Source organism: Hypanus sabinus, unplaced genomic scaffold (assembly GCF_030144855.1).
Source record: "Hypanus sabinus isolate sHypSab1 unplaced genomic scaffold, sHypSab1.hap1 scaffold_766, whole genome shotgun sequence".
Taxonomy (NCBI): Eukaryota; Metazoa; Chordata; class Chondrichthyes; order Myliobatiformes; family Dasyatidae; genus Hypanus; species Hypanus sabinus.
This window is the reverse complement of record NW_026781617.1, coordinates 151,335-223,423: the sequence shown is the minus strand read 5'-3', so window position 1 is coordinate 223,423 and position 72,089 is coordinate 151,335. Positions and strand designations below refer to the sequence as shown.

Below are 72,089 nucleotides of genomic sequence, written 5' to 3'. Positions count from 1 at the left end.
CGTCGGCACGGACCCCCGAGAGCCCGCGTCGGCACGGACCCCCGAGAGCCCGCGTCGGCACGGACGCCCAAGACCCCGCGTCGGCACGGACCCCCAAGACCCCGCCTTCCTCCTGCCATGCCTGAACTCTGGGTTCCTCCTGTCTTGCCTGAACTATCTCTGAGCCCCAGGATCACCTTTGAATGCCACGTCCCTCAGCCACGGTCACCTCACCTTGTTCTATCCTTTAGTTGTCCCCGTTCTGCCCCGAGTACTTCGGTGCCTGCGTCCGGCATTTGTGTCCATTCCATGTTCCCTTATGACATCCGGGCAGAGTACCATCTGTAACTTCTCAGCGCTGCTCTGCGTCCTGTCACTGTCCTGTTGTAAACTCTGTCTAGCTTATATACTATACATAATTCCACCAACTTCAACATCATTGCAAATACAATAACGCACCATTCCACTTCCTTATTCACATCATTTTTAAAGCACTAAAATCCGGGGGTCTAAGAATAGATCTCTGCAGGACACCACTGGCACCAGCATCCAAGGGAAAAACACACCTGCCACATATATTCTCTGATTTCTTGGGCGTCAGTCCTGAATCCATAAGCCAACTTTTCCAGGACACCAAGTTCTCTAACGTTCTGAAAGGTCTTACCATGGTTAACCGATGGATGACCGTCACATCCTCAGAGAATTGAACCTGGGTCGTGAGAGATGATCCGCCCCTCATAAAGCCACACTGATTCTCGCAAATCAGATACTGCTTCTGGAAAATCTCGTAAATCCTGTTTCTAAGAATGTTCTCCAATGATTAGCCAGTCACTGAATTAGGACACACCGCTTCCGTCAGTCACCCAGGGATTCTCTCGATCACACAAGAGAACTTAACTATACAGATTTTTTTTCAAACGTACGGTACATCCTTGTACATCCTTAACCCTGGAACCTTGTCGCTCATCGACCCTTTAAAGCTTTTCTCACAGATGTCCCTCTGACTGGTGAATACTGAACTGAAGTCTTCATTGAGGACCTGCCCTTCTACCCCCGACCTCAGGGGCTTGTTTCATTTTATTTCTCCGACCGGTGCTATACTCATTTCCGGTAATCTTCTCCTTCGCATACATCTCGAATGGGTTGGAGTTTTTCTTAAAATCACTGCAGACCTTCTGTAGTCGTTTCTAGTTATTATAATTCCATTCTTCAGTTTGTCCCCGGCTGTTTTGTAAATCTACAGTCATGCCTGATCCCTGCTTTCTAATCCTGAGGTCAGCTTCCTGAAGCTTCTTTCTTCCTCTTGACCAGATGTTTCACATTTCTTGTCAACCATGGTACCTTCACCCTACCGTCCTTCCCCTGTCTGAATGGGGAAAACCTCTCCAGAACCCCATGTAAGTGCAGCCTAAAATATATTCACATTTCCGTTGTGTATTTTACAGGACATATCCGTTCCTGATTTATGCTTTGATGTTCCAGCCTAATATCTTCATAATTCCACTTACACAGTTAATTACTTCGGGAAATGACACAGAGCCATAGGACGAGAGTGGGTAGAGTGATTAACTTGAACACTGACAAGGGGCAGTGGGCTGAGAGTGAGGCAATGGGATAGTTATGGGGAATAACACGAGGTTGTGGGGACACAGCGGGCCATTCCGATTACTTGATGACTGACGCGGGCTTGTGTCATTAGTATATATAACCCTTTTACGAAAGGAGGGGGCTGGACCCCTTATGATTTGCCTAACGACACAACCGATCCACAGACAGTGCAATAGCCACTGTTCTACACACCGTCCTTACACATCTGGAGAATTGTGCTTATGTAGGAATGCTGTTCTTGGACTCCAACATCATAATCCCCTCCAGGCTCGGCAGGAAGATCAGAGATCTCGTCCTTGAACCTGATTCTCAGTTCGCTAGCAGGTTGTAAGGGTGGGCTCCCTCACCTCCACGCCTCCGACTTTCATCACAGGAGCCCCTCAAGGTCATGTACTGAGAACCGTCCCTTACTCCCATTATACCCATGATGTATCGCTACTCACAGCTCCAATCTGTTAACTAAATTTGCTGACGACACTACATTTATTGACCAAATATCAAAAAATAACGAAGTGGCCTACAGGGTAGAAGTTATCTCTCTGACACAGTGTCGTCAAGTAAACAACCTCTCCGTCAATGTAGCAAAAACGAAGATGGCTGTGGATTTCAGGAGGAATGGAGACGGGCGAACCCCTATTGAAATCAATGAATCTGCGGTTGAGAGGGTAAACAGCTTTAGGTTCCTGCCATTTACATCACCGAGGACCTCACGTGGCCTGTACAGAACAGCGCCTCTTTCAACTCAGACGGTTGAGGAAGTTTGGTATGTCCCAGAAATCCTGAATTTTCTGCAGGGGCACAATTGACAGCATCCTGACTGGCGGCATCACTGCCTGGTATGGGGACAGTACTTCCCTCAATCGCAGGACTCTACGGTGAGTTGTGTGGACAGGACAGCAGATCTGTAGATGTGAACTTACCATGATTCCGGACATTTGCAGGGACAGGTGTGTCAAAAGGACTAGAACGTTTATTGGAGACCCTGGTCAGCACCACCACAATCTATTCCAGCTGCTACCATCCGGGAAGCGGTACCGCAGCATAAAACCCAGGACCAACAGGCTCCGAGACAGCTTCTTCCACCAGGCCATCACAGTGATTAACTCACGCTGATTTGTTTGTACTCTATACTACATTGACTATTCTATTTACTATAAATTATTATAAATTACTATGATTGCACATTTAGATAGAGACGTGACATGAAGATTTTTACTCATGTATGTGAAGGATATAAGAAATTAAGTTAATTTCAATTCATTTCAGACTGAAGCACGATGAAATATTAGTTTTATTATATTTTCTAAAGAGTTATTTTTTTATTACTGCATAAGTAGTTAAATTGATGTATAGAACTACAGTAAATTAAAAACATCTAAGAGCTCCCACTAGTGGCGTAACCCGGTATTTCCGCGCTCTCGCAACACCCTTCCTTTGACCTCAGGACCGTGGAATCCCCGAGCCTAGGAGCACGAACAAACCCACCAGTGCCGGAACTACGGAGCTTCCAGCTACCGGGTCGCCGCTCCCCCATGGATCAGACCCACAGAGACGAGGAAAGTCCCCAACTTTCGCCCATCATTCCACAGCCCCTTCGGTCTGAAGAGCCTATCGACTCGAAACGCCTCGCAAGCGAGCAGCAGCACCTCACTCTCCGGGGAGAGAAACCCCACCAGCTACGATTGGGCCGGACTGGGAATGGGAGAGTGTCCCGCCCCCTCCTGTATTTAGCAGACTCTGGAGTGCTGGTGCGCTGTTCTACTGTGCAGTGACAACTGCACAAATATGACCTTTATGGAAGAGTCGTCAGAAGAAAACTTTTCCTGCGTCCTCGTCACAAAATTCAGCATCAGAAGTTTGCAAAGGAACATCTAAACAAGCCTGAAACATTTTGGAAACAAGTCCTGTGGACTGATGACGTTAAAGTAGATTTTCTTGCTCTCAATGAGCAAAGGTATGTTTGGGTGCAGAATTTCATGAGCACAGGGGTGGACCGATCACGCTTTAGGCTTGTGTTGTAGGCAAGTGGCACAGGAAACATTTCCCTATGCCTGAAGGGAAGAACGAATTCAATTAAATACCAGCAAATTCTGGAAGCAAACATCACCCCGTCTGTAACAAAACTGAAGATGAAAAGAGGATGGCTTCTGCAACAGGATAATGGTTAGAAAGACTTTGGCGGAGGAAGGTTGGTTGGAGAGAGACTGGGAGTGGGTGATAGAGTTATAGAGTGAGTGAGGGGGCAGAGGAAAGAGACCAGGAGAAAAGAGAGACTAGTGGACGAGAGTCTTGCAGAGATGGGGAGAGACACGGGGAGCGAAAGAGAGAAGCGCCGGAAGAAAGAGAGAGACTGGGAGAAAGACGGGAGAGAGGGAGAGATTGAGAAGGAGCGAGTGACAAGTACGGGGCCTGAGACAAGAGGGGGATACGTGTAGAAGGAGAGTGACGAGAAGAGAAACCGGACGCGTGGCACCCTTGATGGAAGAATGATGGGCGATGACAGACTGATAGGGTTGGAGACGTCACAGTTCTGTCTGAGGTGTGCGGACGCTGTGTTGTCCCATATCCTGCCCAGTCCCACAGTGAAACTCAGAGAAGTATCACATTGTTGAGCGTATTATAAATAAACACAATGTATCCAACGTTTACACTATAGGCGGAACTAATTGCGGAAAACTAGTTAACACCGTCAACAACGTCGGCAGTAGTCATGTTGACTAAAACAGTGGTCAACACCGTCGGCAGGACCTTTCAAATCATCTCGTCTTCTCTGACCACAATCGTAAACTAGTCTAATCTTATCTGTTCGCACCGTCCATTTAATTCTATTCTGAGCTTCTCTGAAAAACAAACAACACCTCCCTCTAAACAGTAGCAGCAAGCTGAAAAAGAGTTTCTTTTCTCCGACCTCATCCCCGGAAACTTGAAAGCGCATTAATCCTTTGCTTGGCTGAAGTAGTGAAATTAACCACAAGATCATCCACATGGCCAGGATAGATTAGTGGCCTAAGTTTTTGTGTTAAGGTCGCAGTTTCCACTGGAGAGGTAGTTTCCAGTCCCGTCCATGACAATTCGGCATTCTTCCTCCCTTTCGTTCTTTGTTTTCTTCGTTTTACACCCAGTTTTGTTGAAGGAAAGTTTCTGTCATTGAGAAAATATCCATATCCTGTTGCCCTTCACCATCTTCTCCTTTTCCCCTCGGCTGTCAGCAAGATATGAATCGTCCTTTACGCACACTGTCTCATTCCATCTCCATACCAGTTTTTACCCAAACAGCAACATGGAGATGTTATCGGCGATGGCGTGGAATGTGGGAATGTGGATGGTAGATTTTACAGTTCGAATTGGAATCCTCTTGTGAGTACACCGAAAAGAGGTAAATGCAGATAGTAAAGTCGGATGGTGACGTGACATGAGTTCGAAGGTCACGTGACGGAAAAACGCTTGTCACTGAAAGGATAATGAGCAGAATGTTAGACGAACTTGCGAAACACTCACAACATGCTGGAGGAACTCAGCGGGCCAGACAGCATCGACGTGTGAAAATTTATCCTGAATAAAGTTCTTATTATGTGCCGTTTATCAAACGTCTCCGCTGTTCATGGAACAAAAAACTTCTGTATACGCGCCTGAATAATTCTAATTATTAACCGTCCACCTGCCGCCGGGACAGGAAATTTCAGAGAAGCATCACCTTATGTGAAAAAACTATGCTTGGAGTTTGCGTTTTGAACTAGTGTCCTTTGATTGGGTGCTTTCCATTGGCAAACGCATTCTGACGTGCAATACATCAGGGTCAATTATATTCTTATTTAGACTGAATCAAGTAACGAATACTCTTGTAATCTCAAAGGAATACTGTCATCAGACTCTCCTCTCAACAACGGAAAGGACAATGGGTTTTCCACTGATTAAATTTAAATGGCTTCGGAGTTCAGTTGTGACGCAATCTGCAAATACGGGCTCGTTGATCTAGTGGTATGATTCTCGCTTCGGGTGGAAAAGCACATGCGAGAGGTCCCGGGTTGAAATCCCGGACGAGCCCCGCTATTGGAAATTATCAGGGATTTGCTTCACGACTTTTGCATTGACGCTCTGGTTAATTGGAAATATCAAACAGAAACACTGAAGAAGGAATTGGAAATAGTTTTCAAAGCAGGTAAGTTTGAAGTGTCACATTTTGGAATGTCAAACCAGCTGAGTATTTATTCGAGGAATGATAGAGCAACGGGGAGTGCAAATTAGCAGGGAGAGAGAGTCGTAGAAGGGCATAGTTTGCTGAAACTCGTCTCATGTGCAGAGAGACTGTGGGAAAGGTGTTCGGCACGCTGGCCTCAGGAGGTCAGTGTAGGAGCTGGGAGACTGTGTTGCTGTTATACTCTGTTGTGGAAATACGTGTAAAATGGAAACAGCGCAGCAGTCTTTGGAAAACGATGGGTCTGCATGTTCATGAGCGCTGTAGACTTTAATGTCAAAGAACGAGAAACTGGCAAGTGAACTTACATAGTTTAACCACTTCCCTTTTTCCGACCAGGACACAAGTGCCTCTAACTTGTATACAATATCGGTTTATATATCTCAGTAGGATAGAATATACATTGCATACAATATCGGCTTATACATTTCATAGGGTTTCGAATCGGTGCGGGCAGAAATTAGGTGACAAGCGAAACGGCTTACTCCGGTCACATTGTTGTGCCAAACGCTCGGGATTTCGACAGCTGGAATCTTCCCACTGAACTCATTTCCTGCTGATCCGGATTGAGAGTCTCAGTTCCGATCTTCACCAACATCTGTCTTACGGATGTGACTTACTTCAGAATCAGAATCAGATTCGGGTTTAATATTTGGGACATCTATCGAGAAAACTGTTAAATTAGCGGCAGCAGTACAATCAATACGTGATAAATATAGAAATAAAAATCAACCAAATATTGAATTAGAGTAAACATATGTATATTAAATTGTTCAATTAAAAATAGAGCAAAAGAGATAAAAGAGTGATGCAGTGTTCATTGGTTCAATGTCCATATAGACATTGGATGGCAGAGGGGAAGAATTTGTTCCTGAATCGCTGATTGTGTGGCTTTAGGCTTCTGTATCTCCTTCCCGACGGTAACAGTGAGAAAAGGAATGTCCTGGGTGATGAATTCCTTAATGACGGTCACCGCCTCTCTGAGGCACCGCTACATGAAGATGTCCTGGATACAACGGAGGCCTGTCCCCAGGGCGGAGCTGACTAATTTCATACCTCACTGCCAGTCTCGCCGCTGGCTTTTCGGGGCAGCAATGAAGATCCTCCATCGCTGTCAGTCGGCGACGTTCAGGGATTCATTCGTTTGCGTTCCCTGTGCAGGCAATCCCGTTTCTAATGACACCAACAGGCGTCTCAGCATCAGATGGATATGCTGGTTGGGTGGAGTCGAAGTAACAGCCTTGTAATCAATTTTAGTAATACCAAGGAATTAATTGTACTCCAGGGAGAATGCATCAGGTGAACAAACGCAAATCCTCACTGGAGGTTCAGGAGGGTGAATATCTTCAGGTTCCTGGGCGTCGACATCTCAGCGGATCCATCCTGGTCCCAACATGCTGACGTGGGCACGGTACAGACGTCATAATTGTACATTAATGAGATTTAGAATGCTGTTGAAGAATCAGATGAATTTCTACGGATGTACGTGAACAGCATTGTCACAGACGGCTCTGTTTATTGAACTGAAGTGTCTTTCTGAAGGTCTATGAAAACACAGACTGCTTTTTTATTGAACTGAAGTGTCTTTCTGAAGGTCAATAAAAACACAGACTGCTCTGTTTATTGAACTGAAGTGTCTTTCTGAAGGTCTATGAAAACACAGACTGCTCCGTTTATTGAACTGAAGTGTTTTTCTGAAGGTCTATGAAAACACAGACTGCTCCGTTTATTGAACTGAAGTGTCTTTCTGAAGGTCTATGAAAACACAGACTGCTCTGTTTATTGAACTGAAGAGTCTTTCTGAAGGTCGATGAAAACACAGACTGCTCCGTTTATTGAACTGATGTGTCTTTCTGAAGGTCTATGAAAACACAGACTGCTTTGTTTATTGAACTGAAGTGTCTTTCTTAAGGTCTATGAAAACACAGACTGTTCTTTTTATTGCGGTCAGTATGCCGAGTGGAGACTTTGTGCAGATCCCATCGGAACTGAATCACGTCCTTCTCCGTCTGCAGATCTGCCTCGGTTTGATTCCCTGCTGCGAACAGACTCACATTCACAAATCTTTCATACGCACCTTCTCAGTTGTTTGGCAGCGGCTATCTGCTTATGTGTAGCAGTTGCGGGAAAATAGTTTACTTTTCTTCCACACCCTCCTGTAACAGCCAGAAAAGAAAAAAGATCTTGAGATAGGATATGGTAACATATACGGACTTTGATGATAGACTCACTTTGAACCGGTGATTTCTAACGTATCCTGAGATTGGAATCATATAGGGATTCGTGTTTTAATTGCAGATCGTTTAATAACTTGTCTATATTTGATTTTTCGCAAACGCACAACTGTGATTGTACACTTCGGTTCTTGATGGAAAAGTCACAATTTAATATGCAGAATAAGGATTGGGTATTCAGAATTAAATGTAAAAATGTGCTCGGATATTCAGTCACAGTCCGTGGTCGATGTTTATGGGGTATTATTATTGACGAGTTTAAATATGAACGTCACTGCTGTGCCCGAGTTGGGACAGGAAATGTAACGGCAGTGTTAGTTTAGTGAGGGAAGTGCTGAATGAGCAATGAGATGATCTGTGCTGATATGCATGACCTGATAGAAACATTTCTGACACGATTGCCGATATTGAGGGAGAAGTCTTGTCCGTGTGTTCAGTGACCGGTCTGAATACACAGTGACTATACCAGAGAGTCAGTGATGCGTCACCAGCAGTCGTGATCGCCCTGTTCACTCCACATTGAAGTGATAGGTCAGATCACTCGTTTTTCTCCTCTGATTCAGGGAATAAAGCGATAAACTATTCAATCTATCCTTATAGCTCTGTCCTCAACACCCCGCAACAGTCTCGTAAAATCTCTATGAACTCATTCAATCTTATTGAGATCGTCCCTTCAGAATGGTGACCAGATCTGCCTACAATACTCCTAATTCGGCTTCATAAACGTCATAAAACTTCAACATAACATCTCATCACCGATACCCAATACCTTAACTTATGAAGGTCAATGTACCAAATACCCTCTTTACGGCCCTGTCGAACTTTGATGCCGCTTTCGAGAGATTATGGATCCATTCCCAGATCCCCCTGTTCCACCGCACTCATCGCTGCCCCAACATTCAACGTGTGAATCCTCCTAACGCAACAGCTGGCAGTTCCCTGAATGAAATTACATCGACCACTTCTCAGCCCATTTTACCGGCTGGTCCAATGACTCTGAATTACTTTGATAGATTTGGGGGAGTCAGGTAAGTTTGGAACACACGCCAATGGCATTAGGTCTGCGCTAAGTCTGAAGGGACGAGCAGTTCCAGAGTTTACAGTCTCTCAATCCCTATCGGTAAAACACCAAAGTATGTGCGCTGTATTTCCCCCGCGTTTCTTTCACATTGGAATCCGGCGACGTGTCTGTCCCCGCCTTTCCCCTCGACCAAACTGAGGCTTTATAAAAAAAACTACAGCAATTGCACCCCACATTGCGGACTGACATTCGCATTTCCACCAAGCTAACACCGACTTTTCAAGCTCCCGTTGACACTGAGATTGCAAGATGTTTCCGGAATCCTTGGTCTCGGTCACCGATACCCGGGACACGATCTCCAGTCTCGAACTGCGAACTGGGGGAACTGGACCGCTGAATAGGAGAGGTTTCGGGAACACAGAATCGCACGCTGGAGCGGGGCAGTGCATCCGCACCAGGTGGACGGTGGGACTTGCAAGACAGAACTGTGGGACACCATGGCGGCGTTATCTACACTGACAAACGTAGGTCGTTCCACTCGGGAAGAGAGGGGAATATACACTGGTGAATGCAGAAAAAAATAGCGATTCAAAGGGTCGTCAGTTGAGCTGGAGTGAGGAATCATGCGCGATAGTAAAGCAAGTGACAAATGAGACGAACCCGTGTTTACACGGGTCCCCTTTGGTGCAGAGTTTGCCTGCAATGAGTGGTGAATTAGTAGAGCCAGGCAGGGAAACATCATTACTTCATGATATCCTACCAGCAATGAGAGCCAGGGGATGTTTTATCGTGTCCTTCAGTTGCTCCCTGAACTTGGTCTGGGTGACGGCGTAAAGAGCCGTGTTTGTGCAGCAGCTCAGAAGCTGCAGCATCGAGCCCAGTTCTCGCAGAGAATCCGGAGGAAGATTAGCCGCAGAGACACCAGACAGTCGGTTCCACAAAGAATACACGGTGAACGGTCACCACAGCAGGACGAAATTGCCAGAGATGATCATCAGTAAAACGAGGGATTTCCTGCGGCTCTCCATCTCCGGGTCCCCGGCACCCTGTCCCTTGTCAGCACACCGGAGTCTCCTGCGCCCTCTGCTGGTGACTAAAACATGCCGGACGGTTAATATGTTTGTCAGGAGAACCAGCAGGAATGGGATTACAGGGGTGAGAAGGTAATGAAATAAGTCTATTGGCATTGCGACAGATAAAGACAAGTAATACACGGTTTGAATACAAATAAAAGGAGCAATTATCCATGTATAATGCCTTGAGAGCCGAAAATACCAGTAAATGTTCTTTAAACAGCTGATCAGAGTCACTGTTCCCAGAACCACACCCGCAGTTTTCCCGGTGCAATATTTTGTTTTCAGCTCCTGGCAACAAATGGCCACAAACCGGTCAAAGGTGAAAGTGACGGTGAACCAGACCGAACAATCGGTGACGGCGTAAAGCAGGGCGGCGTGGATTTTACACAGTGGTGCATCTATAGGCCAGAGGATAAGTTCCATTGGCGCGTAAGTATACGGAATCTTGCTCAATATCAGGTCCAGGACAAGGACCATAAGATCCGCCGCTGCCATGGCAACCAGGTAGAGAGTGACAACTCTGGAGAGACCGCACTTTCCGCTGGACAGGATTAAAATCGTCACCAGGTTCACTGCGAGGAGGAGACAAATAATATTCAAGTGACGCACATCAGGAAGCGATTTCTGTTAAGAATCTGTCCGATTTGTGGCTAGTGTGTAGATTTGTGGCTGGCGCTCAGTCGACGGGGCAGTTGGCTGCGAGAATATTACGGATTTAGATTATATTTCCAAATATTTGGATTTGGAACATTAATTTGCTTTGTAAACACAAGGTCTGAAAGCAACTTGATTCGGCAGCTGATGTTCTCGAGGGAGAAGAAGCGACAGGAAAGAAGCAACGTTTCAGATGCAAAATATCAAAGGTCATGAAATTATGTGTGCAACGTTTGGACAGATTTTACCGGTTACATCATCGTCCTGCGCAGTGCCGGGAGTCACAGGGAACAGCATCGCTACAGAATTTGAATCTATCAAAATGTCTTATCCGCAGTGTGCGACAGCAGCAATGATTTCAAATGGGCGATAAACATTAGAAAACAGTTTAATAGTGTTGCATATTTGAGCTTTGGAGAGAGACTTACCGGGAAGAGCAATGATCGCGAGGACGGGGAAGTAGATCAATTGAATGATTTTTAATGCATACGTAATTCGAAGGTCTAGGGCAGGGGTCAGCAACCTTTACCACTGAAAGAGCCACTTGGACCCGTTTCCCACAGAAAAGAAAACACTGGGAGCCGCAAAACCCGTTTGACATTTAAAATGAAATAACACTGCATACAAAGTTTTTTTTGCCTTTATGCTATGTATAAACAAACTATAATGTGTTGCATTTATGAAATTGATGAACTCCTGCAGAGAAAACGAAATTACATTTCTGCATGCAACAAAAACATTTTGAACTCCGAAAAAAAGACGTTGGGTTGAAGGTTACTTTTAAGTAAAATACTCAAAGTCTATTTGAGTCCTTCTTGTATTTATGAAAAACGCCAAACTTAAATTTGCCGCCAGCAGCAAACCAAAAATAACGTCAGCCAGCTGTCAACCTGAAAAATAAAAGGACTATTTCACTGAACAATGAAAACATATGAATATACGTAAAATAACAGGCAATTAAAATATTTATCATACTTGGTCAGGTTGACTCACACCTGACAATGCAGTCGTATTCAGTAGGGATGGTTCGATGCTTAGGGGAGTGACCGGGAAGTATAATGTGTTTTTTTTTTCCTCTCTGAACTCACAGAAGCGTTTCCCAAACGATGTTTGCATTGCGATGATTGCAGAATGTAAATACTCCGAATTTATCATGTTGTGACCTTGTTTGAACTCTCTCAAATTGGGGAAGTGAGACAATGTGCCTTTCTGTAAATCTCTGGCAAGCACTGTCAACTTGCGCTCGAATGCCAAAACATCCTCCAACATGTGCAGGGCTGTACGTCCTTTCCCCTGAAGAGCTGTGTTCAGCGTGTTCAGGTGCGCTGTCATGTCTACCATGACGTGTAGCTTTTCCAGCCACTCTGGCTGTTCCAGCTCAGGAAAGTTGAGCCCTTTGCTGCCCAGGAAAGTTTTCACTTCTTCCAGACACGCGACAAAGCGTTTCAGCACCTCCCCTCTGGACAGCCAGCGATTAAAAACACGTTGTAGCGGTGTGCTACACGCAGTCAGTAAACTGCAGTCAAAGATAGCTTTATTCGAACTAAACAGCCTTGATTTTAAGCCTCCCTCAACCCGCCCCCCATGGGCGCGGATGCTGCAAAAGACACGTACTCACAAACCCCCGTAGGCTATCTCCCTTAGCCTGAACGCTGGCTAATTGTGAGCCGGTTCCAATGTCGCCACAACTTCTTATTTAGATTGTACAAGATCACCATAATCATCAAATTTAGAATTACATTTCAAAAACTAACAAACTAACATAAAATACATTTTAATTAAATACTGACCAATTATTTCCCAAAGCAACAGGGAGCCGCAGCACAGACGTAAAAGAGATCACATGTGGCTCCGGAGCCGCGGGTTGCCGACCCCCTAGACTCTAGGGTCATCCATTTATAATTAGCAATTATAAACTGAGCAGCCCAGAAGACATTCTTCGGAATTTCTGTCACTCTCCACTCTGCTGTTCCCGGACTCTGATCCATTCCGGAACCAGCAAACCTTCCTTCTGCAGCGTGCTCTCTCTGTCCCGCTGTGTGGATCGGCGAATCACTGTGAGTGCCGGAGCGGCTGTTCAGTGAGAGCTCAGTGATTCAGATGCTTATTAATAGGAGAGGGAAACTCCCCGTGGAAATGACGATATCGGCATTTAATGAAATGACACATGCAGTTAACCCTTTTTGCATAGTACCTGAGTAGCAGGTGTGGGGAGGTGTTGTCAAATAATACCGATGTATGAAGTTTTATATGTTCACAATTTATTTATAAAATATTCAGTAGATTTCGCAAAAAAACTGAGAGTAAAATTCGAAGATAAGGTTAGAACAAAACGTGCAGATTCTATCATTAAGCTCATTTAAAGAAAAGCGCTATATGTTTCAAAAGCTGACTTTTGAATATTGTGATTGAAAAGCAGGCTGGCATGAGTACATAGAACATAGAACTCCGTACACAGTATTTGGCTTAAAGAGAGAGAAACTGAGAGCGAGAGAGGGACAGAAGCGGAAGAGCCGGGGGAGGAGAGAAAGAGAGAGAGACTGAGAGAGAGAGAGGCAGAGAGAGACAGTAAGAGCTGACAGAGGGAGGGAGAGAAGGAGAGAGGTGAAAGTGAGAGAGAGAGAGCGAGAGATAAAAAGAGAGAGGGAGAGAGAGAGAGAGCGAGCGAGCGAAGAGCATTATTATTCCTTGCCGTCGGTCTTTCTGCTCCTTTTCAAGTGTTTCATGGCCAATTTTCATATCATCATAATACAGTAGAATGTCCATGAAACATATGGGGGAGAGTTTCTGAATTGCAAAACCTTTTGCATTGGGACAGTTCCACTCTTTTGACCTCAAGAGTCCGTGTCCAGTGGCACAAACTGACCTTTTTCTTGGTTCCAGTGAAGAACCATGAATTCATCTGTGTCTTGACATGTCCTTCGCTCAACGCGGAGCGTTGCAGTACCGGACGCAAACAGATATTCTCATGATCAAAATCACGTTTATCACCGACATGTGCCGTGATATTTGTTAACTTAGCAGCAGCAGGTCAAAGCAAACCATAACATAGCAAAAGTAGATAAATAAGTAAACTAATTACATTGGGTGCAGAGTGAATTTTAAAAACCTTGCAAAACAGAAATAATATATGATAAAAATGTGAGATAGTAAGCACCTGCTCAATGTCCATTTAGGAATCGGATGACAGAAGGGAAGAAGCTGTTCCTGAATCGCTGGGTGTGTGCTTCAGTCTCCTGTACCTCCTCCCTGATGGTAGCAATGGGAAAAGGGTATGCCCTGGGTTACAGGGATCCTAAATAATGGACGCTGACACTTTCCAAGATGATGTCCTGGGAAGTTTAGAGGCTATTACCCAAGATGGAGCTGCCTAAACTTCCGACACTCTGTAGCTTCTTTCGGTCCTGTGCAGTAGCACCGCATTCCACCCCACCCCCCAACAACCCTCCATACCAAATCTCTTCAAAATAAAAATGATGTATAGTCTCTGTCTTGCCGTCTTAATTGCTGCATCGATATGTTGGCACCAGGTTAGGTCCTCAGATAAACAGACACCCAGGAACTTGAAACTACTCCTCTCTCCACTTCTGATCCCTCTGTGAGGATCGGTATCTGATCCTATGTGTCGCCGTTCCTGAAGTCCACAATCAGCTCTTTCGTCTTACTGACGTTGAGTGCCAGGTTGTTGCTGAGGCGTCACTCCACTAGTTGGTATATCCGTTCCCGTGCGCCCTCTCGTCTCCATCTCATATTCTACCAACAATGGTTGCATCGTCAGTAAAGTTATAGATGGTATTTGAATCACGTCTAACCACACAGTCATGGGTGTACAGAGAGTAGAGCAGTGGGCTGAGCACACAGCCCAGAGGTGCACCAAAGTTGATCTTCAGCGTGGAGGAGACATTTTCACCATTCCACGCAGATTTTCGTCTTCCAGTTAGGAAGTCGAGGATCCAATTGCAGACGGAGGCACAGAGGGCCAGGTTCTGTAATTTCTTAATCAGGTTTGCGGAATGATGGTGTGAATGCTGAGCTATTGTCACCAAACAGCATCCTGCACAAGTGTTTGCATTGTCTAGGTGGTCTAAAGCCGTATGAAGAGCCATTAGGATTGCATCTGACGTTGACTTGTTGTGGCGATAGGCAAATTGCAGTGGGTCCAGGTCCTTGCTGAGGCAGGAGATAACCCTGGTCATGAACAACCTCTCAAAGCTTTTCATCACTCTCGATGTGAGTGCTACCGGGCGTTAGTCATTAAGGCAGCTCATATTATTCTTCTTAGGCACTGGTATATTTGTTGTTGTTGGTTTATTGAAGCAGTGGGAATTTCCGCCCGTAGCAGTGAGAGGTTGAAAATGTCCTTGACTACGCCCACCAGTTGGTTGACACAGACTTTCACAATCTTACCAGGAATTCCATCGAACCTTTCCCCTTGCGAGGATTCACTCTCTTTGAAGACAGCCTAACGTCGGCCTCTGAGACGAAGATCACAGCGCCACCGGGTGCAACAAGGATCTTCACAGCTGTAGTTATATTCTCCCTTTCAATGCGCTCAGAGAAGGCGTTGGGTATATTTGGCAGTGAAATGCCGCTGCCATTCATACTTCCGGGTTTCGCTTTGTAGGAAGTCATGTCTTGTAAACCCTGACGGAGTTGTCGTACATCCGATGTCGCCTCCAACCTCCTTCGAAATTGTCGCTTCGCCCTCCGCAAATCATACCTGGTTTTCTGGTACAGGCCCAGGTCGCCAGAATTAAATGCCACAGATCTAGACTTCAGCAGACGACGTACTCTCTGGTTCATCCACGGCCTTTGGTTTGGGATTGTACAGTAATTCTGTAGGAACATACTCATCCACACAGGTTTTAATGGAGTCCGTAAGAACTACACCATACTCATCCAGCTTGGAAGATGAATCGCTGGATACAGTCCAGCCCAGCGATTCAAAGCCGTCCTCTGGGCGTTCCTGCGCTTCCCTGGACCAAACGTTCTTGGTCCTCACTACTGGCGCTGCGGTCTTCAGTCTCGGCCTATACTCAGGGAGCAGAAGTACAGCCAGGTGATCAGACTTCCCGAAGTCAGGGAGTGGGACCACACGGTAGTTGGTGGTGTAAGAGTGGTCCAGTGTGTGGTTTCCTCTGGTACCACAAGCGATCTGTTGATAATAATTGCTTGGTGATTTTTTTCAGACTGACCTGTTTAACATCCCCCAAAACGACGGTGAAGGCTTCAGGGGGCGCTGTTTTGTGCATGTTGATCCCATTGCTTTTTCCTTATGCCACCGAAAGTAGGGTTCACACCTATGAAGTTTGTGACTGAAATGTCTGTTCTCTGTCTTCTCTCTAACAACCTGGAAACTGGTGGATTGATGGTCATTCGTCACGAACGAATTCCCCACTGACACAGGAGCGACGTAAAACGTCTCGTCCCCTCACAAGTGATCGAATGTAACGCTCTGACTCTCAGTATCGTCTTCATTTCACTTCTCAAAGCGGTCCCGGAGGCACAAAACACATTTGACCCGATCTACATTGGTGGCACTTCGGCAGTCTCGGGCAATATTTGGGAGGAATTCTTCAAGTATTACTACTACTTCTATTATTATTGCTATTATAGCGATTATTATTCGTATACATATCTCCGAATTCCACACGTATTCTCACCTCTACTTCCTGCTCACGACCGGGTGTCCTGGTGTGCTGTCCCAGGTATTATGGATTGCCCTACCCGCAATAATGGATCGCTTGTCATGTTATTGTCGGCCTCTGGCTCTAAAACAGGTCACGGATTGTATTTATAGTAATGTATGGCACCTTTTATGATTTTGCCTTTTAAAGCAACATTTTGGTGAATGATGTTTACCTCGTTATTGTGTCCGTGTAAGTAACCAGATGAGAAGCTCCCGCACGGGAGGCTGGTCACGAAGTTTCAGTCGCTCGGCATGAGCTAGGGTAAAGACAGCCACTACAATTTTAGTTTCAATGTTACCAAATGGCCGCTGAGTTGATCTTTGCCAGACGGAACTCCCAGTATTTACAGTTGAGTCTGATATTTCCTGTTTTGGTGATGTTTGGAGAGGCAATTCCCCTGTTCCCAGGAACAGCCACAGGATCTGCAGGGAGTGGTGCACATTTTTCTCTCTCTGGTCCCTGCCCCTCACTGAGAGTTAGTGGCCTTGGGAGCAGATGTAACTGACTGATAGTGGGGCAGGAAGGATGTTGTGTTCATCAGATCGGAGAGCAACTTGGACAGTCTTATTCTGATACAGGGTCTCTTTCCACAAATCTAATCTGATGAAACAAGAGTCCAGCTATTATTTCAATTTTATATTAAAAGCGTTTTATTCCTGTTGGCCTACAGGAAATGTGATAGCCAATTGTGCTGGGCAAGACCTCAATTAACAATAAGATAATGATAAATTGAGTTCAGTTTAGCTGCTGGAGACAATATAAAACGTATCCCCGGTGTCTGTTGACTCACGCCCTGGTTTTACAGCCCGATCATTGGTCCAGTCAGATTATCATGAGGCTCCTGTTCTTCCATGGGTTGATGGCGTGTTAGTTTTTGAACTCTGATTGGCCGAAACACTGCATCATATTACCGGAGCAAGGGGTCCTGGGAGAGTTGCTGTTCAGGCTGTAATCTTTGGAAACTACTACCGTGTTCTCATTCTCAAGTATTTTGCCGCACGAACGGTGTTTGTTACATAGAAATAGCAGAGGATTTGTTTAATGCAGGATAAGGTAAGGTAAAGACAAACATTACAATTTTAGTTTCAACGTTATAAAATAGCCATTGTTTTAATGTTCTATTAAGACACTTTACAAGAGGCTGTCAGGGTAGCAGTCTGTCAACTGTTTTAATTCAAGTTGAATAATGCAACAGGACAATGATCCGAAAGACAAGAGTAAATCGATAGGAGAGTGATTTCAAAAGAAAATTTCGTTTTTGGAATGTCCGCGTCAAAATCCTATCGTTAATCCCATAGGGATGTTGTTGTATAGCTGAAGCAACAGTTCAGGCAAGGAATCCCACCAACATCCCAGAGTTGAAGCAGTTTTGTAACGCGAAATGGCCTAAAATTCCTCCAAGTCGATGTGCTTTAAGATCAACATTTACCAGAAGCACTTGGTTGAAGTTATTGCTGTACAGGGTGTGGGGGTGGGGTGTGGTCGCACCAATTATTGAAAACCAAGGTTCACAGACTTATTTTGAACAAGTACATGTAAAATTGAATCATGTTAATCTTGTCATAACGAGACTCAGAGCGTTTAAAATTGAACCCGTTTCTTACTTTTTCGGTCATTTTTGGAGGGCCTCATTCTGCATGTCAGAATAACAGCGCATGTGACCAGCAGGGAGTGGTAAACATTTATATCGTTCTCTGTTCACCGTTGCTCAGTGAGAGTTAGTGGACCATGACCACATGTACCGGACTGATTAAGTGGTGGGGAGGATTTGTGAGCATTGACTGTGTGTACTGAATAATTCCTGTGTTGGAATGCAGGGAAAACTAATGATGATCCCTTGTCCCATCTGGTTCCATCTGCTCATTCCCCATGCAACTTGTTTAAACACTGTCCAGCCTGTATCCCAACAGCTCAATAATATGTATCAACCACCTTGTTCAACCCCTGTCCATTCTGTATTTCAGCACCTCAATGATATATCTCAAAATTCTTGTCAATTTCTGACCAGTCTGTAATCAGTAATTACAATCTTATTTGCAACATTGCAAATTCGAAATGTTAATCTTGACAGCATTTAAATTTGAGTCAGGTACTTTATTTTTTTGTCATTTTTGGAGAGCCACTTTCTCTGTTGCCAGGGTAACAGCCTATGTGAATTGCAGGGAGTGGTGCACATTTTTATCACTCTCTGGTCACGGTCACTCAGTGAGAGACAGATGTAACAGACTGATACTGGGGTGGGGAGGATGTTATGAGCATTGACCCTATCGACGGATCTATCCCTGTGTTGGAATGAAGAGAAAACTAATGAATATGGGCATTACATTTCTACAACTTTGTTCAGGCCGTCAGAAACGTCTTGTAATCAGTCAATAGCTGTGCATAATTTAAAGTAAAAAGAGAGATTATTGGACACATTCAGCAGATCGGGCAGTATTTTAGACAGTCCCAGTTCAGATACTGGGTCTTCCACAGTTTCTCTTTCCACAAAGCTAATCTGGTGAAAAGTGTTTCCTGCCCTACTATTTCAATTTTATACTAAAAATATTTTATTCCTGTTAGCCTACAGGAAATGTGATGGCCAATTGTGCTGGACAAGACCTCAGTTAACAAATAAGAAAATAATAAATTGAGTTCAGTTCAGCTGCAGGACACAATGTGAAACGTATCCCTAGTGTCTTGTGACTCTCACCCAGGTTATCCAGCCCAATCATTGGTCCATTCAGATGACCATCAGGTTCCCGTCGGCCATAGGTTGATGGAGTGTTAGTTTCTGAACTCTGATTGGCGGAAGCACTGCAACATTATACCGGTAACAAGGAGTGCTAGAGTTGAGGTTTGGGCTGTAATTCTTAGTACTTATACAGATGGGACACGATGTTCCTCCTTCCAAATGAATCAGAAGTCTCGGGCATCTGGACATTGGTTGTGGGTATATCCCTGAATACACCACTTGCTGTGAGATGTGTGGACGATGTGCGAGGTTTCTGGCGTCGGTAAGGGACAGGTTCAGCTGTGTGACCCTGTGAGGTTGGGTCATGGGATATCATAGTTTTAGATTCAAGTAAAATGGACCGGAGGGTCAATTTGCCCAGGTTAATGAGGTGTTGAGCGAGTATTTCTGATCTGGGTGATCATTGTTCAAACCGTGTTTGTAAATTCCCCCTCACTGTCACACGCCTGCCAGACAGTGGAAATCTAACAGAAACTCAAGATGCTGGAGATCTGCAGTAAAAACTGAAAAAGTTTGAAGTAATTGTGACGAAACGTGTAAACCTGAATCGTCAAATTTGTTCCTCTCCCCACAGCTGTTCCTGACCCGCTGAGTGTTCCTGGTAATTCCAGTTTCCTTTTATTACATTCACCCTGGACTGGTTTATATTTCCTGAATTGGACCTGGTTTAAACTGGCAATGTAAATAGCTCGTGCTGTGATAATCGTACAGTAAACAAACCATAGCTTCTCGCACTAAATTGTTCTGGTATCAATTTGTCTGTTGTTCCTGGGAATCTGTTCAGTGTAGATGTTGCTAACAAGGTTCACATGAATAATCTCAGGAATGATCGGCTTTATGTATGAGGAGCATTTGATGTTTCTGGATCCTTGCTCAATGGAGTTCAGAGGGGCGGTGGTGGTGGTGGGGGGATGTATGTTAAAGTAAACCTACCGAATGCTGAAAAGCTTGGTTACAGTGGCTATGGAGAGGATGTTTCCATTGGACAGAGAGTCTGTGATCTGACAGCACCGTCTCAGAATAAAGACGCCTACCTTTAAAATTGTGATGACAGACAGACTTACATTCAGACTGACAGACTTTATTGATCCTGAGGGAAACTGGATTTCGTTACAGCCGCACTAACCAAGAACAGAGTAGAAATATAGCAAAATAAAACCAGAAATAATTAAATAATAAGAAGTAAATTATGCCAGTGGAAATAAATCCAGGACCAGCCTATTGGCTCAGGGAGTCTGACACTCCGTGGGAGGCGTTGTAATGTTTGATGGCCACAAGTAGGAATGACTTCCTATGACGCTCAGTGTTACATCTCGGTGGAATGAGTCTCTGGCTGAATGTACTCCTGTGCCTAACTGGTACATTATGGAGTGGATGGGAGTAATTGTCCAAGATGGCATGCAACTTGGACAGCATCCTCTTTTCAGACACCACCGTCAGAGAGTCCTGTTCCACCCCCCACAACATCACTGGCCTTACGAATGTGTTTGTTGATTCTGTTGGTGTCTGCTACCCTCAACCTTCTGCCCCAGCAAACAACAGCAAACACGATAGCACTGGCCACCACAGACTCGTAGAACAACCTCAGCAGCGTCCGGCAGATTTTAAAGGACCTCAGTCTCCTCAGGAAATAGAGACGGCTCTGACCGTTCTTGTAGACAGCCTCAGTGTTCTTTCACCAGTCCAGTTTATTATCAATTCGTATCCCCGGGTACTTGTAATCTTCCACCATCTCCACACTGACCCTTTGGATGGTAACAGGGTTGATTGGTGCCTTGACGCTCCTCAGGTCCACCACCAGCTCCTTAGTTTTTTTTTCACATTAAGCTGCAGATGATTCTGCTCGCACCATGTGTCAAAGTTTCCCACCGTAGCCTTGTACTCAGCCTCATCTCTCTTGCTGATGCATCCAACTATGGCAGAGTGATCAGAAAACTTCTGAAGATTGCAAGACTCTGTGCAGTAGTTGAAGTCTGAGGTGTAGATGGTGAAGGGAAAGGGGGGCAGGACAGTCACCTGTGGAGCCCCAGTGCTGCTGACCACTCTGTCTGACACGCAGTGTTGCAAATGCACGTACTATGGTCTGCCAGTCAGGTAATCAATAATCCATGACACCAGGGAAGCAACCACCTGCATCACTGTCAGCTTCTCACCCAGTAGAGCAGGGCGGACGGTGTTGAACGCACTGGAGAAGTAAATAAACATGACCCTCACAATGCTTTCCGGCTTGTCCAGGTGGGCATAGACACGATTCAGCAGGTAGACGATGCATCCTCAACTCCTAGTCGGGGCTGGTAGGCGAACTGGAGGGGGTCTAGGTGTGGCCTAACCACAGGCCGGAGCTGCTCCAGAACAAGGCAGTCCAGCGTCTTCGTGATGCGGGAGGTCAATGCCACCGGTCCGCAGTCATTGCAGCCACTGGAGCGCGGCGTCTTCGGTACAGGGACGAGACAAGACGTCTCCCACAGCCCAGGATCCCTCTGGAGACTCAGGCTCAGGTTGAAGACATGGTGAAGTACCCCACATAGCTGGGGGGGGCACAGGCTTTGAGCACCCTGGGGCTGACGCCATCCGGGCCTGCAGCCTTGCTTGAGGAAAATCTCTTCAGCCAAAGGATGGCTGCTGTGTGGAAACTGTTGCCACAGAGGGTGGTGGAGACTGCCCTTTGCGCATACTTATGGCAGATTTAAATATGTTCGTGATTGCTCAATAGCAGGATGAAGGCAGGAATATGGTGTTGGAATGAAAATCATGTTTGAATGGTGGAGCAGACTCGATGGACAGAATCACCTAATTCTCCTCCTACATCTTGTGTCGGACCATAACTGAACGATGACTCCTTCGTATCCCATATCAGGCATTGGGAAGTGCGAGGGGAAATTTCAGATTTCTTCTTTGTGATCTTCAACATTTAACTTCGATAAACGGAAATAGCTTTTTTCTCCTTTGTATTGTTAATGTGCTTTATTATCTGTCCAGTTAAAGTCAGACATGCGGTGAGAGATTTATTGGAAGAAAAACCGCAACTGGAAGGGAACCACGACTGAAAACGAGGGAACAGCAACAAGTGAACCAGTCCGAAGACTGAGAGCATCAACTGGACAGAACCCTCCGGACTCAGAGATACCATTGATTCGGTCAGCAGAAAATCTGGTGAGTCTCATTTAGTTAAACACTGATCATTTAGACATTACATATCTATACAATGGAAGGTAGGAAATAGTTGGAATGAGACTGAGTGTGCCAGGTATTCCTCTGTCAGACCCAGCTGCAATCACTCCAAGTCTGGTAAAGTGTTGTCAGCAGCCCAGCTCTTTAAAGCCACTCACATTCCCTCAGTGTTTGCTCATTTCAAGCTTTTGCGTGTTTTGAAGTAGTTTTTGGTCAGTTCTGAGTGGGGAGAGGGAATGTCTGCGGTTTGTTTATACTTACTGTCTTTCAGAAATGTAATTGCTTGAATTTAATTTGTGCCGACTTACTAACCATACCCTGTACCTTCGCAACCAAATTATCGATATACACAACAAGTAGGAATAGGTGTAACCCCGGGAACTTCACTAAGCGCGGAACTCAAGTCCAAGAAACAGCTTCTCACCGTCAACTTCTGCTTCCTAACAATCATCTGTTTGCAGACTCTGGGGCCCTGTAACAAACTCAATGTTAACAGCAAGATTAGACAGTAACTAATATAAAGAGGAACTTGCTGCTTCCTGTGAGGACGCGTATCATGTCCGATCCAAAGAGAAAATCCTCCGTCATTTACAACTTGATTTGCCTCGGGATCCATCCTTCCCGGTACGCTGCGTCCGATAATCCGTAATCCCCCAACCTCCCCCCACCCCGCCAATAGCCCCACATCCTTCCCATCGTTCACCCCACAATCAAACCCGTGGACAGATTCCCTTCACCCACATCCACACTCGCAACTTGGGTATCATAACTAACTGATCATACATTCCCGGCTCGCGCGCAAAACTGAAACCAGGCCTGCAGCACTGGCGACCCCGGACACCCCAGATGACTGGTTCAGTTCCGGCCCTTAACCACTGCAACCGACCTTCGATTTACACAAACCCGAGATAAGCCCCTTCCTCACCGCCGCCCGATCAGGAGAACCGACGTCATCCGCTGGGTTCGGCACTGTGCTCTGATCTGCAGGAGGTCCCCACCGCGCCACCTGTGACAGGATGTCGGACGGACAACACAGAGCGTTCGTGTGTCGGTTCATTCACTGTGACACCCTCCAAACTTCACATTAACTCCATCCAGACGACTCTGGGCGAACTTCAACGAGCAAGAAATAAATCCCTGTCAGCAATCAGCTGTCTGAATGATTCGCTCACTGTCGTGGTGGCTTAGATTACTGGGAGACAAGGACAGCAGGGACGAGAGGTCTTCTGTTAACTGATATTAATCTGTGTTTCCACTGCTGGCAATTCCTGTTTACAGTAGTAAAACTGTTGTTTATGAAAATACTAAACAACGAGACACTGCACTGACCGAACCACCTCAAATCAGATCACCCTGGAAACTCTTCCCCAGAAACATTCTGGGCTTTGTGACCCAACTCGAGACAGGCACCACATCGCCCACTCAACGGACAACATGGCAGAGCAGGGCACACAACATCGGATTCAGTGATGGAACCCGTTATGCTTCTTTCGTTCTTCCCCTGAAATCATTAAAACCTCCACTAAACAGCTTTTGAATAGAAGCTCTCACCCGCACGTGACGTCACTCTGGTGCCCCCAGACAAAGCCATAAAATATTAGAGTAGAATTTGGCCATTTGCCCCATCTGACGTCGCGTGCGCAGTTCCTTGCATCTGAGGGTTTGTTTCTCGTGGTTGTGCAGTTTAATCTTTCTTCCGTTCAGATCAGGGAGTGAGAACCGTAGATGTCACGTCCTCGCATTGTGGGTGGGCTTTCTTTTTTCCTTGACTCCATTCCATTGCTACGGATTGCCGAAGAGAGCAAATGTCTCCGGGTATATAACCCTAATAATGCAAGAAGGAAGCCTTTCCATTTTTACCGGCTTCTCAAACATTTGTACACTTCAGCGAATTCTTCCCCTAGAAGTTCCAGAGCAGAAGCTCAGTCTGTCTATTATTGCCACACAATTAAAGTGGAGACTCGTTTATTATTCTCATGTGCAGAGGGACAGTGAAAAAACTTGTCATGCATACATTCCAGCTGGAGAGAGAGCAGGACAAATTGCTGAAGATACCGGCTGGATTAGAAATGAAAATTCGACTGTACTCTTTTCCATAGATGCTGCCTGGCCTGCTGAGTTCCTCCAGCTTTTTGTGTGTGTTCTTTTATATGCCGTGTCAGGTTTTGTAAAATGTGCAGGACAGTTACAGATTTCGTCAAACGGATTATTATATTTGTGTTCAAGATTTAAATTCCAAAGAGTTTTGTTTTCAAGAACATTAGACTGAAATGTGTTGTTCTTCTTTGTATTGTTAACGTGCTTCGTTATCTCTCTGATTAAAGTTAGACCTGTGCTAAGGGATTTATTGGATGAAAAGCCCACAACTGGAAACAAAGAAGAACTGAAGACGAGGGAACAGCAATAATTGAACAAGCCGAAGACTGAGAGCACCAACTGGAGAAACCCCACTGGCTCAGAGTTACCCTTCAGTCAGTCAGGAGAAAGTTTGGTGAGTCTCATTCACTCAAATACTCGTCCTTTAGACATTACATGTCTGTACTAAGGAAGGTCGGAATTAGTTTGGGTGTGACTGAATGTGCCCAGAAGTACCAGTTATACTTCTGTCAGACCCAGTTGCAATCACTTCAAATTGAGAAAGCATTTTCACAGACTAATGTACAATGGAACTGCGAAGGTCGCTTCAGAAAGGGGAAGAATGTTCAGAGAAAAAAAAACGTGGTTCACAAGAGATTAGAACATTTAGGCAAATGGAAAAAAGAAGCAACATTCAAGCAAGGCTCTAGAGAATTATAAGGCAGCCTTGAAGTAGCTTAAGAACTGATTTGTGGTCAAAGTGAACTTGGGAAGTCCTTGGGAAGTAGGATGAAGGAAAGTGCAAGGCGTTATACATGTGGGTGAAGAAGAGGAGGGTGAATAGATCGAGGGTAGCAAAGGAGGAAATGTACCAGGAGGATGCGGTGATAGGCGAGGTGCTTAATGAATGCTTTGTTTCAGAGTTACCAATGAGATGGACAGTGATTGTGACGTAGCATAGTAGCATGGCAGTGTTCAGAAAGAGGAGTTGTTGAAGCATCCAGTATATACCACTTTACGACAGGAAGTGAGGGAGGAGTTTACAAGGACATTGGCAATGATATTTGTGTCCTCTCTGGCCACAGGCGTAGTAATCATTAGAGGATGGCATATCTTGTTCTGTAATTCAATAAACGTTATATATATATAATCCTGGGGATTATAGACCAGTGAGCATCACATCAGTGCTGGGCAAACTCTTGGAATGGTTACTTGGGAAGAGGAATTTTGAGCATTTGGAGAAATATTATCTTACTACGGGTTGCCACTTCGGCGTTTTGATGGTGAGTGGCGAAAAAGGTAGGGGAGGTGCCAGAAATAGCTTTCCACAATATGTGACAGTCATGCAATGACATTTGGATCGACAGATTCTGATCAGGAGACGCCATGGCATTGTGCATGTAAAATTGTGTTTAACAAGACTTCTTAAGTTTTTTGAAGATAAGTGTCGATGGGGGTGCGGGAATGGATGTTGTACATTGAACTACAGTAAAGCCTTTGACAAGGTGCCACATGAAAGCTCGGTCTGGAAGATAAGTTCACATCTGGGCCAGGGAGATAAAGTTAGATGGATTCAGGATTGCCTTGAAGGTAGTAAGCAAAGAGGGGTGTTTGAAGGATTTTCCTTGAAGAGGGACCGCAAGGCTACAAGTTGGGATATTTGATATTCGTTATTTGAAAGCAATGATTTGAATACAAATGCACAAGCCTTGACCAGTAAGTTCACTGATGACACAAAATTAATAGATGGTGTTCATGATGAAGATTATTGTAGCTTATACGGGATCTGAATGGGTAAAGCAGTGGTAAACAGATTGCAAATTTCAACATGAGCAGCATGGGTTTCACGCAGAGTTTTGTGATGATGTGGAGGGACCTGTCAAAGGAAGTGGAAGAGGCAACACAATTGTATAATTCCAGAAGCAGTTGGGATGTGAAGATGGAGTGAGGAGGCCAATAGGGAAATGGGCTCAAAACAGGAAATTAGGACCATGTCTGTGGGCAATATGGTTAGCACTTTCTCATTGGGCTGAAGGGTCTGTATCTGTGCTCTGTTGCTGTGTGACTCTGTCAGAAGGATGCACCAGATATCACTGGACAGACATACAGACATGGTGTGGAAGTTGATGGAAAAGGGGAATGGTTGGTCCTTAAGCCAACTCCTGTTCTGATACAGGGGATGTAGGCTCTGTCATATTTATAAAGTAATCGTGTCTCTGACTCACTATCTGTTTGTGTGTCATTTAGACCATCACCCGCAGGTGGAGCTTTTCTACACCGGGAACAAAGAGTAAACAAGGAAACAACAACCAGGATTCGTCAGTCGGAATCAAAATGGCTACAGGTATGATAACAGGGATCTTTATAATTAAACTTCCGTCGTGTTTGTGCACAATAGTTCAGATGAAGTAACTGACACAGATGCTAACGGGCACAGAAAAGTTTCATCGAACAGGGTCATCGAACCCCATGGAAAAGTGGTCTTGAATAATCGATCGATTTAACAGTTCCAGTGCAGGGGCCTGTCACCGGTAATGGTGGAATTTCTCAGGTCACCGTGCAAATCTTCACCTGAGTGGAAGCAGCAGGGTATCCTGAATCAGGTGGCTGAGTGTAAAACACCCACAAAAATATGTTGTTTGTTACGTTAAAGTCCAGGTTCACGGATTGTTGCACATCAGGGCCTGTTCAGAGGTGAAAGACATCTCCAACTTTCATTCATAAAATTCAGAGCCAGATGATTGGAGCATTTCCGGGATTTCAGGAATTGTGTGATAACACAGCATTTCAGGTTTTGATAGGATAGCTGTCAACTTCCCCTTGGTTTTGTTGACGGCTGCGCCAAGGAGATGAAAGGAGTTTCCGATATCTGTTTTCTGTAGCCCAACCGAGAACATTGCCAACGGTCAGAATTTCTGACGATCAGCAAACAGCTCATTGTAGGTAAATTTGTGGTGTGTTTCAGAGTTTTAACACCCCAGTGAATGTCTAGGCTGTGGACAAATGGTGAACGTCATTTTCTCAAAAGACGTTTAAGGAGCTTCAATGCTGATATGCTGAAATGATTTTCTCTGAGGCAGAAAATGTTCTCATCCGTTTCAATCTTTTGTAAATGGAATATTCAATCTGCAATCTGTCAAGTACTAATACATCCTTTCTGTAGTATTGGTACCAGAACTGGTCCAACCAACAGTTTATTACCTTGTCACAAGAGATCTCTGTGCCTGCATTCTGCTCCGCAGCTAATGATGGCAAGCTTGCCAGATGTCCACTTGGCACATTGTCGCCTGCAATCCTGTGGCTGATCTGTGTGTGACCCTGTGGAAGGGACAGTGTGCGTAGCTTGGTAATGGTCAGTCCGTGACCAAGGGGACAGGACACCGTGCGCCTCGAGGTAATGGTCAGTCTGTGACCCAGGCGACAGGACAGCGTTCGCCTCGAGGTAATGGTCAGTCTGTGACCCAGGCGACAGGACAGCGTTCGCCTCGAGGTAATGGTCAGTCTGTGACCCAGGCGACAGGACAGCGTTCGCCTCGAGGCAATGGTCAGTCTGTGACCCAGGCGACAGGACAGCGTTCGCCTCGAGGCAATGATTAGTCTGTGAACCAGGGGACAGGACACTTTGACACAGCAGTCGGAGAGTATGTGATTTAGGGGATCTGGCAGTGTGTAATCCGGAGGCTGATCTGTGAGTGACGCTGGTGACTGAACAGTTTGTGATCTAGGGAGAATTTGCTTGTGGAAAATAATTCCAGTGATATTTCCCGGTATCAACTGACACCATTGCATTAAGACCCCGGGTTATCAGTGTGTTCAACTACTGCATAGCCAGTGATCAGTATTATTGTGTCCATCCTGTTCTGTATCTGGGAGTGGATGTGTTTGGTCACCGGCTTATTGCGATGGTCCCCTGGCAGGAAGTGTAGATCACATTCACCAGCACTGTCCCACTCCAAATCGGGTCAGCGAGAGTCCAGGCTCCATTGCTAGATGACTCTGTGTCTGTTCTCGCTAGAATTTCGAAAGATGAGGGAGGGGAGATATCATTGAACCCTTTCGAATGTTGAGTTGCCTAGACAGAGTAGATTTTGAAAGATGTTTCCAATAGTGGGGTAGTCTAGTGTAAGAGGGCTCAGCCTCAAGATAGAGGATCATCCATTTAAACAGAAAGTTCTTTAGGCAGAAGGTGGCGAATTTGTGGAATTTGTTACCACAGGAAGCTGTAGAGACCGGGTCATTGAGAGTATTTAAGGCAAAGATCCGTAGGTTATTGATTGGAGAAGGTATCAAATGTTACGGGAAGAAGGCCGAGAATTAGGGTTGAGGAGGGGAAAGAAAGGATCAGCCATGAATGAATGGCGGAGCATATTCAATGAGCCAAATGGCTTGCTTCTGTACCTATGCCTTATGATCTTATTGTAGCCACCCATTGTGAATCCTTATTTTGATGAGCATTAAATCACTCTAGTACAACTTGTAATTCGTTAATTATTTCAGGTGGAAAATTAAATCGGGTCCGGGAATTACTCAAGAGGTTTTCAGCAGGTAACTCACCGAGGGAAGATAATCGGCACCCCGGAAACAACGCACCAAAGCAGGGTCAGATTGAGGGCAATATCCTAGTTGAATGCAGTCCGGCTGCAGAGGAGGAGGAGCAAAGTCAGCCCAGAGACAGTGACGTCACAGACACTGATCAGGACCCTGGAACCAGCACAAGTGAGGCGACTGCATGTCAGCTCGGAAGCTCATTTAAAACTGAACTGCCAAGTCCCCAACAAGGAGTTGGTAAGTGAAATATGAGGGTGATGTGTTCACAGAATGCGGCAGGGAGGAGGGTAAAGGTGATTCCTTGTTGGAGGGTTGCACAGAGAGGGAAAATATGTGGGTTTGGTACATGGTGTATTGGGGCACCCGTTACCCAACTACAGGAAATGTACTACCTGCTCTAATTATTTCCAGGATGTGTATTGGAGGAAATGCAGCTGTCCAGATAAGAAGTTCTAGGATAAGAAATAAGGGAAATGTATTCCTCAGGATGGAGAGAGCATCTCTCGGAAGTGCCTCTTATTGACAGTCCCAATATTTATTCCCATCCTATATTGGAAAAGGTGTGTCAGTGGGGTGGGCGTGGTTGCTTACTGGTAAAGTAATTTCAAGAGCATTGTTGGGTAGTTTTTGAGGCCACTCCTGCGGAAAGGAACATAAGTGTATACATGGCTGATGCCAGTGTGTTTCCCTATTGTACATCACTGGTCAAAGAACCCAGCTACAGGTTAAATCACATTACCATCTGTCTGCTATGGGAATTCAACTGTCTATGAATCCAAAAGGCAATTCACCACACTTTCCAAGCATGTTAAGTTTCTGTATGAGCCTCCCATGTGGGACCTTGGCAAACACTCGGCTAAAACTCAAGTAGAAAATATCCATGTGTAACTTCATCCATCACATTTGTCAACACCTGGAAGAACATAATCAAGTTAACAGGGTCTCTCAAACATTCTCTCTTCTGATACTCCCATGGGGTAGAAGATATAAAAGGCTGAATGTAAGTACCGCCAGCCAAAAGGACAGATTTAATACTGCATTTATAAGACTATTGATTGGCCACCATCTCTGTTATTATTCGCTCTTCATAATAATGAAAATTTTATGTTTAAAGTTACAACGTTGTACATGTGATAATTAATAACCACTCACTTAGGCAACCTCAATATACTTACAGAATAGCAGAAAGAATGCCGTTGGGTATGAACGGATTTAAGGAACAACTGATGATAGATTACGCAATTCTTTTAAGGCCGGGGGAAAACAGAAATCTTCCAATGTTATATTGTCTATCAAAAACCATTTGATTCTGTCCCTCACTCATGGCTAATAGAACTTCCTAATATATACACCTGATATACAACATCTGAAGCATTGGCAGACAGTAACCGCCTTATTACCCCGGCCACTCCCTGTTTGACACGTTGCCGTCCAGTAAAAGGTTCAGGATAATAAAAGCCAAGACAAATAGACTGAGGAACAGCTTCTACCCCAGAGCTGTGGCCTCCATCCCACCATTCCCACAGAGCATTGACTGAAACTGTGAGCACGCACAAGGAATCAAATACTTGCACTAACGGCACTTTATGCATTACTGTGATATTCTGGTGCGGCTGCAACTTATTTTCAGCGACTTATCTATTATATACTGTTTTTTATTCTATTACTGTCTTATTTTTACCTACTGCTTTTTTTGATTGCCTGAGAGGAAGCCTAACAGAGTTTCATTGTACCTATGTATAAGGACAATAAAGATCATTCAATTCAATTCAGTCCTCTTCTTGCATTGTCTCTCAGTTTTTGAGAACAGCTCGTCTAGGCAGATTTACAGCTGTGCAATATTATTTCCATTCATTGATCATTGACTTAACTGTACTTCAAGGGATATTCAGTAACTTGGAAATTATCCTGTATCAATATCCTGGCTTGTGCTTTTCAATAACCCTTTAACAGAGGGTTCTCTGTTCTTAGACTCCTCCACCATACAAATTATCCTCTCCACATCCATTATATCGAGGCCTTTCAAAATTCGACTGGTTTCTATGAGGCCACCCTCATTCTCCTGAATTCCTGTGTAGAGGGCCAGAGCCATCAGACGCTCCTCATATGCCCCTCATATGGAAACTCATTCCCATAGACTTTCTCATGATCTTCCTTTGAAACCTCTCCAATGTCAGCACACCATTATTTTCGATAAGGAATCCAAAACCTCACATCACTCAAGGTAGGGCCTCACCAGTGCTTTATAAAGCCTCAACATTACATACTTGCTTTTATAGACAATAGGTGCAGAAGTAGACCATTCGGCCCCTCAAGTCTGCACCGCCATTCTGAGATCATGGCTGATCATTCACTATCAATACCCAGTCCCTGCCTTGTCCCCATATCCCTTGATTCCACTATCCATCAGGTATTTATCCAGCTCCTTCTTGAAAGCATCCAGAGAATTGGCCTCCACCGTCTTCCGAGGCAGTGCATTCCACACCTCCACAACTCTCTGGGAGAAGAAGCTCTTCCTCAACTCTGTTTTAAATAACTGACCTCTTAGTCTCAATCCATGCCCTCTGGTACTGGAGGGCATTATATTTATATTTTAGTCCACTCGAAATAAATGCCAGTATTGCATTTGCCTTTCTCACCACCAACTCAAACTGCAAATGAACGTTGAAGACATCCTGCACAAGCACTCCCAAGTCCCTTTGCAACTCAGGTTATTGAATTTTCATTCCATTCAGTAAAATGACAACCCTTTTATTCCTTCTAACAAAGTGAATGATCAGACGTTTCCCGACGCTGTATTAAACATGCCATATCTTCGCCCATTCTCCCAATCAGTCCAAGTACTTCCGCATTCCGAGGATAGCCTCTCTACTTTCTCAAAACTACCTTCTCCTCCTCATATCATCCGGAAATCTGGCCACTAAGCCTTCAATTCTGTTATCCAAAGCATTGACGTATAACGTTCCCAACACAGATGTCTATGAAACACGACTAGTCACCAGTAGCCAACCAAAAAAAGGAAACCCTTTTTCCCACTCTTTGCCTACCGCCAATCAGCCAATCCTTAATCCATGCGAGAACTTTTCCTGTAATGCCGTGGGCACTTAACATGTTCAGCAGCCTCTTGAGTGGCAACTTGTCAAAGGCCTTCTGAAAATCTAAGCACACAATATCCACGAATACTCCTTTGTCTATCCTGTTTGTTATTTCTACAAAGAATTCCAACAGATTTGTCAGTCACAATTTTTCCTTGAGGAATCCATGCTGACCAAGGCGTATTTTTATCATGTGCCTCCAAACACCCGAAATCAACTACGCTTGGTACCCTTAAAGGTATTAAGTACCCTTAACAATCGCCATATATAACTTTGCAACCAGTGAGTTCAGACTAACAAGCCTATAATTTAATTTCTTCTGACTCAGTCCGTTATTGAAGAGTGTAGCGAAATTTGCAATTAGCCGTTCCTCGCAAGCCTTGCCAGAATCAATGAATTCCTAAAAAAGCATTGCTGGCACTTCTACATATGCAATAAAAAAATCGGTTAGCTGGAGAATACAGGAATATCTTGAACAGTTTCTGCTGCTGTGGCTCAGAAGAGAACAGAGATGTAGTGATGATGGAAGATTCCTTCGTCGGAGGAACTGAGACGCGATTCTGTGGGCACGATAGAGGGTCCCATATGTTACATTGCCTCCCAGGTGCCAAGGATGACTCGATTCGGGTCCACGGTGTTTAAAAAGGAGGGGGGGGGAGTGAGCAGTACAGATAGTAAAGGGTGAGGTGGTACTGGTAAGAGATCTGAGGGAGCTAGGTAGAAAACGGGACAACCAAGGTAGTAATTTCAGGATTACTGTCATGCCGCCCAGCATGGGGGTAAATATAGGATGACTTGGCAGATGAATGCATAGCTAAGGAACTGATGCGGGGGGAGGGTTCAGATTTATGGATAATTAGACGTTGTAGCCAGCACAGCTGAAATGCCATCTATAAATTTGCCAACAATAAAACCATTGTTGCCAGAATTTCAGATGGTGACGAGGGGTGAACGGGTGCAAGATACATCACCTAGTGATGGAGCTGCAACCTTCAAATAAAACCAAAGAACTTCAGAAAGGGTATGATGAGGGAACACACACGTCCTCAAAGAGAGATCAGAAGTGGGGAGAGTGAGCAATTTCAAGTTCCTGGTGTCACTATGTCTGTGGGCCTAAACTGGACCCAAAATATCGATGCAGCTATTAAGAAGGCTATATTTAATCAGGAGTTTGAGGAGATTTTGTATGTCACCAAAATAAGTATTGTGCAAATTTCTAGACGTACAATGCAAGGCATTCTAACTGGCTGCCTCTTTGGCACCCTAGCAGCATATATGTCCCCAACACTTTTGCGCAACACAGTAGTAATTTTATGTAACTGCAGTTGCAAAACAAAGAAAAGTGACATGTGTGAGTGATAATAAATCTGACTCTGATAAGGGTCTTTATTGTACTGAAAGTTGGAAGGGGGCAGAGCGAGGGGAATCATTGTTTGGAAACCAGTAGGGAAAGAACACCAGAGAGATATTCCTTAATGATCAATAAGCCAGTTATTTGGAATCAGATGACCTTGTCTCAGGGCTGGATGTGTCCATGCTCTCACTACACCCCACCCCAGGCACTCCTTTCCTGCTACCTGTCCCACTCCCCTCCCACCTCCTGTGCAATCTGTCCCACACTCCTCACACCATCTTTGCCACGGGCCTCATGCTCTTCATGTGGCGCATGCGCCTTAATCACCTTTTCCAACATAATTTTCTCCCCATCAGGTTTACCAACTTGCTCTCCACTCAACCTTGCACAGTACTGTATTTTTATATTTCTATTCCCAGATTCCAAATGTACGATCTCAGATCTCCTGACACAGTGCGAAGATTATCAGCTGCTCCACCTGACTATTTTCTACCGAGAGAGACTGAAACCTGCAATTGAAGCACGGGTAGAAGGACTCAGCTGGACGATGAGACAGGAGGGACAATTCAGTGAACAGGAACACGAGGTGATTGGGAGTAACAGTTGGGATACCATTCATTTTAGTGAAAGGAGGGATGAGAGACTACGGTCAGGCTGGCTCATCCTCTTGCTTCTGTACACTGCAGTGATGATATTGATCACTGAACAATTTGTGACCAAAACCTTCGCACCAGGGTTAAAATCAGCGAAATAGAAAAATCCGAACTGCAGATTCAAACTTAATTCATCAGTCCAAATAGGCTGAGCTCAGCACAGTGGTGAGAGAAATATGATTCAATGAATCAGCATTAGAAATGAAAACCTGATAAGAATACCCATCAAGGCCTTTGGTCACATTGGGATTAATCTCATTTCTCCTCATGGACAATGCAAATGTCCAGTTCTCTGCTGCCGTGTGTGAAAGGACACCTGGCTACCACATCGATGTGGTCACATTACTCCCATACACAGCCAGGTGCCTGGAATTTTGCCAATGTGTCGTGACTCTAGAATTAGAATCACACAACAGGAAAATGGGCCATATCACCCTAAATCTTTCCTATCAGCTGTTTCTCGAATTATCTTCGGCATTTCATAGTTTCAAACAACACTTACTACCAAAATATGTATACAGTATACAATCCTGAGATTCACTTTCTTACAGAAATCGAAGAAACATAATAGAACCCATTTAAAAAACTCACATAACAAAGGCCGCCAAACACCCAATGTTTGAAAAACGGAACAGATCGTCCGAACACTAAAAGTAAGTAATTAACACCGAGAATATTAACCGCAGAGACCACCAACGTGGAAAGTGAGTCCACGGCCACCGAGCCACATTCACTGCAGCAGCCGGTCCTTGAGTCCAGACCAGAGCCGCAGATGTGAGTAAACTTCACGAATCAGTGAACTAAACACCCTCACTCACAGCCGTGGCATTGGAACCTTTTTGATTTGGTCTAGCACTGATATCGACCAAACATTGGCTGATTACTCGCTTTCGGGCCCGTTCCCTGCCACTTTGATCTGGCCACAAGTTCTCATTACCAATGACAGTGGTGGAAGTGTACACTCAAGACGCCAGCTTGCCGAATTTCCCCACAGCACCACACATACACCAGGTCGGTTCAAAAATAACAACTTGCAAATGAAAAATGTTTCAATAATTGGTAGAACAGAAAAGTGTTATTGAATGAGTATTTAGAGTTTTCTTTGCTGCCAATAAAGCTTCACTGTTTTTCACCAGTTTTAGAGTTGTAACGAGCCATAATCCACTAGTTAATGGCCAATGCCTACCTCACATTGCCGTCACCAACAAAAACATGTAACAGCTCTACAAGCATTATGAAGAAATGTGGCAAAAGTGATTACTTCACTCTGCAATAATAATACCGACTTGTAATTGTGTTCAGTTCGTGTTTCGGTTCCATTGCCTGAACCCATAGATTTTCAGAATGGACCAGGAGACAGACCAGTGATTGTCCCGGTGCTCTTGGGCAATGAGACGACTAGTTGAATGTCCCATCAATGAGCATATTTTCCTCATCGTTCTGTGTCTGTCCGTCCGATCTTCACTGTTGTTCTTCACAGGAAGTCAAGGAGCTTGCGGAGTGGGGAAACCGGACAGAGAGTTCCAAACTCTTCCTCAGTCTGGTGACGGAGAAAGGCGCCAAGGCCCAGAGAATGATGTGGGAATCCTTTGTGGAAGTGAGGAAGGAGTTACCAAAGTTGGAAAGGATACTGAAGGAAATCCAGGAATTTGGTACCATGAAATAACGCACTCTGACCTAAATCAGTTTGAAACTTTCCAGATTTAACAATGCATGTTGGATTCAATTTCATGAAAGTTTTTCGATGTCAACAGGTCCTGATCCATATGAACATATGAATGTCAGCCGAGGCTTTTGTGAGTTATCTTCGCAACTCAAGGGTGAGTGATGAAATAAATGATTCAAACTGATTACTTGACAGAAATGATGTTGAACAGCGATTGTTCATAGATTACTGAAACTAGGAATCCAACTGTCAGTGTTTGTGGAAAGGGATGGTCTTGACTGGAAATCTCTATCAGTGAATTGGTATCTGAGTTGGAACACTTCAGACCTTTTCTGATATTTTGTAAAATAACTCAGTTCAGTATTTTGACTGTTTGGCCATAAGTCACTCAGGCATCTACACCCAGCAAGGTCCTCCTGCCCAAGAAAGCCCTAGACGTTGCTGGCAGTCGGCTGAGGTGTTGTGAATCCCAACAATGCTGGCTGGTAACACAGCAGCATATCCCAGATTGTCTGAGAGTGGGAGAATCAGGAAGTTCTTCCACGGTTAGGGTGACATTGTGGAGTTGCTGTTAGACTACTGCTTTCAGCATCAGTGATCTCGGTTCAATTCCCGAGGCAGACTAAGGAGCTTGTACTGTCTCTCCGTGACCGTGCGGGTTTCTTCTGGATTTTCAGGTTTTTTCCCACATTCTGAAGATGGAGTCACAGAGAAGTACAACACAGAAACAGGCCCATCGGCTGATCTATTCCTTGCCGAACCACTTAAACTGCCTACTCCCACTGACCTCCATCCATGTACCTATCCAAACTTCTTAAATGTTGAAATTGACATTTTTTGCACTACTTTGGGCTGGCAATGTGTTTCACACTCTGAGTGAAGGTGTTTCCCCATGTATTCCCCTTAAACATTCACCGTGGATTCTAGTTGTAGACCCAGATATTGTCAGTGGAAAAAGCTTGCTTACATTTTCCTTATTTATATCCCCCATAATTTTGTATACCTCTATCAATTCTCCTCTTGATTTTCTGCGTTCCAAGGTTTACAGACCTAATCTATTCAAATTTGTGTTATAACTCAGGTCTTCCAGACCTGGCACCGTCTGTGCAATATGTTCACTGAACTCTTTGACAGGTATTTCCATCTTTTCTGCAGGTCACCAAAACTTCACACAATACTCCAAACTAGGCCTCACCAATGTCTTGCACAACTTCAACATAACATCCCACCTCCTGTACTCAATACTTTGGTTTATGAAGGCCAATACGCCAGAAGTTTTCTTAATGACCCTGTCTACCCAGGACGCCACTTTCAATTAATTATGTACTAGTATTCCCAGATCTTTTTGCTCTATCACATTCCTTAGTGCCCCAACATTCACTGTGTAGACCGTGGTTGGCCCTATCAAAGTACAACATCACACAGTTGTCTGCTTTAATTTGTATCTGCTATGTTCAGTCATTTTTCCTAACGTTTCAGATCCCGCTGCGAGTCATGTTAGACTTCGTTGTTCTCCACTACACCCCAAATATTGATGTCATTGGAAATGTGCTGATCCAGTCAGCTACATTATAATCCAGATCTTTGATATAGATGACAAACAACAACAGATCCAACACCAATTCCTGCAGTACCTGTCACCTGCCTCAACTCAGACAGGCAACTCTCTGGCTTATCCCTCAAAGCCAGTGTCAAGTCCAATTTAATACCTCATCTTGAATGCCTCTTCACCTCTTCACCAAGCACCCATGCGGGTCCTTGCCGTATTAAAGTCCATCTGGACAGCATCTACTGCCTGGCCTTCATCATCAATTTTCCTGGTAAATTCCTCGAAGAACTCTATAAGTTTGGTTCGAGATGACCTATCACACACGAAGCCATGCTGACTATCCTTAATCAGTCCATATCCAGATGTAGAGGTCACTCTGTTAATTGGTCACATCGGTGTAATTGGGCGCATGAGCTGGAAGGGTCTGTCACTGTGCTGTATCCCTAAAACTAATGAAGCAGTTCCTTCAGCTCAAGTCCCACTCAGCACAATTTGCACGAATGTTAAGCTATACTTCATTTAATCCACATTATGACCATGGACTGAACAGACGTCTGGCAGGGTGTTGAAGCACTGTAAAACTGCAGACAACCCTGGCTAGACTTAACACACTGTGAAGCACCATGCTGTTCCTAGACTGTCCCGGTACATGGTCGATTCCTGAATGCACCCCTGGAGGTTTCATAGAAACATAGAAAAATAGAAAATAGGTGCAGGAGTAGGCCAGTCAGCCCTTCAAGCCTGCACTGCCATTCAGTACGATCATGGAGGATCATCCAACTCAGAACCCTGTACCTGCTTTCTCTTCATACCCCTTGATCCCTTTAGCCACAAGGGCCATATGAAACTCCCTCTTAAATATAGCAAATGAACTGGCCTCTCAACTGTTTTCTGAGGCAGAGAATTCCACAGATTCACCACTCTCTGTGTGAAGAGGTTTTTTCCTCATCTCGGTCCTAAAAGGCTTCCCCTTTATCCTTAAACTGTGACCCCTCATTCTGGACTTCCCTCAACATCAGGAACAATCTTTCTGCATCGTGCCTGTCAAATCCCTTTAGAATTTTATACCTTTCAGTAAGATCCCCCCTCAATCTTCTAAATTCCAGCGAGTATAAGCCTAGTTGATCCAGTCTTTCTTCTTATGAAAGTCCTGCCATCCCAGGAATCAATCTAGTGAACATTCTTTGTACCCCCTCTATGGTAAGAATCGCTTTCCTCAGAATAGGGGACCAAAACTGCTCACAATACTCTAGGTGTGGTCTCACAAAGGCCTTGTACAACTGCGGTAGAACCTCCCTGCTCCTGTACTCAAATCCTCTTGCTATGAATGCCAACATATGATTCGCTTTTTTCACTGCCTGCTGTACCTGCATGCCCAATTTCAATGACTGGTGTACAATGACACCCAGGTCTCATTGCACTCCCCCACCCCCCCACCAACTTTTCCAAATCGGCCACCATTCAGATGATAATCTGTTTTCCTGTTCTTACCACCAAAGTGGATAACCTTGCATTTATCCACATTAAATTGCTTCTGCCATGAATTTGCCCACTCACCTGACCTATCCAAGTCACCCTGCATCCTCTTAGCATTCTCCTCACAGCTAACACTGCCACCCAGTTTCGTGTCATCCGCAACCTTGGAGATGCTGCATTGAATTCCCTCGTCTAAATCATTAATATATATTGTAAACAACTGAGGTCCCAGCACTGAGCCTTGAGTTACCCCACTAGTCACTGCCTGCCATTCTGAAAAGGTCTCGTTTATTCCCATTCTTTGCTTCCTGTCTGCCAACCAATTCTCCATCCACATCAATACCATGCTCCCAATACCGTGTGCTTTAAGTTTGCATGCTAATCTGCTGTCTGGGACCTTGTCAAAAGCCTTTTGAAAATCCAAATATACCACATCCACTTGTTCTCCCCTACCCACTCTACTAGTTAAATCCTCAAAAAATTCTATAAGATTCGTCAGATATGATTTTCCTTTCACAAATCCATGCTGACTTTCTCCGATGATTTCACCACTTTCCAAATGTGCTGTCATCACATCTTTGATAACCGACTCTAGCATTTTCCCCGCCACCGATGTCAGACTAACTGGTCTATAATTCCCCGGATTCTCTCTCCCTTCATTTTTAAAAAGTGGGGTTACATTAGCCACCCTCCAATCCTCGGGAACTAATCCAGAATCTAAAGTGTTTTGAAAATTTATCACTGTTGCATCCACTATTTCTTGGGCTACTTCCGTAAGCACTCTGGGATGCAGACCATCTTGCCCTGGGGATTTGTCTGCCTTTAAACCCTTCAATTTACCTAACTCCACTTCCCTACTAACATGTATTTGCCTCAGTTCCTCCATCTCACTGGACCCTCGGTCCACTACTATTTCCGGAAGATTATTTATGTCTTCCTTAGTGAAGAAAGAACCAAAGTAGTTATTCAATTGGTCTGCCATGTCCTTGTTCCCCATGTTCAATTCACCAGTTTCTGACTGTAAGGGAGCTACATTTGTCTTAACCAATCTTTTTTTTTTCTTTTCACATATTTATAAAAAACTTTTACAGTCATTTTTTATGTTCCCTGCCAGATTTCTCTCATAATCTTTTTTATCCCTTTCCGAATTAAGCCTTTTGTCCTCCTTTGCTGGACTTTGAATTTCTCCCAGTCCTCAGGTGTGCCGCGTTTTCTGGCTAATTTGTATGTTTCCTCTTTGGACTTGATACTGTCCTTAATTTCCCTTGTCACCTATGGGTGCGCTACCTTCCCTGGTTTATTCTTTTGCCAAACTGGGATGAACAATTGTTGTAGTTCATCCATGCGATCTTTAAATGCTTGCCATTGCATATCCACTGTCAACAATTTAAGTATTATTTGCCAGTCTATTTTAGCTAATTCACGTCTCGTACCTTCAAAGTTACCCTTCTTTAAGGTCAGTACCTTTGTTTCTGAATTAACTATGTCGCTCTCCATCTTAATGAAGAATTCCACCATATTATGGTCACTCTTACCCAAGGGGCCTCGCACGACAAGAATAGTAACTAATCCTTCCTCATTGCTCAATACCCAGTCTAGAATGGCCTGCTCCCTATTTGGGTCCTTGACATGTTGGTTCAGAAAACCATAGATTATAGACTATAGAATAGGACAGCACATTACAGGCCCTTCGGCCCACAATGTTGTGCTGACCTTCAAACCCTGCCTCCCACATAACCGCCAACCATAAATTCCTCCATATACCTGTCTAGTAGTCTCTTAAACTTCACTAGTGTATCTGCCTCCACGACTGACTCATTCCACGCATCAACCACTCTCTGAGTGGAAAACCTTCCTCTAATATCCCCCATGAACTTCCCTCCCATTATCTTAAAGCCATGTCCTCTTGTACTGAGCAGTGGTGTCCTGGGGAAGAGGCGCTCTCTGTCCACTCTGTCTATTCCTCTTAATATTTTGTATACCTCTATCATGTCTCCTCTCATCTACCTTCTCTCCAAAGAGTAAAGCCCTGGCTCCCTTAATCTCTGATCATAATCCATACCATCTAAACCAGGCAGCATCCTGGTAAATCTCGGTACCCTTTCCAATGGTTCCACATCCTTCCTATAGTGAAGCGACCAGAACTGGACACAATACTCCAAGTGTGGCCTAACTAGAGTTTTATACAGCTGCATCATTGCATCGCGACTCTTAAACTCCTCGACTTATGAAAGCTAACGCCCCATAAACTTTCTTAACTATCCTATCTACCTGTGACGCAACTTTCAGGGATCTGTGGACATGTACCCCCAGATCCCTCGGCTCCTCCACACTACCAAGTATCCTGCCATTTACTTTGTATTCTGCCTTGGATTTTGTCCTACCAAAGTGTACCACCTCACACTTCTCCGGGTTATACTCTATCTGCCACTTCTCAGCCCACTTCTGCATCCTATCAATGTCTCTCTGCAATCTTCGACAATCCTCTACACTATCTACAACACCACCAACCTTTGTGTCGTCTGTAAATTTGCCAACCCACCCTTCTAACCCCACATCCAGGTCATTAATAAAAATCACAAAACGTAGAGGTCCCAGAACAGATCCTTGTGGGACACCACTAGTCACAACCTTCCAATCGGAATGTACTCCCTCCACCACGTTCCTCTGCCTTCTGCAGGCAAGCCAATTCTGAATCCACCTGGCCAAACTTCCCTGGACCCCATGCCTTCTGATTTTCTGAATAAGCCTACCATGGGGAACCTTGTCAAATGCCTTACTAAAATCCATGCAGATCACATCCACTGCTCTACCCTCATCTATATGCCTCGTCATCTCCTCAAAGAACTCTATCAGTCTTATTAGGCATGATTTGCCTTTCACAAAGCCATGCTGACTATCCCTGATCAGACTATGATTCTCTAAATGCCCATAGATCCTATCTCTAAGAATCTTTTCCAACAGCTTTCCCACCACAGACGTAAGGCTCACTGGTCTATAATTGGCTAGACTATCCCTACTACCTTCTTGAACAAGGGGACAACACTTGCCTCCCTCCAATCCTCTGGTACCGTTCCCGTGGACAACGAGGACATAGAGATCCTTGCCAGAGGTTCAGCAATCTCTTCCCTTGCCTCATGGAGCAGCCTGGGGAATATTACGTCAGGCCCCGGGGACTTATCCATCCTAATGTATTTTAACAACTCCTACACCTCCTCTCCCTTAATATTATCATGCTCCAGAAAATCAACATCACTCATATTGTCCTCACCGTCATCAAGTTCCGTCTCAGTGGTGAACAACGAAGAGATGTATTCATTGAGGACCTCGCTCTCTTCCACAGCCTCCAGGAACATCGTCCCACTTTTGTCTCTAATCGTTCCTACCTTCACTCCTCTCATCGTTTTGTTCTTCACTTAATTGAAAAATGCCTTGGGGTTTTCCTTTACCCTACTTGCCAAGGCCTTCTCATGCCCCCTTCCTGCTCTTCTCAGCCCTTTATTAAGCTCCTTTCTTGCTACCCTATTCTCCTCAATAGACCCATCTGATCCTTGCTTCCGAAACCTCGTGTATGCTGCCTTCTTCCACCTGACTAGATTTTCCACTTCACTAGTCACCCATGATTCCTTCACACTACCATTCTGTATCTTCCTTACCAGGACAAATTTATCCCTAACATCCTGCAAGATATCCCTAAACATCGACCACAAGTCCATAGTACATTTCCCTGCAAAAACATCATCCCAATTCACACCCGCAAGATCTAGCCTTATAGCCTCATAATTTTCCCTTTCTCAATTAAAAATTTTCTTGTCCTCTCTGATTCTGTCCTTTTCCATGATAATGCTAAGGGTTAGGGAGCAGTGATCACTGTCCCCCGGATGGCCACCCACTGACAGGTCTGTGACCCGACCCGGTTCGTTACCTAATACTAGATCTAGTATGGCATTCCCCCCAGTCGGCCTGTCAACATACTGTGACAGAAATCCGTCCTGGACTCACTTAACAAACTCTGTCCCATCTAAACCCTTGGAACTAATCAAGAGCCAATCAATATTAGGGAAGTTATAGTCACCCATGATAATAACCTTTTTATTTTTGCACCTTTCCAAAATATGCCTCCCAATCTGCTCCTCGGTATCTCTGCTGCCAGCAGGGGGCCTATAGAATACCCCCAGTAGAGTAACTGTTCCCTTCCTGTTCCTGACTTCCTCCCATACTTACTCAAAAGAGGATCCTGCTACATTACCCACCCTTTCTGCAGCTGTAATAGTATCCTTGACCAGTAATGTCACCCCTCCTCCCCTTTTTCTCCCCTCTCTATCCCTTTTAAAGCACTGAAATCCAGGAATATTGAGATTCCATTCCTGCCCTGGTGCCAGCCAAGTCACCCTAATGGCCACTACATCATAATTCCATGTATGTATCCAAGCTCTCAGTTCATCACCTTTGTTCCTGAAGCTTCTTGCATTGAAGTACACGCACTTTCCCCCTGTTACTACCTTTACACCCTTTATTTTGCTTCTCTTTCCTGAAAGCCTCTCTATTTATTGGATCTGGCTTTACTCCATGCATTTCTTTCACCGCTCTATCGTTCCAGGTTCCATCCCCCTTGCAAATGAGTTTAAACCCTCCTGAACCATGCTAGCAAACCTACCAGCAAGGATATTGTTCCCCCTCCAGTTCAGGTGCAACCCATCCAATCTGTACGGGTCCCACCTTCCCCAGAAGTTATCCTAATGGTCTAAAAATCTAAAACCCTACCCCCTGCACCAACTCCTTAGCCACGCATTCAACTGCCATCTCCTCCAATTCTTACCATCACTGTCACGTAGTACTGGCAGCAATCCTGAGAACGCCACCCTTGAGATCCTGTTCTTCAGCCCTCTGCCGAGTTCCCGAAACTCTTCCTATCCCTCTTCCTGTCTATGTCATTTGTCCCAACATGTATCATGACTTCTGGTTGCTTTCCCTCTCGTACCAGGATGTCATGCACCCAGTCAGAGACATCCCGGACCCTGGCACCCGGGAGGCAACAAACCATACGGGTTTCCTTCTGTCATTCACAAAATCTCCTGTCTGCTCCCCTGACTATAGAGTCTCCAATGACGACATCTCTCCTCTTCTCCATCCCGTCCTTCAGCACTACAGGGTCAGACTCACTGCCAGAGGCCCTGCCACCGTGGCTCACACCTGGTCAGTCGTCCTCACCAACAGAATCCAGGACGGTAGACTCATTATTCAGGGGAATGGCTACAGGGGTGCTCTGCATGACCTGTCTACTCTCCTTCGCTTTCCCCCCTCGGACTGTCACCTAACGTCCTGCTTCCGGCAGCATAGGTGTGACTACCTCCCTGTAGCTGTCATCTATAACTGCCTCATTCTTCCTTATTAGTCGAAGTTCATCTAGCTGCTGCTCCAGATTCCTCACACGGTCTTCCAGATCGCCCAGCCGCAAGCACTTCTGGCAGATGTGACTGTGCGGGAGAGGGGAGCTCCCCCAAGACTGTCATATCTCACAGGAGAGGCACATCACGATCTCAGGAGGCATTGTAAAGACTAACTGGGAACAAGCTGGGCTTACGCCTCTTCTCGTCGAAGCCTCAAATCTCCACTCCTTCACTGGCCCACTCACTCACTGGCCGCTTTCCATCCTGCAGACATTCCAAGAACCCTTAAATTTGGTTCCACCAATCTATATGTAGATTGAAGTCACCCATTATATCTGCTGTTCCTTTATCGCAAGCATTTCTAATTTCATGTTTAATGCCATCCCCAAACTCACTACTACTGTTAGGTGGCCTGTACACAACTCCCACCAGCATTTTCTGCCCCTTAGTGTTATACAGCTCGACCCATATCGATTCCACATCCTCCAGGCTAATGTCCTTCCTTTCTATTGCGTTAATCTCCTCTCTAACCAGCCACGCTACCCCACCTCCTTTTCTTTCCTGTCTATCCCTCCTGAATATTGAATATCGCTGGATGTTGAGCTCCCATCCTTGGTCACCCTGGAGCCATGTTTCTGTGAACCCAAATATATCATATTCATTAATAACTATCTGCACATTCAATTCATCCACCTTGTTACGAATGCTCCTTGCATTGACACACAAAACCTTCAGGCTTGTTTTTACAACACTCTTAGCCCTTATACAATTATGTTGAAAAGTGGCCCTTTTTGATTTATGCACTGGATTTGCCTGCCTGCCACTTTTACTTTTCACTTACTACTTCTTGCTTCTACCCTCATTGTACACCGCTGTCTCTTTGCACTTGTTCGCATCCCCCTGCCACATTAGTTTAAATGCTCCTGAACAGCAGTAGCAAATGCTCCCCCTCAGACATTTCCTCATACACTGAACTCCAATGTACATTTGGCAGTGTCCTAATACACTGAACCTCTCTTGCCTGTAATATATTTACAAAGCACTTTTGCATTTTTCTTAAACATCATCATGTCATGTCCCAGACTGGTCTCATAATACATTTTAAGAACTTCTACTCTACTCTTCGCCGAACATTTTCTTTGTTTTTTTGTATATGCTTTAATCTGAGTACAGCAACTTCTATCAGTAAAACCATTGATATACCTTGATTTTCAATGTTCCTTACAATTTGCTCTTCATGCCCACATTGGCACCATACTCCCGCTATTCACTTTTGAATGACTCCGGCTAACTGGATGAAGAATTACCTTCAATCAGTGCTGTGGTATACAATTTCTCACCTACTTCAGGATATCTATGTCCAATCCATCTGTTCTCCTTTCCATGACTGCTATGAAGCTTAGTTTCATTTTCCATATTTAACTACACGAAAGAACAGGATCTCTCCTCAACACACTTTAAAACTTACATCCTCTTCAAGCCCTTAATAAAGGCAATCTAGATTCATTTTTAGGGAAGTCGGAATCCACTTCTACGTTGGCACTTTCATTCATAACAGCTCTGTATGATTTATCTACTCCTGTATCTCCTGAGAACTGTTCAGCGGTGTGCGGTATGTCTGAATCGAAGTGGTTGCACTTTTTCTGCAAGGGACTGAGTTTGTTTATAAATTGGCTTTCACTTCACGGTTAAAGAGATGAACATTCTCTTCAAAATATAGGTGCTTTGATTGAGATTTTATCTCAGATTTGTTACTTCAACAGATTTATTGTTCATTACGTTAATGGACAGGGGTTGGGAATCCCGACTTCGATGCAGCTCGATGACTTTCGTCTGGTCAGGGAGATTGAGGAGGTGATAGATAGGAGCTATAGGCAGGTATTCACACCGGGGCCTTGGGAGACAGATACGTTGGTAATAGTCAGGAGAGGGAAGGGCAAGAGAGCATCCCTGTGGCTGTCCCTGTTAACAATAAGTATTCCTGCTTGAGTACTGCTGGGAGGTGGGACCTACCTGGGGGTGGCAACAGTGGTCGCACCTCTGGTGCAGAGTCTGCCCCTGTGGCTCAGAAGGGAAGGGAAAGGAAGAGGATGGCAGCAGTGATAGGGGACACTATAGTTACGAGGTTAGACAGAGGATTCTGTGGATGCAGGAAAGAAACGCGGATTTTAGTCTGCCTTCCAGGTGTCTGGGTCTGGGATGATTCTAATTGTGTCCTCGATATTCTGAAGTGGGAAGGAGAACAGCCAGAGGTTGTGGTACATATTGGTAGCATAGGCAGGAAAATGGAGGAGGTCCTGAAAAAAAGGCTACAAGGAAAGAATTTGAGAAGCAGGACTTCAAAGGTATTAATCTCGGGATTACTGCCTGTTCCACGAGAGAGTGAGTAGAGGAATAGAATGAGGTAGAGGATAAATGCGTGGCTGGGGGATTGGAGCAGGCTGTAGGAGACAGGTGATAGAGAAGGGATGTGCTCCAACCGATGGCTTGCGATTTGTTTATTTTAATTCAACGAGTATTATAAACAAAGCGGATGTGCTTAGAGCATGGATCATTACTCGGAGCTATGATGTTATGGCCATTACACAGACTTGGACGGCTCAGGGGCAGAAATGGTTACTTTGACTGCCAGGCCTCAGATGTTTCAGAAAGGACAGGGAGGGAGGCAAAGGAGGTGAAGGTGTGGCACTGTTAATCAGAGATAGTGTCACGGCTGCAGGAAAGAAGTAAGTTGTGGAGTGATTGTCTACGGAGTCTCTGTGGGTGAAAGTTAGGAATAGGAAGGGGTCAATAGCTTTACTGGGTGTTTTGTTATAGACCATCCAATTGTAACAGGGATATCAAGGAGCAGCTAGGGAGACAGATACTTGAAAGGTGTATTAATAACAGAGTTGTCGTGATGGGAGACTTTAATTTCCCAAATATCGATTAGCATCTCCCTAGAGCAAGGAGTTCAGATGGGGTAGAGTTTGTTAGGTGTGTTCAGGAAGCTTTCTTGACACAATATATAGATAAGTCTACAACAGGAGAGGCTGAATTGATCTGTTACTGGGAAATGAACCTGGCCCGGTGTCTGATCTCTCATTGGGAGAGCATTTTGGAGATAGTGATCACAACTCTATCTCTTTTACCATAGCATTAGAGAGGGATAGGAACAGACAAATTAGGAAAGTGTTTAATTGGGGTAAGGGGAAATATGAGTCAATCAGGCAGGCACTTGAAAGCATAAAATGGGAACAGATGTTCTCGGGGAAACGTATGGCAGAAAAATGGCAAATGTTCAGGGGATATTTGCCTGGAGCTCTGCATAGGTACATTCCAATGAGATAGCGTACACACCATGGTGTACAAAGGCTGCTATAAGTCTAGTCAAGAAGAAAAGAAAAGCTTACCAAAGGTTCAAAAAAGTAGGTAGTGATAGAGATCTAGAAGGTTATAAGGCTAACAGGAAGGACCTTAAGGAAATTAGGAGAGTCAGAAGGGGCCATGAGAAGGCCATAGTGAACAGGATTAAGGAAAATCCCAAAGCATTCTCAAGTCTGTGAAGAGCAAAAGGATAAGACATCAAATAATAGGACCAATCAAGAGCAACAGTGGAAAAGTGTGTATTGAACCAGAGGATAGCAGAGGTATCCTCTGCTTCAGTATTCATTACGGAGAAGGATCTTGGCAACTGTAGGGATAATTTACAGCAGACTGAAAATCTTGAGCATTTATATATTAAGAAAGAGGATGTGCTGGAGCTTTTGAAAAGTTGGATAAGTCACCGGGACTGGACGAGGGAGGAGATTGCTGAACCTCTGGCAATGATCTTTGCATCATTAAAGGGGAACAGCAGAGGTTCTGGAGGATTAGAGAGTTGTGGATGTTGTTCCCTTATTCATTAAACAGAGCAGAAATAACCCAGGAAATTATAGATGAGTGAGTCGTACTTCAGTGGTTCATAAGTTGGTGGAAAAGATTCTGAGAGGCAACATTTATGAACATATGGAGAAGCATAATATGATTAGGAATAGTCAGCATGGCTTTGTGAAAGGCAGATCGTGCTATACGAGCCGGATTGATTCTTTTGAGGATGTGACTAAACGCATTGATGAAGGTAGAGCAGTAGATGTAGAGTACATGGATTTCAGCAAGGCATTTGATAACGTACACCATACAAGGCTTATTGAGAAAGTAAGGAGTTATGGGATCCAAGGGGACATTGCTTTGTGGATCCAGAATTGGCTTGCCCGCAGAAGGCAAAGAGTGGTTGTAGATGGGTCATATTCTGCATGGAGGTCGGCGGTAGTGGTGTGCCTCAGAGATCAGTTCTGTGACCCGTACTCTTCAAGATTTTTATAAATGACCTGGATGAGAAAGTGGAAGGATGGGTCAGTAAATTGGCCGATGACACAAAGGTTGGGGGTGTTGTGGATAGTGTGGAGGGTTGTCAAGTGCTACTGCGGGACAATGATGGAATGCAAAACTGGGCTGAGAAGTGCTAGATGGAGTTCAACCCAGATAAGTGTGAGGTGGTTCATTTTCATAGGTCAAATATGTTGGCAGAATATAGTATTATTGGTAAGACTCTTGGCAGTGCGGAAGATCAGAGGGATCTTGGGGTCCAAGTCCATAGGACACTCAAAGCTGCTACGCAGGTTGATTCTGTGGTTAAGAAGGCATATGATGCATTGACCTTCATCAATAGTGGTATTGTGTTTAGGAGCCGAGAGGTAATGTTGCAGCTATATAGGAACCTGGTCAGATCCCACTTGGAGAACTGTGCTCAATCCTGGTTGCCTCACTACAGGAAGGACGTGGAAACCATAGAAAGGGTGCTGAGGAGATTTACAAGGATGTTGTCTGGATTGTGGAGCATGCCGTATGAGAATAGGTTGAGGGAACTTTGCCTTTTCTCCTTGGAGCAAATGAGGATGAGAGGTAACGTGATTGTGTATACGATGATGAGAGGCATTGATCGTGTGGATAGTCAGAGGCTTTTCCTAGGGCTGAAATTGCTAACATGTGATGGCACAGTTTTAAGATGCTTGGAAGAAGGTACAGTGGAGATGTCAGTAGTATTATTTTTATGCAGAGAGTGGCGAGTGCATGGAATGGGCTGCCTGCAACGGTGTAGGAGTTGAATACGATAAGGATGTTTAAGAGACTGCTGGATAGGTACATGGAGCTTAGGAAAATTCAAAGGTAAGGACATGTTCGGCACAGCTTTGTGAGCTGAAAGGCCTGTATTGTGCTGTAGGCTTTCAATGTTTCTAACTTGTCATTGGTTAATAAGTTAAAACGGATATTATGGATCCAGGCGTAGTTTCAGAGACAGAAATCAAAAGGGGAATAAAAACATGCCATGGTCCAATGAAATCAGTTTCCAAGTGAAGAAATCCGATTCAATATTCGCCAGTCTCAGAGTCCAGTATCCATGAAAGTGCATTCACTTCCCAGCAACTCCATTTTTTACATCCCTTTATCAACTGTATCATGGTTGGCCACAGTCCCGTTGACCTAATAGTAGGGGGACATACATGCTTATGATCTCCTCTTTGTACATGGTTTCAACTGCCTGCAAAATATTTTTCCAATCTGTAAGATGGTTACTTTTCCTGTTTAACATTTTCTATTTATAACTTTGCAATACATCCGTCCATAGCTGCAGTGCAACAGGAACCTTTGCCAGAGAACCGGTGAACGCAGTTGCCTGGCTTATTCAATATTGATTTTCTCAGGGAATCTATGCCATATTTTTCATATTCTGTCCCAATTGATGCGTACAATACCAAGGATAACAAATACAAAAATAAAAGGGAGTGGATATTATATTTCAGATCTCGAGCTATCAGTGCAGGTTTGGAAAGTGTGAAGAGGCAGAATGGCTGAACTGAAGGAGCAGAGGTTACATGTGAGCTTTGGTGTTGAGGTAGGTTAGAGATACCCGGAGATAGCGATCAGCAGTGGGAACTTTCATCTTTACTGATCGCTGAATTTTATGTCTTACATTTTCTTGGTCCATGAACCAGGTTTTATTGTCCACACCGTCAGCTGTAGGAACGTTGAATTCTTGCAAAATCAGAACAGTGATCCGGTTGCAGTTTTCAAGTTCTGTCTTTGACAAGTGTAATCTGGTGATCATTTTATTTCTTTTGCCATTTAAGATGTTCAGCAGAAACACAAGGAGACCCTGCGGGCACAAACGGAAACACTGAGAGTGAACACGATCCTGATGAGGGAGAAGGTGAAGATTTTCCAGCTGGTTGATCAATATGCTGAGCTCACGATTATTTCTACTGTTCGAGATCGGAGACTGGTGGAACATGAGCTGCTGGCAAGAGGCAAAGACCATGAAAAATGGAGAAAGAAACATCTCTGTGGAGAGCTGGAAAAAATCCGGACTGATCAATTGTTCCAGAGCAGCTTTTCCCGGAGTAAAACCAAATCTAGTAGTTCAGCAGCAGTGGCTGGAGTCCCGGGGATCGGGAAAACAACGATGGTACAAAAGATTGTTTATGACTGGGCAACAGGGAAAATATACCAACAGTTCCAGTTTGTCTTCAGTTTCAAATTCCGGGATTTAAACTCTATTAACTGCAGGATAAACCTGAGGGAACTAATTCTTGATCAGTATCCTTACTTTGAAAATATCCTCAGAGAGGTCTGGAAGAATCCAGAGGGATTGCTGTTTATATTCGACGGTTTAGATGAATCCAAAGACAAAATTGATTTTGCTGACAGTCGGAGAGATACAGAACCCAAGCACCAGTGTCCAGATCCGGAGTGGTGGTGTGAAGTGTCTGACATTGTGTACAGTTTAATCCAGGGCAAGCTGCTCCCAGGGAGTTCAGTGCTGGTGACCACCCGCCCCACTGTGTTACATCTATTGGAAAAGGCAGAGATCAGAGTCTGGGCTGAAATCCTGGGATTTGTTGGTGAGGAACGGAAGGAATATTTCATCAGGCATTTTGAAGATCAGACGGTGGCGGAAGCTGTTTTCAAACACGTGAAGGAGAATGAGATCCTGTACACCATGAGCTACAACCCCTCCTACTGCTGGATCCTCGCTCTGGCACTGGGCCCCTTCTTCACACAAAGAGTCAGGGACCCACAGCGAGTTCCCAAGACCATCACCCAACTGTACTCCTACTACATTTACAACATCCTGAAAAACCACAGCCGTGAGATTGAGAACCCCCGTGATGTGTTTCTCAGGGTTGGTCAGATGGCCTTCAGAGGGGTGTCGGAGAGGAAGATTGTGTTTACAGATGGAGATTTGATCAACTGCAGTCTGCAGCCTTCCCAGTTCCTGTCCGGGTTCCTGATGGAGCTTTTGGAGAGAGAGGATTTTGCCAGGAGTGTGGTGTACACATTCCCACACCTCACCATCCAAGAGTTTGTAGCTGCAGTCGCACAATTCCTGAATCCACATCCCGGGGATATCCTGAAATTCCTCACTGAAGCACACAACACGTCAGATGGGCGATTTGAAATATTTCTCCGTTTTGTTGCTGGTCTCTCCTCCCCAATGACAGCTCGGGGTCTGGAGGAGTTTCTGGGCCCATTTCCTCATCAAACAACCTGCCGGGTGATTGACTGGGTGAAGGAGGAGGTTAAACGCCAGAGTGGAAACACAGAGAGTGAAGCTGGTAAAAGGAGCCTCCTGAACACATTACACTACCTGTTTGAGTCTCAGAATAGTGGCCTGGCTCAGGCTGCACTGGAATCTGTGGATACACTTTCATTCAGTGGAATGACATTGACCCCGATTGACTGCGCGGTCCTGTCTCATGTCATCGGACCCTGTGATACAATAAAACACCTCGACCTGGAGAAATGCCACATTCAGTGTGAAGGAATCCAGCGGCTGGGACCTGGGCTGCACAAGTGCCAGGAGTTGAAGTAACTTGATTTATCTCTCAATCTGAACTGTGAAACTGTTCCATTGTGATGTTTCAATGTAAAGGGATTTGAGTAAAACTACTAAATCAATTGTGAGGTATTCTGAAAAATGGCCAGGGGATTGGTCAGTAATTCCGCAAGTACGGGTGGGCGGGGGGGGGGGGGGTGGTGGCTCTGAGGTTCCTTGTGAAGGGTTGATGGAGACGTCCTCAGCTGAGTGAACAACGGCCATTAGTTTAATGGTAGTAAATCACAGGAATGGCCGTGTTTCTCGCTGCCTGTGACACGTCCATTGACAATGTTCCTTCTCACTGTTACTGACACCCAGACCGACACTGACTGCAGCAGGTGGGTCAGAGATTCACACACCCTTCCTGGTGAGGGAAACGAGACCATTGGTGCATTGTCCCGGTGAGAGGGAAAGAAATATCATTGTAAGATTGTCCTCCCCTGCCCTTCCCCGTGTGTGACTATCACCATCGGTCCAATGATCTGACTGCTCACTACCAGACACCCATGGGCGCATCTCCTCTCCTGATTGTGGGCCTCAGTTCAGACACACTTCTCTGTAAAATCTGTTTCTGCATCTTCCATGTTGTGGGAACTCTCTTCCACATTACCTATTCTCCTGTGTGATCTCTCTTCCCCATCCCCCATCTATCTGCAGGATCTCTCTTCCCCATCCCCCTTTCTCCTGAGGGATCTCTCATCCTTATCCCCTTTCCTCCTGTGGGATCTCTCTTCCCCATCCACCTTTCTCCTGAGGATTCTTTCTTCCCCGTGCCACATCCGACCCTGTCACATCAGAAACATTTTTCTAACAATCGGGACATGAGACAGAATATGACTTTGCTCACTACCAAATACCTAGACACCATGGGCGCATCTCCCACCCCTCCCGTACAATCTATTTCTGCATCCCCTGGACCTGTAGTGATGGAAGCAGAGTATGCCCACACATCGGTGAATCCTGCAACTATGTGCTCCTCCGGCTTGAAGAGGAGAAGCCGATGTTCCCCCCAAGAGGGCAGAGAATGTAGATGCGGGGTATTCCTAGCAAGAGGTGGGAATCCGGATGGAGGTTCGGTGAACACCCCACCCCCCCGAGGAATCTCTCATCCCCATCCCCATCCCCATTCCTTTCTTTGGTTTCACTCTTCACTATTCCCCTTCCTCTTGGTGTACCGCTGATCCCCCATTGACCTTCCTGCTGCAGGTGCTTTTGCTCGTTTGGGGTCCCTTTGACACTTTCTCATTTACAAATTTTCCTCACTGTGGGACTTTCTCCCATCCTCTCACGTCAGGAACTCTCCTAACCAGTGGGGAGTGGGACAGAATATATGGTCACACCGACAGACTAAATTACCTCCATTCATGAATACTCTGTGAGGGAAATTGACAGTCATGGGAACTTCGATCAGTGATTTACTGACCCACGTTTTGAAACAATTTGTTCATCAATTTGTCTGTTTGTGTTTAGGCTTGGGCGGAATGAACTCGGAGATCCAGGAGTGAAACTGGTGTCTGCAGCTCTGAGGAACCCGGAATGTAAAATACAGAAACTGGGGTAAGTATCAGACTGTGGAAGGTTGTGGTTACTGTTACTGGGTGTCTGACACTGAACATTAATGTGATCAGTAATTGTGTTACTGATAAACACTGGGGATTTGTACCATGTCCTGTCTCTCTGTGTCTTTCACCCTCACTCTCTCTCATCTCCAGGCTGAGGGATGTCGGTCTCTCAGATTCTGGTGTCGAGGATCTCGCCTCCGCTCTCAGTACAAACTCCTCACTAACAAAGCTGAACCTGGGATTAAACTGGCTGACAGACCGATCTGTCCCCGCTCTCCGCCGCCTCATACAGACCCTCCCGAGTCTGGAGTGGATCGGGTGAGTGTTTGTGTGGATGTTCAATGTGATAAAATATCAGCGGATCCATGGGTTTTCTGGTGATATTTGTCTGTGAGTGTTGTTGAAACATCAACCCCAGTCCCCTGTTACTGACACTGTTGTGTAATCTGTTTATTTCATCATTATTCCTCCATCTGTTTCAGACTGTGGAAAAATGATTTCAGTTGTACTGGGAAGAAAGAACTGGAATCTCTGCTGGAACGCAGACCCGGACTGAGAGTGAATCTATGAACATCTGTATGTGTGAACATCCCCTTCAGCGGGATGGGGACATTCTGCCCGATTCCCGGCTCTCCCTTTTAAATCCCGCCCTTACCTTTAGCGACCATGCGCCAGGTTTAATTCCCGCAGACAGGAAGAGCCCGGGAGAGAGTCCAGGAGAGAATCCTTTTGCTCCCTTTGCTGAGGACGGTGTATTCGGCGGTCTGGCTGATATAATGAAGTTAAATTGATAAATACCTTGGACGTGACCCTGGATCTGCAGCGATCCCAGACACGGCCCTGAAATGTGATTTTAATGATTATCGGTTCCCTGATGTAGAGCGATGGTGAGATTATTCAATCTGTCACTTGTTGTTGCCGGTCAATTAATTGTGTGTGACTGTAAGTGAGTCGAGAACAGCTTATTTATACCCGTGTTAGCAGCTCACAAGTTGTTTAATTTAAATTTGTCATGATAAAATCAATAAACCGCTGTAACTTACTGTTACAGGAACTCGAACTCGAGTCTCATTAGTGGGGAAACAGTGACCTGGGGTTACTGCTGTCCCCTGCACCTGGTGAACTGCAGTAAAGGGTCTGAGCTCCTCACACTGGTACAGCAGCGTCTCAGCTCCAGGCTGAGGGATGTCAGTCTGGTGGTGACTGATCATCAGAAACTCATCACTCCCCATCCCTCATCCAGGCTGACACACCGCTCTCTTGCTCTCACAGACAAAAATGACAAAAGAGATTGGAAGCTCCTGTACTGTATAATATCTGACCTGTGTCAGGCAAAAGTCGCGAAGAAGAGAATGGAACAGAAGAAATCAACACGGGGTGTCAGACACCGACTGAAACTCTGTAATCATCGTCCCATCAATCTCTCTCCGGGACGTAGAATTACAATATTCCTGAATCAGACACAGAGTGAAGCTCCCTCCACACCGTCCCATCACACACTCCCAGAGTCAGACACAGAGTGAATCTCCCTCCACACCTTCCCATCACACACTCCGGGGGTCAGACACAGAGTGAATCTCCCTCCACACCGTCCCATCACACACTCCCAGAGTCAGACACAGAGTGAATCTCCCTCCACACCGTCCCATCACACACTCCGGGGGTCAGACACAGAGTGAATCTCCCTCCACAACCCCTTAACTCAAACTCCCCGGTTCAGACACAGACTGAAGCTCCCTCCGCACTGTCCCATCACACATAATTCGGCTCAGGCACAGAGTGAATCTCTGTCAACATCGTCCTATCACATACTCTAGGGATCAGTTACAGAGTGAATCTCTCTCCACACTATTCCATCAATCACTTCCGGGGTCAGACACAGAGGAAAGCTCCTCCCATACAGTCTCATCACACTTCGTCTGGAGTTTTTCTGTCAGTTTAAACTGTGTTTGTTGGCGGCTGCTAACTGCGTAGTTCCCAGCTGCGACCGCTGGCAACTCGCCGAGAAACCAGTTCGCTCCAAAAACCGGAGGCAAACGCCGTTTTCCACTGACATCGGGACAACGTCCCTCCTCCTCTATCATTGCGATTCTCGTTCAGTGTGGGAGCCAGACCATCTGTTGAGAAGTCTTGACCTCTCACGGCCTGGGATTTCTTCAGGACTAACGGAGCCTTTCCTGGCATTGGGATTTCTGGCATCGAGCCAGCAAGGTACTGTCAAGTACAGACTTTTCAAGCTAGTTAAATAACTCGCTCCAGGACTTTATAATCAGCACCGCCGTATATTTCTCGATTCGGACATAGCGCCAGCATGCCGGAACGGTCTCCAGGTAGTTGCAGGCCTTCGGAGAGTTATGCAAAAGCAGTTGCCTCTCCAGCCTCGGACAACGCCCTGTTTTTATCGGTGAAAGAGCAATGTATTTTACGTCCTGGAATTACTCTGGAAAAGTGTGCGGAGGGCATGGAGGACCTGGTTGGGAAAGGTGAAATTTTGGCCACCGAAAAGAGTTCGGGAAGGCAGTGTGTTATCTGGAGAATGATGAGTTCGTGCACTGGGCTCTCAGTACATCTGTTTCACTCTTTGATTCTGCCCTTGTGGTTCATATGGGAGATCTTGAGGCTACGTGCAGGGAGGTTCAGGCGAAGGACTGGGTGGAGCCTGTGCACTGTAAGAGAGTGAAGAAGAAATCCAAGCACCCGAAGATGTCGGCCCCCGACATCGCAGAGCTCACACCCATTTGCACTGAAGTGGAGCGGAGGAGGTGCACAGGTGGACAGGGTGATGGAAGCAGAGTGTGCCCACACATCGGTGAATCCTGCAACTATGTGCTCCTCCGGCTTGAAGAAGAGAAGCCGATGTTCTCCTCAAGAGGGCAGAGAATGTAGATGCGGGGTATTCCTAGGAAGAAGTGGGAATCCGGGTGGAGGTTGGGTCTATCCCTGAATCCCAAATGTAACCACCAGTCCTGTGGTGGGTGGTGTGGTTGTGCAGAAAGCTACTGCTAGGCCTGTTTGCCCAATCGAGGCAGCCCTGGAGCCCTCCACCCAGGACTTAGCAATTAGTAGTAACCACCTCCCTGGAGGCAAGTGTATTGAATAATGTAAGCGGAGAGGAGACCAAGCTCTCTCACTCTCAGCATCAGGCTGCCAGTGGATCACTAGGACCAGAGCTGCTGGGGTCCCCTTCATGCCTGTCTCCTGGGGAGAGTGATATACTCTGCATGCCAACCCCATCAACTAATGGCCTGGAGGGAGTCACTGGGGATCATCCCTCCATTGTCGTAACTGTGAATAAGACTGATGTGACGGTGGAGCGGAAAGGAATGAGGGAGGTACCCGCTGCGCAGTGTGGGTTACAGGGGCAGCCACCTTATACACCACATGAGGAGGAAAATGGGGGATCTGTTTGCAGTGAGGGGTTGGAGGGAGATTCTTTTGATAGTGAGACAATGGACATCCTCACCTCTCCTGAGAAATCCCCTTTGATACCTGTGGAGAAGATCCGAGAGTTTATTCACTCCTCTGTGGGTGCAAAGCATCGGCCTAAACTAGCCTCACTTCGCTGTCCTGGTGTACCGAGGCTGGTGAAGTCCCTGCGAGTCATTCTCGGACAGAAAGGGAAGGGGAAGAGGAAGAGGAATGCTGTGTTGGAAATGACAGACGGCAGCTGAAATCCTTCCTGGATGACCTGGTGATGGACATCAGAGTGGGAAGCAGCCTCGCTCCCTCGGGAGACGGTGGGTCACAGGGTGGCGTTGGCACCACTCGGGCTGGAAAGCAAACAGCATTCTTGCTTTTTTCTCGGGATAGAGTGGTTGAGGTCTACTCCGCTCTCACCGGGAAGGGTACTAGTGTTGAGGCGTAGTGTACACCCAACTTGACGCTCTCTGTAGCTGGTCTAAATTTTACTGGTAGCTGGGGTTCTCTCCGCAGACATAACAATCCCTCAGTCCTCAGGAATGGGAGATATGCGGTGAATTTCCTGTAGGGAACCCATACCACCCCGGGGGACAAGTCCCCTTGGCTCCTGGAGTGGCAGGGCGGGGTCTACATGAGCCACCTCCGCTCCAACTCTAGCGGGATGGTGATCCTGTTGGCCTCGACCTTCCAGCCGGAAATGGTAAAAGCTCAGGATGTCGAGCCCGGCCGCCTGCCCCATCTGGCTGTGCGCCTGGATGGTGAACCTCTGCATTTCATCAACGTGTATGCCCTGAGGGGCGGGGTGATGCAGACGCGCCTGTTCCCTATTCCGTCAGCTGTCCACTCTACTGAGCTCCATGGGTCCTGGGGGTGGGGACTTCAAATGTACCTTCGAGGTGGAGAACCTCTGCGGTTTCCAGCGCGACGCAGCGGCGGCAAAGAAACTGAAGGAGTTAGTCGGATCCTTTGACTTGGTGGACGCCTGGTGGGATCTACATCCTGACTCTGGAGCCTTCTCGAGAAGGTTTAGAGGAGGAGATTCCCGAATAGATCGCCTCTATGTCTCTCAAGCGTACAGCTCTCCCGCGACGGCAACCTGCATGTGGCAGATGTCGTACTCGAACCGTCACCTTGTGTGGATGGAATTTGCTCCTCTGCACTCTGAGGTGGGGCCGGCTGGTGGCGTAGTGGCATCAGCGCCGGACTGCGGAGTGAAAGGTCCCGAGTTCGAATCCAGCCGGCTCCCTTGCACCCTGGTAAAAGTCAAACTGGAGAATGTTACAAGCAGAAAGTTTGTCATGAGGGCTTTCTTCCTCTTCTACTCTGAGGTGGGATCGGGGACAGCATGGAGGGTAATTGTTTTTATGCTTGACCTAGTATATTGGCGGGGGTTGTGACTGTGACGTGACAGCACTGCCCACGACCAGGTCGGAAGGCACGTCACCTGCCAATCTAGGTTTGACCCCTCCTCGCCCATCAATGCTCTGTTACGAACCGGCAGGTTCCGTTCACTATTGTTCACTGACCAACTCGCAGCTTGTTTACCGTTAAAACAAGTACAGAGGAGGAGGGGGGAGGGAGGGAGGGAGAGGGAGAGGGAGAGGGAGAGAGAGAAAAACTGGAAAAGTGATCAGTTCCAGCTTGTCGAGGCTGGAGATTTGGAACTCTGCTACACCCACAAGGGTGGGGTGATCATTGATCCGGTGCACATCGGATATGTGGCTGTCAGTCCGTATAATCCAAAGGAGTGGATCTGGGAATGTCCTGTGGGACCACTGGAAGTGATGTGGTAACCCCTTGAAGACCGTATCCCTGTGACAGATCACTCTGGTGGTAATTCGGGTGTGGATTTGGAACGGCTCGACGGAGGATCTTCCACCACTGATATTTATTAATTACCACCGTGGAACCCGTGGAATTCGGCGTAATTGCCTCCTTTCTGCGTTTTACCCTGGGTTACAAATATCTCTCTCCCATCATTTATTCCGTGGATGAACTGAACTTCCATGCTTTCCCATGTCAAGACTCTAAACCTTGTTCCGCCGAGCTCAATAGTTTGGGAGTTATATTTACACACACCTACACATAACACTGTTAACTTCTGTTAACCTTGGTTAAGTTGCTATATTATCAGTAGATACTAATAAAGATAGTGGTTTTAACATCCGGGCGGGCGCTCCAGTGACCACTGCCGATGGTGCCGCTGAGCTGGGCGCTCCCTGGACTCTAAACGGGACTCACTGGGTTTGCGGTCACCGCGCCTACCCGTGTCACCCGCGAGCTGGTCCGGCTGTTGGTTTCCAACATATGTGCAGCCCTTCATCCACCCCCTGAACGATCTGGGGGAGCACCCGGCACACAGCGGCCACCGGGACAAGAGGGCCATTACGGAGTCGGTGAGGTTCTGGATGATAGCCTCCCCAGATAGGACACGGCCCGATTGCCCCGTGAGGTGATCCAGATGACCAGTGTGCTGGAGACGCCGGCTGACGGAACGGCAGTGGCACTGCAACACACCGAAGATGCCCTCGCCCGAACGGCGGCAGAGCTGGCGGCTGTCAGGATGGTTGCACTGCAGAATCGACGGGCCCCGGATCACCTACTGGCGGCTGATGGTGGTACCTGTGCAGTGATTGGTAAGGGGCGCTGCACGTTTATCCATGACGAGTCGACTAACATCACCCACTTGGCTGCTCACATTCGGGACTCGGTGGCTAACATTCAAAAATCGAGGGACCAGCTCCTCCAACACACCTCATGGGGAAACTGGTGGCCGTTTGGATCCCTGGGCAACTGTCACCGACTGGTCGTTTGCACTCATTCTCGTTATCATCGCTGTGTGTATGTCATGCTTTGCTTGCCAAACTATTCAGAGCACGTCTGTCTTTCTTTCGTTCTGTACAGTCACATACAGCGTTAACCGTAGAAATCGTTAAGTGTAAGACTTCCATTAAGATATATTACTTCTCACTCTGATACATGTAATGCTTGGCGAGTGGCGGACTGTATTGGAGGGGTCGTGACTGTCACAAGACGGAACTGCCCACTACCTGGTTGGAAGGCACGACACCTGCCAATCAAGGTTTGACCCCTCGTTGCCCATCAATGCACACCTCACCATTGGTCCCTTTAATTAGCCTTGTATTTGGCCTCGAGCAAATGGCCTTTGCAATCGGCTTATCTCTGCTGGCACCAAGCCATTGCCCCCCCCCCACCCCCGTGAATTACCAGGGCAGCACCCGCCAGCCCTGCTGTACTTTAAAGGGTGCCACATGCGCTGGACCCTTTCCCTTTGCCATGTCCGAGGGACCACCCTGCTTCACTCCAGGCTGAGAACCGTGGAACGGCGCTGGAGAAAGTGTCAGTGAGCTGTTCATTGAATAGGGTTGGGAGCGTCGATTATTGTCCCGAATAGCACAGAGCCGTGCCTGCACTCGGTCAAGGGGTGTCAGATATTGTATAGAACTTTCCCTTGGGTGTGTGTGCGTGTACTTTGTTCCCAGGCGATTTTCCCACGTTCGGTAGTAATAGTCCGTGTGTGTTTCATTGCCAATCCGACTTTCCCCACGACTGCTGTAAATTGTGCGCATGTGCGTGTTGCTTCTGTCGCCATATTCCCACGTTTTCCTTCTGTAAATAAAATCCTTTACTACCAAGACTATGTGTCCAAAGTCCTTGTCTTTGAGACCTACCGAATGTTTCCCCACTTACAACAATTGTTCAGCTAATTTACACTTTCTATGTTCATGCGATATGGGTGTTGTTTAATCCGTTTGGCATGACCAATATCTACGTCACGTACTGGTTTGCTTGGGAACATCGGGACAACATCCTTAAACTTCAGAATTAATTCCTTCAGCTGTTGCTGTTCCTTTGGCTGCTGATGAGACAACTTGTTATCAAATCTTTCTGGAACAACCGAGTTCATTAGCCTAACTGGGACCATGTTTGGCTTGTGAAAAGGCTCAGACGAGACAACTGTTGCCTTCTTAGGGTTGCAAGAAACCTATGTTTTGACAACAACACTCAAAGACGGTGCCTGCTTGTCAAAATAAGGCTTTGTCATATTTATGTGTGCCACCTGAGTTAGTTTACGTCTGTCACGTGTTTTAATAACATAATTCACATCATTAATTTGAGAGGCTATTTCATATGGTCCATAGAACTTCACCTGAAGTGGATTCATCAACATTGGAAATAAGGCAAGCACCTTATCCCCCACCTTCTATTTTCGTTTGAAAGCCCGCTTATCAAACCAACACTTCATCCTGTTTTGAGAAATCTTTAAGTTTTGTCTCGGTAGACTACAGGCCTGGTGTAGTTTATTTTTGAACTCCAAAACGAAGTCTAACAATATAACATGTACATCCCCATCAATCCACTGTTCCTTTAACAAGGTTATAGGTCCCCTCACTCTATGACCAAATACAAGTTCAAATGGACTGAAGCCCAGTGTTTCCTGTACCGACTCTCTTACTGCGAACAAAAGCAAATGTATTCCTTCATCCCAGTCTTTTCCATTTTCAACACATACTGTTTCAACACATACTCATTTTCAAGACATACTTAATCATTGTTTTGAGGGTAGCGTGAAATCTTTCCAAAGCCCCTTGTGATTCCTGATGGTACGCAGATGATGTAATTTGTTTAGTTCCTAGTTCATAAACTACCTGCTGGAATAATCCATGTGTAAAATTACTTCCATGATCAGACTGGATTTCTTTAGGCAAACCAGATAAAGTAAAAAACTTGGTAAGAGTCTTCGCCACAGTTTTAGCTTTAATATTTCTGAGAGGTATTGCCTCTGTGAATCTGGATGCAGTACACATAATAGTTAGCAGATACTGATGGCCAGCTTTAGTCTTTGGCAATGGGCCAGCACAATGCATGATAAATTTTGAAAAGGGTTCACCGAATGCAGTTTTAGACCACAGTGGGGCCACTGGTGTGACCTGATTAGGTTTACCCACAATTTGACAAGTGTGACAGGTTCTGCGAAAGGTCACAACATCTGTCCTCAAATTAGGCCAGCAAACTTCTATCATAATCCTGTTTACAGTTTCATTCACTCCAATATGGCCACCAAAAGGCATACTGTGGCCATAGTTAAAATTTCAGCCCTATAAACTTAAGGAACTACAACTTAGTGAACAATTGCCTATTCCTCACTCGCAAGTACAGCAGGTGGTCTCCACTTCCTCATTAACACTCCATCCTTGAGATAATATACTACTGGCACTTTCTTAATCTCAACATCTGAGAGAGCTGTTTCTTTTAAAGCTTCAATCTCAGGGTCTTGGTTCTTTTCTGCTATAAACTCCTTCCTAGACAGGGATAAATCTTTCTCATCAGACTTACTACCTGAATCTCGTTGAAACACTGAAGGCAGAAAATTCCCTGACAAGTCATCATAGCCTGAATCCCGATTTTGGCTATCATTGGTATCAGAATCATGCTGCACAGAACCATCTGCGTCGGCAGACTTTTTTAGCCATACTTCGAGTTACTGCGCAGGAAGGATTAATGTTAAAATCCATCTGTGGGTCGTCAGTGGTTGGCTTAGTTGTCAACAGCACTGCAGGAACAACTTTACCATCTGCCAGGTCATTCCCTGACAGCAAAGTAACATCTTCCACCGGTAAACTGGAGCACAATCTGATCTTAACAGGTTCCGAAACCAACCCTGACTGTAAAGTTACTTTGTACAACGGCACAGAAAACATGCCGCCCCCAATACCTTTAATAAGATTTACCTCACCAGTGTCAGTCTCATCACCAAACTTTAGAACGCTGTCTAATATAAGTGACTGTGAAGCCCCAGTACCACTGGTACTGGGGTAGACCCTGCCTTTTCTAATACAAATCCATCTGACATAAAATAATTGTATCCCTTCTTAACTCGGTCAGACCTCTCAGTCCTGAACTGAACATCAACAGAATGTTCAGAACCCTGTGGGTTTATAGGTGCTTTAACATATTGAACACAGGGATTTGGGACTGTCTCCTTTTCCTTTTTCTTCTTCAGGACAGAACAATTAGCCATCATATGACCAGCTTTCTTACAAGAGTAACAAGTGAGACCAGAATATTTCTCCTTCAACTGTTTCCCTTCATCCTTACTCTTGTCACTAGTCCCAGCTTTAATTTCTGGTTTTCCCTGGTTATCCCTGCTACTCTGTTGGAAACTCTTATTCGGGGTAAACTGAACCTTATGAGGTAAAGAAAACTCATCTGCTAGTCTAGCAGACTCCTGCATAGTGGCAGCAACATTTCCATCTAAATACATATTTATGTCATCAGGGCCTTTTGAATTCTTCAATTAAAACCAACTCTATCAAGCTGTTAAAATCATCATTTACATTTTTATATGTGCACCAGCGGTCAAAACACACAAACTTCTTATAAGCAATTTCCATACGTCTGATTCACAGATTTCCTCAAATTTCTAAACATTTGTCTATAAGTTTCTGGAACCAACTTATAAGCTTTCAGCACAGCCTGTTTCACAATGTCATAATTAGCTGCATTTTCAATTCATACGGTAGAATAAACTTGTTGAGCCTTACCCTTAATTATACTTTGTAACAAAAGAGTCCAGCTTCCTTTCGGCCACTTTTGACTTTCAGCCACTTTCTCAAAAGGCTGGAAGTATTTACCAAACTCAGTCTCATCAAATGGAGGGACAAATTTAACTTCTTGGCTGGCAATAAATGGTACAACCAACTCCTTTGAGGCAGCAACTTCTTTCCCGAGCCTTAACTTAGCCTTAAAGCCTCTGTCTTTCTCCTTCTTCCCTCTGTGTTTCTGCTTCCTCAGCTTCAGAACGCATTTTTTACTGTCTCTTCCCTCTGTTTGGCTGCCTCTCTGGCATCAAACCACCTCTGTCTCTCTTTCTCTTCAGCCTCTAATTTAAGTACATGAACCTTCAATTGTTCCGGTCCTAACTGGATCTCCTCCTTACTCACGGGAAAACTCTAACATCTCCTTATCAAACAACTTCATAGATATATAGTGCTCAACTATTTTCTTCTGGCTTTCATATAGCCCCCCTGTGGCGGCTGCAATTCCCAGTTGCACCATCAACCGGCCATATTAAAGTGTCCTGTAGCCGCCCATCCTCCTGATAATCTGGTAAACGACTGAGCTGTTGCATTACACCATCTACCTAAGTAGATGGGGCTGGATAATTGGGTCATGCCATTCTGCTACAGCCAGAAGGACGATCTCTGGAGCTACTTCATTTATGCCGTATCTTTTTAAGGAGAGGAAAGTTTTCTCTCCCCTGCAATTTACTATGGACTGGCCAGCATCCAATATAAGCCTACAGTCAGGAGCTGAGTGGTGTCTCTTGGTTTGAGGAGTATTTCTCTATGTTGTTCGAACCCAGTTCTGTTCTGTTTAGCTGATTCAGGTTTAGACTCGAGAACAGTTCTGTTGAGTTTATAAACATTTTGGGTAATAAAACCCCTATTTTGTTCACCCTTACCTGCTCTCCCAGTTTTATGTGTCCCCTGGTCATTCACAGATTCTTAACTCCTTAAGGTTCAGCCCATTATCAATAGTAAGCAATTCATGCTTTTTGGCTTTTCCTAATGCCTCAGGGGTTGTCACATTCAGAAATTTATCAATATCCATTACAGCTGATTTCCACACACAACTAAATCAAAAAGGATCTCCCCAATCAAATCGATAATTAATCGATCAATAAGCCCCCAAATTTGTTCATATCCCGGACGCAGGCCCCAATTTTGTTATGAAGCATAATGCTTTAGAAACAAACCAGCAGCAATAGACTGCACCTGGAGACTGGTTTTCATGTTAAAACCACTAGCTTTATTAGTAACTACTTTTAATATTGCAACTTAAACAAGTTAAACAAAAGTGAAGTGATATGTGTATAAACGTGTGTGTAAATATAACTCCCAAACTATTGAGCTCAGGGGAAACAAGGCTTGGATGGTAAAGTATGAAAGTTCAGTTCAACCACAGAATAGTTGATGAGACGCAGATATTTGTAATGCTAAGGCAATTATGTCGAATTCCACAGGTTCCAAGGTGGTAAAACGCGAGAACAGTTCCTGTAGATTTCATCCATCATTCCAAATCCACATACGAATTATCACCGAAAGTGACTTGTCACAAGGGGTATCGTCTTCCAGTGAATTACCCCACTTCACCCAGCAAGGGTTAACACATCAGTGGTCTTCACAGGATACCCCAAATCAGATCCACTCCTACGGATCAAACAAGGTGACAACAACATTCGATTTTCCTCCTTCTTCTCCGTCTGACTCTGTGTCCTCAGTTAAAACTATACAAGCTGCGAGCGAAGTAAACAAGCTGCAAGTCAGACTGATTTGCCTTCTTAATCTCTCTCTCTCTCTTAAAATGACAGTCCACAGCAAACGAAACCTAGGGAATCATAACAACAGTCACTCCCCATTGTGAACTGACTGGTGTTCCAGTAGTTGGAATGACTGAGTGAATCCTATCCCACATTCTGAGCAGGTGAACGGCTTCTCCCAGTGTGAACTCGCTGATGTTTCTGTAGGGTGGATGACTGAGTGAATCCCTTCCCACAGACTGAGCAGGTGAATGGCCTCTCCACAGTGTGAACTCGCTGATGTTTCTGTAGGGTGAATGACTGAGTGAATCCCTTTCCACAGACTGAGCAGGTGAATGGCCTCTCCCCAGTGTGAACTCGCTGATGTCTCTGTAAGGTGGAAGAGTCAGTGAATCTCTTCCCACAGACTGAGCAGGTGAACGGCTTTTCCCCAGTGTGAACTCTCTGATGTACCTTCAGTTTAGATGAGGTAGTGAATCCCTTCCCGCACCATGCGCATGTACACATCCTCTCCCCAGTGTGAACTTGCTGGTGGACCAGCAGGTTGGATGACTGAGTGAATCCCTTTCCACAGACTGAGCAGGTGAATGGCTTCTCCCCAGTGTGAACTCGTTGATGACTCTGTAGGGTAGATGAATCAGTGAATCCCTTCCCGCAGACTGAGCAGCTGAATGGTTTCTCCCCAGTGTGAACTCGCTGATGTCTCTGTAGGTTGGATGAATCAGTGAATCTCTTCCCACAGACCAAGCAGGTGAACGGCTTCTCCCCAGTGTGAATTCGCTGATGACTCTGCAGGTAGGATGAATCAGTGAAACGTTTCCCACATTCTGAGCAGGTGAATGGCTTCTCCCTGGTGTGAACTCGCTGATGTCTCTGCAGGGTGGAATAGTCAGTGAATCTCTTCCCACATTCTGAGCAGGTGAACGGTTTCTCCCCAGTGTGAACTCGCTGATGCACCAGTAGGTAGGATGAATCAGTGAATCTCTTCTCACATTCTGAGCAGGTGAACGGCTTCTCCCCAGTGTGAATTCGCTGGTGTTTCTGTAGGTGGGATAACTGAGTGAATCTCTTCCCACAGTCTAAGCAGGTGAACGGCTTCTCCCCAGTGTGAACTCGCTGATGACTCTGTAGGTTGGATGACCGAGTGAATCCTTTCCCACAGACTGAGCAGGTGAATGGCCTCTCTCCACTGTGAACTCGCTGATGACTCTGTAGGTCAGATGACTGAGTGAATCCTTTCCCACATTCAGAGCAGGTGAACGGCCTCTCCCCAGTGTGAACTCGCTGATGACTATGTAGGCGGGATAACCGAGTGAATCTCTTCCCACAGACTGAGCAGGTGAACGACTTCTCTCCAGTGTGAACTCGCTGGTGACTCTCTAGGTTGGATAACCGAGTAAATCTTGTTCCACAGACTGAGCAGTTGAATGGCTTCTCCCCAGTGTGAACTCTCTGATGACTCTGTAGGTGGGATAACCGAGTGAATCTCTTCCCACATTCTGAGCAGGTGAACGGCCTCTCCCCGGTGTGAACTTGCTGATGTACCAGTAAGGGGGATGACTGAGTGAATCCCTTCCCACAGACTGAGCAGGTGAATGGTTTCTCCCCTGTGTGAACTCGCTGGTGTTTCCATAGGGTGGCAGAGTGAGTGAATCTCTTCTCACAGACTGAGCAGGTGAACGGCCGCTCCCTGGTGTGAACTCGCTGGTGAGCCATTAGGTCAGAAGACTGAGTGAATCCTTTCCCAGAAATTCAGCAGATGACCAGCCTGTGCCCAGTGTGGTGTGAACTGACTGGTGTGTCCACAGGTGGGAAAACCAACTGAATCCTTTCTCACACACTGAACAGGTGAATGGTCTTGCCCAGTGTGAACTTGCTGATGTACCTTCAATTGTGATAACCGAGTGAATCCATTTCCACTGTCTGAGCAGATGAAAGGCCTTTCTCCTGTGTAAAATGACGGGCTTGCCAGTTGGTCAAATGACTGAGTGAATCCCTCCCCACAGTCTGAGCAGGTCAATTGAATCTCCTGCTCCACTTCTTAAATATCGAGACAGAAACAAGAAAATTGGCGTGCCGTGTTTGAGCTTCCTGGAGACAAATTCCTTCTTGTTTTTAACCTGTAAAAAGATTTACAAAATCCATCAAAGGGTGTAGGACAACATTTCAGATGAGATTACTTGAGTTGCCAAGGTTTGAACTGGTATCACACTGTTACAGTGAGGTTCTACCCATGTTGGACAGAGAAATCATCTCCTGACTGGGCAGAGAGCTGGTATCTGGAATGACCATCAATTCCCCGATGCTCTTCCTGTCTCTGTAAGAATAGAGGGAGACAGAGTAGGAAGGCTTTTTCTCCAGAGGCTTCAGAGAGCAGAGGCTGAGGACGAGCTTCACTCCAAGTGAGGTAAGGCCAGGTAATTTCCTTTAGAAGGAGAACATTTCAAAAGTTGAGGCAACCTATTTGGGTAGGTCATGACAGCTGAGATCGGCCCCGTGGTTTGTTGCTCCTGCAGCTTGTGGGAAAACAGGGATACTTCCAGTGTCCCTGACGACTATGTGTGCAGGAAGTGTGTCCAGCTGCAGCTTCTGACAGACCACATTGAGCCGCTTGAGCTACAACTGGATACATTCTGGAGCATCCATGATGCTGAGAAAGTCGTGAATAGCACGTTCAGTGAGTTGGCCACACCGCAGGTAAAGACTACACAGGCAGAAAGGGAAGGGGTGGTGATATGCATTTCTGCGGCCGCAAACAAGACTCCAGGATGGTATGTTGCCTCCCTGATGCAAGGGTCAAGGATGTCCCTCAGCGGCTGCAGGACATTCTGAAGTGGGAGGGTGAACAGCCAGTGGTCGTGGTGTACACAGGTATCAATGATATAGGTAAAAAAAACGGATGAATTTAGGGAGTTAGCAGATAAACTAAAAAGTAGGACCACGTGCTAGTCAGAGTAGAAATAGGAGTATCTTTCAGATGAGTACATGGCTTGAAAAATGGTGCAAGGGGGAGGGATTCAAATTTCTGGAGCATTGGAACCAGTTCTGGGGAAGGTGGGACTGAAGCAAACAGGACGGTCTGGACCTGGGCTGGACTGGAACCAATGTCCTAGGGGGAGTATTTGCTACTGCTGTTCAGGAGGATTTAGACTAATGTGGCAGGGGCAGAGAGACAGAGGGGTGTAAAATGAGGGTAGAAGCAAAAAGTAGTAAGGTGGAAAGTAAAAGTGGCAGGCAGGGAAATCCAGGACAAAAATCAAAAAGGGTCACTTTTCAACATAATTGTTGTAAAAACAAGCCTGAAGGCTTTGTGTGTCAATGCAAGGGGCATTCATAACAAGGTAGATGAATTGAATGTGCAGATAGTTATTAATGAATATGATATAGTTAGAATCACAGAGACATGGCTCCAGGGTGACCAAGGATAGGAGCTCAACATCCAGGGATATTCCATATTCAGGAGGGATAGACAGGAAAGAAAAGGAGATGGGGAAGTGTTGCTGGTTAGAGAGGAGATTAACGCAATAGAAAGGAAGGATATTAGCCTGGAGGATATGGAATCGATATGGGTAGAGCTGCGTAACACTCAGGGGCAGAAAACGCTGGTGGGAGTTGTGTACAGGCCACCTAACAGGAGTAGTGAGGTTGGGGATGGCATTAAACAGGAAATTAGAAATGCGTGCAATAAAGGAACAGCAGTTATAATGGGTGAGTTCAATCTATATATAGATTGGGTGAACCAAATTGGTAAGAGTGCTGAGGAAGAGGATTTCTTGGAATGTATGCAGGATAGTTTTCTGAACCAACATATCGAGGAACCAACTAGAGAGCAGGCCATTCTAGACTGGGTATTGAGCAATGAGGAAGGGCTAGCAATCTTGTCGTGCGAGGCCCCTTGGGTAAAAGTGACCATAATATGGTGGAATTCCTCATTAACATAGAGAGTGACATAGTTAATTCAGAAACAAAGGTTCTGAACTTAAAGAAGGGTAACTTTGAAGGTATGAGACGTGAATTAGCTAAGATAGATTGGCAAGTGATACTTAAAGGGTTGACAGTGGATATGCAATGGCAAGCATTTAAAGATCGCATGGATGAACTACAACAATTGTTCATCCCAGTTTGGTAAAAGAATAAACCAGGGAAGGTAGTGCACCCGAGGCTGACAAGGGAAATTAGGGATAGTAAATTTGCCAGAAAAAGTGGCACAGCTGAGGACTGGGAGAAATTCAGAGCCCAGAAGAGGAGGACAAAGGGCTTAATTAGTAAAGGGAAAAAAGATTATGCGAGAAAGCTGGCAGGGAACATAAAAACTGACTGTAAAAGCTTTTATATATATATGAAAAGAAAAAGACTGGTTAAGATAAATTTAGGTCCCTTATAGTCCGAAGCAGGTGAATTGATCATGGGGAACAAGGACATAGCAGACCAACTGAATAACTGCTTTGATTCTGTCTTCACTAAGGAGGACGTAAATAATCTTCCGGAAATAGTAGGGGACCGAGGGTCTAGTGAGATGGAGGAACTGAGGGAAATACTTGTTAGTAGGGAAGTGGTGTTGGGTAAATTGAAGGGATTAAAGGCAGATATATCCCTAGGGTCAAATGGACTGCATCCCAGAGTGCTTAAGGAAGTAGCCCAAGAAATAGTATACGCATTAGTGATAATTTTTCAAAACTCTTTAGATTCTGGATTAGTTCCTGAGGATTGGAGGGTGGCTAATGTAACCCCACTTTTTAAAAAGGGAGGGAGAGAGAAACCGGGGAATTATAGACCAGTTAGCCTGACATCGGTGGTGGGGAAAATGCTAGAGTCAGTTATCAAAGATGTGATAACAGCACATTTGGAAAGCGGTGAAATCATCAGACAAAGTCAGCATGGATTTGTGAAAGGAAAATCATGCCTGACGAATCTTATAGAATTTTTTAAGGATGTAACTAGTAGAGTGGATAGGGGAGAACCAGTGGATGTGGTATATTTGGATTGTCAAAAGACTTTTGACCAGGTCCCACACAGGAGATTAGTGTGCAAACTTAAAGCACACAGTATTGGGAGTATGGTATTGATGTGGATAGAGAATTGGTTGGCAGACAGGAAGTAATGTGTGGGAATAAACAGGACCTTTTCAGAATGGCAGGCAGTGACTAGTGGGGTACCACAAGGCTCAGTGCTGGGACCCCAGTTGCTTACAATATATATTAATGATTTAGACAAGAGAATTAAACGCAGCATCTCCCAGTTTCCGGATAACACGAAGCTGGGTGGCAGTGTTAGCTGTGAGGAGGATGCAAAGAGAATGCAGGGTGACTGGGATAGGTTAGGTGAGTGGGCAAATTCATGGCAGATGCAGTTTAGTGTGGATAAATGTGAGGTTATCCATTTTGGTGGCAAGAACAGGAAAACAGATTATTATTTGAATGATGTTTGATTAGGAAAAGGGGAGGTGCAATGAGACCTGGGTGTCATTGTACACCAGTCATTGAAAGTGGGCATGCAGGTACAGCAGGCGGTGAAAAAGGTGAATGGTATGTTGGCATTCATAGCAAGAGGATTCGAATACAGGAGCAGGGAGGTTCTACTGCAGTTGTACAAGGCCTTGGTGAGACCACACCTGGAGTATTGTGTGCAGTTTTGGTCCCCTACTCTGAGGAAAGACATTCTTGCCATAGAGGGAGTACAAAGAACGTTCACCAGATTGATTCCTGGGATGGCAGGACATTCATATGAAGAAAGACTGGATCAACTAGGCTTATACTCACTGGAATTTAGAAGATTGAGGGGTATCTTATTGAAATGAATTAAATTCTAAAGGGATTGGACAGGCTAGATCTAGGAACATTGTTCTCAATGTTGGGGAAGTCCAGAACGAGGGGTCACAGATTAAGGATAAAGGGGAAGCCTTTTAGGACCGAGATGAAGAGAAACTTCTTCTGAATCGGTGGATTTCTCTGTCACAGGAAACAGTTGAGGCCAGTTCATTGTCTATATTTAAGAGGGAGTTAGATATGGCCCTTGTGGGTAAAGGGATCAAGGGGTTTGGAGAGAAAGCAGGTACAGGGTTCTGAGTGGGATGATCAGCCATGATCATACTGAATAGCGGTGCAGGTTCGAAGGGCCGAATGGCCTACTCCTGCACCTATTTTCTATGTTTCTAAGTAATGGGGCATTTCTGCCGTCTCCAATATGTGATCTGGCTCAGTTTGACTCTCTCCATTGGTATTATTCCCTGTTCCTGCTGAGCTGCATGGGTGCCTGGCCCCACAGTAACTGAAACAGTCTCACACAAATAGTCTTTCTTGACATGCAGCTGCGGTCTTCTTTTATGTTTTATTAACTTAAAGTGCTACAGTTTTAATGCCATATAAGAAATTTCTGCTGAGATGAATGTTTGGTCCGCAGCTGTTAAAAGGACTTGAGTGAATTTTTGTATTTTGTAATTTTGTTCTTGTCATAGTCATAGAAAATTTCAACACAGAAACAGACCCTTTGGGCCATCTAGTTTGTGCTGAACTATTTAAACTGTCCACTCCCACCCCCCTACCATCCAGGTACCAACACAAACCTCTTAAATGTTGAAATCGAGCTCGCATGCACCACTTGTGCTGGCTGCTCATTCCACACCCGGATGACCATCTGTGTGAAGAAGTTTCCCCTCATGTTCACCTTTCACCCTTAACCCATGGCCTCTGGTTGTTGT

The 72,089-nt window shown here is 45.4% G+C and overlaps 1 protein-coding gene and 1 non-coding gene across 2 annotated transcripts; both read left to right on the top strand.

Annotated features, from left to right (window-relative positions):
• The first annotated feature begins 5,548 nt into the window (after nt 1-5,548).
• Nucleotides 5,549-5,632, top strand: trnap-cgg (transfer RNA proline (anticodon CGG)). The gene is given in 2 exon segments: nt 5,549-5,584; nt 5,597-5,632. It is a non-coding gene; the product is annotated as a tRNA-Pro (tRNA).
• Nucleotides 5,633-17,217: 11,585 nt separating this feature from the next.
• On the top strand, nt 17,218-54,676 carry LOC132390099 (NACHT, LRR and PYD domains-containing protein 3-like). Its single transcript, XM_059962695.1, has 12 exons — nt 17,218-17,510; nt 22,171-22,344; nt 24,687-24,853; nt 26,686-26,782; nt 28,936-29,223; nt 33,855-34,021; nt 35,569-35,740; nt 35,843-35,908; nt 50,319-52,056; nt 53,537-53,623; nt 53,779-53,946; nt 54,111-54,676. The coding sequence occupies exons 4-12, from the start codon at nt 26,773-26,775 to the stop codon at nt 54,196-54,198; spliced, it is 2,784 nt and encodes a 927-aa protein (XP_059818678.1). The 5' UTR covers nt 17,218-17,510; nt 22,171-22,344; nt 24,687-24,853; nt 26,686-26,772; the 3' UTR covers nt 54,199-54,676.
• Nucleotides 54,677-72,089: the final 17,413 nt, after the last annotated feature.

Excerpts from the sequence above, each read along its gene's own strand:
- LOC132390099 (XM_059962695.1), top strand. Across the intron at positions 34,022-35,568 it reads TCAGTGAACAGGAACACGAG|GAAGTCAAGGAGCTTGCGGA; the intron begins GTGATTGGGAGT and ends TGTTCTTCACAG. Across the intron at positions 52,057-53,536 it reads CACAAGTGCCAGGAGTTGAA|GCTTGGGCGGAATGAACTCG; the intron begins GTAACTTGATTT and ends GTTTGTGTTTAG.